Below are 72,089 nucleotides of genomic sequence, written 5' to 3' on the forward strand. Positions count from 1 at the left end.
TGTGTATATTTTTAAAAAAAAAAAAAATGAGGGAGAAATTTGTAAACAATCGTTGTGGATCAAAACTGCATATTTATCATAAATAGTGTAAAAATAAAAAGACATATATCAATGAATGTAAATGAAATTTTAAACTTGAAAAATAAAAGAAAGGTAAAGGTTGGTGTGAAAAAGAGGAGGATGTTTGTGGATAGAAAAAAAGTTGATGAAAATTACAAGGAATAGAGGGAGTGTTTTGTAAGGGTTGAGAAGAGATAAAAGAGAGAAGAAAAGAGGGGGGAAGAGTGTGTTACTTTCCAACTTCTCTTTTTGTTTAAAGGCAAAATTCATGATTCCACTATATCCCAAAATTAACATGTTTTTCCTAAACATAAACTTCAAGAGAAGGCTAAAAAACGAGATGGTTCCTTTTTCCTTTTTGACAATATTAAACCAACAATTGACATCAATGTTTATACTACTAACTTTCATCTTATTAATTACATCAATTTTATTTTCCACGTTTGTTAAAATTCAATAGTAACATATTCACATTACCAAACCCCAAGAGATCAGAGGAGTCCACCATGTTTTTTTCTTTTTGTTTGGAATAAAAAAGAAACAAAGCAAGGCCATGTGAAATAGGAAAAAAGGCATAAATTGAGGAAATTAAAAGCATTCACCGAATTCTTCATATAATTACAAAATAAGTTGTGGTCAGGTATTGGCTATTTCCTCTTTTCCTTGTGTTTCACACTAAATTAAAATTAATAGCATTACCTATAAACTATGGTCCTATTTGATAATAACTTCCACCCGCTTACCTTCTGATTTTATCCCTTTTTCTTTTATTATTTCTATACTTTCTTCTTATCTACATTTTACGACTCTTCTCAAATTCAAGCTAAATTTTGAAAACTAAAAAAAAATGTAGTTATCTTTTAAGAAAAAATTAAATCTATAAACACTACTTTCACCTCAAACTATTTTTCTTTGTTATCTACATTTTACCATTAATGGTTTTAATAATTAATAAACCAAGCAAATTTTTTAAAACTTAAAAATTAGTTTTCAAAGGGTTTGACTTAATTTTCAAAAATAAAAAGCAAAATTTCCAAGAACTTGTTTTTATTTTTGAAATTTGATTAAAAAATTTGTTCTTTACATATATGAGATAAAAAATCATGATTAAAAATTAATTTTGACGAAAGAGTTGCAATCTTTAAAAGTCGAATGGTTATCAAAAGATGGTGTTTGTTTCCTTCCGATTTTAAAATTATGATTCTTACATTTGTTAAAGAAGCACTTGATTCTAATAACAAGCACAAGCTAGCTTTAAAACATTAGTAAAATTTTCCTTAACAAAACATAGAAATTTGTAAGCTAAACAAAATTTTAAATCCCTCTCAAACAACTTTATACTTTAATTTTTGAAAATAAAATTAAAATGTGAATATTTATGCAATAATTTGGAAAAAAAGAAAAATCTCACAAGCTTACCACATAAAAAATAAAAATATTCCGCAATTAATCGATTGTACACACACGAAAAAACAATCTTCTACCCGGTCAAAAAAAAAAAGGTATTTATTAACCTTCTCTTTATAATTTTGGAAACCTATTCAATAATAGTGATTTTTTTTTTCTTTTTCTTTTTCTTTTATTGTATGGAAATGATTGTTGTTTGTTTAATTAATTTTGATTTTACAAAAACACAAATTTGATCGAATGAACTTAAGATTTAAGGATGAAAAAAGTGGATAAACTAAAGCGAAATAAACGTCAAATAAATACAAACTTAATTTTTGGCCTTTCATGTTTCTCCAAACAAGAAAAAAAAAAGAAAAAGAAAAGAAAAGACTTCGACTCTCTTTGCTCTGTCTAAGAATCTAAAGTCCGTAGATTTGAATGTGATTGAATTAATTAATGAAGTGTGCGTATATATATGGACACATTTCGAAGTTTGATGAATGTATGAACTTTGTCCACATTGTAAGGGGTCATGTATGCATTAATGGTAAGAATATAATGTTGTTGTTTAAATAAATAAAACACGTACCCTTTTAATTGTTGTAATAAATTTACGGTAGTTTGTTAAAATGTTACCATTTTTTATTGAATTGACATTCCTTAGATATTTAAGCTAATTAACAAAATACATTGAAGTTGAGATTGATATTCAAATTTTAATTTCACAAGAAATTAAAATTTTAATAATGTATTTGTACCAAATTCATAACTTAAAAATAAGCTATGATTTTAAAATAAAAAGATTAAAATTAACAAAACTCATAAATATAAAAAATTATAAATGAGAAAAAATGGATTAAGGAAGAGTTGAAGAAGGGTTAAGAAGTGTTGAAGAAGGGTTGAGGAGGATTGAGGGGCTAAAACTGGGTTACATAACTCTTCCCCCAAACGAGGGTTGGATTACATAACCCTACCCCCCATAACCCAACCCTTCTCTCAAACGCCCCCTTATTATTTCGAACCCTTGCCACTACTTTTTTTTTTCTTTTATCAATTTAATCTATCATTATATTATATTTATTCAAAATTCAAATTATTACGATATCTTCCATTTCTTTAATAGGATTTTTTCAAAAATTAACAAACCCGCAAAATATTTAACTGTATAAAACAATTTCAAAAATATAAAAAACTCACACACCCACGTTGCGAAATACCAAAAATGTCAGTCAATACGCGATTAATCAGCCACACGCACGCGGGTAATTCTTCTTCTAAACAATCATGTTACGTGATTTTGTCGGAAATGATACACAATTGTGTACCACGGTCTAAACGATCATGTACTAAATCTAAACAATCTTGGTTCAAGATCGTGTACCAAGATTTTTTATATTTGGTACAAGATCTTGGTATACGATCTAATACCATTATCATTTAGATTTAGTATACGATCGTGTATCAAATCTAAACGATCATATATCAAATCTAAATGATCTTGGTTCAAGATCGTGCACCAAGATCTTTTATATTTGGTACATGATTTCGTACTAATATCGTTTAGATATAGTACACGATCAAGTATCAATATCTAAATGATCGTATACCAAGATCTAAATAATTTTTTTACCAAGATCGTGTACCAAGATCTTTTATATTTGGTATATAATATTGGATCAAATAACACTTTGAAAAAAACTAATACACGATTGATAATTGATTGAAAACAAAGATAATAATAGAAGAAGTATAATGAAAAATAATAATAATTGTACAACAATGATCATGATTTCAAAAAATATATATAAAAGAAGAATTTCAGAAGAAAAAGAGAAGGAAGAAGATGGAAAAAGAGAAGGAAGAAATTGGAATAGTACGAATTCAAAAGCGGCAAAGACAAACCTGGAATATTTAAGAAAAGTAGTTGACTTCATGAACTTCTTAATTTTGTTACTTGAGTCGTAAATATTTTGATATTTTGTTATATTTATGAAAACTAACTTTTTCTAATCATACTTTTTGAAAATCTAAATTTAAATAAAGCGTTTTTCTAAAAAAAATAGACAAAATGTTTACACTTCATAGAACAAAACCACTATAAAAACAAAATAATTAACATTTAATTTTTGTATGAAGTGTAAATGTTCTATTTTTTTTTTTTTTTTTTTTGTAAATTTGTCACGTATCTCTCTTAATTTTAGAATAACTAAATTATTAAATTTACAAGTATGGTGGACTAATATTTTAGTCCACGATGTTTTCAATTTTTTTTAAGTTATTAAATTTAGAAATTTTTAAATAATATCACTAATTTAAAAACTATATCTTTATAATTAATTTATAATAATATTTTTTTATAATAAAAACTAAATGTTAACAAAATTATAAAAGATCACGAACTAAAATATATCTCATTAGATTGTAAAAGTTAAATTACTACAAATTTAAAAATATAGAAACTAAATCATCACAAAGTCTTAAATGTTTTACTAATATAATATAATATAATATAATAGTTGATTGAGTAGAGAAAACAAATATATGTGTGTGTGTGTGTGTGTTGCTTAGGATTCAAACGTTGGTGTTGGGCAAAAGAGGGTTGTAACTGTCCCATTCTAAAACATAATTAGTATGGGACTTTTACATTTACATTTACAGATCCTTTGAATTTGTCTCTTAGACACCCGAATTAATTACCTAAATAGTTTCTTTCTTAAACAACAATGTTCTTTCTATTAATTCAGTCATGCATTGCGGAAAGAAATGGAAAAATGTGAAAGAAATTTGTTTATTCTTTTGACTCAAAAAGATAAAAGTAAATTGTCAACAAAGGAGAGAGGAAAGTTTGAAATAGAAAGAATTGGGTTTTTTTATTTATTTATTTTTTTTTTTTTTTTAAAAATTTTTTGGAGTATAGAAGGAGTTGAGTGTAGCCTCCTCCTTTCAACTCACAAATATAAATAATTAAATTTTATCACATTTCTATTTATGATTTTGAAATGATAACTCAAATGACATGAGGCTTCAATTAGCTTTACTCCTTTACACCATATTTGCTTTCTACTACTTCTTTTCATCTTTTAAGTTGGACTATGGTTTTTTTTTTCATCTTTTAAGTTGGACTATGGTTTTTTTTTTTTTTTTTTTTTAATGCAGTTTGAATTAGCTTTGCCCCTTTAGACTATATTTGCTTTCTACTACTTCTTTTTATCTTTTAAGTTGTAATATAATTTTTCTAATCCATAAACTTTAGAATGTTATATATTTTACTTTAGTTTTGAATTGATTTTCATTTGACCCCTACTTATCAAGATATTACTTATCTTTTCTTTTCTTTTCTTTTCTTTTTTTAATTTTGAGTCCTATTTCTATGTAATTCAAGGTTTCAATTTTTCACTGAGATATTACTAATACTCAATTCCAGTCATTTATGTTAATTATTTTTTATCATTATTATTTTAAATTCATTAATTAAAAATTAACACCAACAATAAAAAGTGAGCATTATTGAAATATTTGAAATACATAAACTTATATCATAAACTTATATCATAGGTTATCAATAATAACGTAACATATTGAAACCTAAAAATCTAAAAGAAAATTAAACTCAAAACTTACATTTGTAAAATATAACACTTTAAAATATTTATGGGATAGGGTTCAAGCTGTATGTCCGTGTCTTAGTGTTAGGAATAAATGGGTCTGGGTTCCTAGTGGTTTTTCAATAGCGAGTGCATGGGATACTATTCGTCCTCGAAGTGATCGGGTTAGTTGGGCACAGGGGAGAATGTTCCCAAGCATTCCTTTTGTGTGTGGTCGGCCATTAAAGATAGATTGAGCACTAGAGATAGGTTGAGTAGGTGGGATAGTTCAGTTCCGTTGTCGTGAATTCTTTGTCAAGGGAGTGTTAAGGCTCGTAACCATTTGTTCTTTTCATGTCCTTTCGAGTGGGATGTTTGTTATCAAGTCCTTCGGGTTATGGTTTCCCCTCGTAGGATTGAGTATTGGGGGTTGACTAGTCTTGGATTTGTTGTCAAGGTATTGAGAAGGGTGTGAGGAAGTTGTGGCGCATTCTCCAGTGTGCTACGATATACTTTATCTAGGAGCATAATCATCGTCTCTATGATGGTCAAGCTCATGATCCCATTCTCACATTCTAGCTTATTTGTACCTGTACTCGTGCTCTTGGTGTTTCTTTGCATGAAGTTGCTCAAGATCTTACTAACTTGGTTTTTTTTTTTTCTACTTGTCCTCGAACTGTAGGGTCTTTTCTTATTCATTATGTTGATGTTTTCCCGTAGGATCGTTTTGAATTTGTTGTTTTTGTCTTTTTATGACTTTCATGTTTTTTCGTTTGATGCTTTTGTTATGCTTTTTGTTTCCCCATGTATTTGTGAGTGTTTCTTACAACCACAATTGCAACAATTTTCTTCAAAAAAAAATTTACATTGCAACTAAATTTGAAGTTCAAAGTTCCGTCATTGATAAATCAATGACTTAAAATTGACAGACGGTAATGTACACTTTTAATTGTTAATCATCAAACTTCAATAACTTTATTTAATTTTATTAATCTATGATCTCTAAGCTTCTAATAAAGTGTATATACACCGATCGAACTTAAAAATTTTCAAAAAATCCTTCTACCAACCATGGACGATATTGATTAATAGAAGTGTATCAAACTATAAATAATATGACTGTATTTATCTCTTCCATTGGTTTTGTAGCTACGGCATTATTGATGAAACCCTCAAATCACTACCTACCAAAGACAAGATTGGGAATAGATGGGCAATAGGTCAAACGAGAATGCAATGGCTTGTTATTATGAACTACAGGCGCCATCAAAGACTTCTGTGAATAAAGGCAAATCCCAAAGCAAATCGGGATAGATTTCTTACCAAAAAGAGTACCAAATGAAACGAACCGATCGTGTCGATGGACATATCGTATCATTAGCACTTTATTATGAAGGCTAGGTAGCAAATCTGACAACTATAGACAATAATTGGTGTTAGGAGAAAATCACTAGCGGGATTCTAAAAGTTTTCCGTATAAACTTGCTGCTTTTTCTGAACTTCTAGCAGGGTGGAATCTCAGCATCTTAAGCCATAAGGTCTGTTTACAACACTAATGGCAACATAAGTCACAACAGGACAGACTGAAATACCATCAAATAAATTAAGAAAGCTTACCTCATAGCTGCAGACAGAAAGGCCAAAACAAGAATAAAGGAGACCTTTTGACTCCTTATTTTTGAAATAGAATCTGTTGCTGTTGAAAAGCCAAAACAATACAATTTTGAAATGACTTTTTTAAGTGCATTTGAACTTTTTATAAGCACTTTGGACTTTGGAGAGTCCTTCCAAACATGCATCAAATTCGTATTGTTCTTCAGAAGATATCACCAAATTGATTTCATCGAAACTTAAGCATTCTCTTCCCTTTTCAGGAATTAGAAGAGATACCGTTCCAAATCAAACACAACCATAAAAATCAACAGTTAACTCAGACGTATGAAATAAGTTTCTAAATTTCAACCTCTTTGTTTATGAGAAAAAACAGCATTCCTTGAGAAACAGAAGAAAAGCCCACAAAAGATAGTAAGAGAAGTAACTGAAATATTGAAAAGAAACATAAAAATGGTGATAAGAGCATGACTGGAAACGGTTACTTCATCAATTATCAAAACAATTGAACTACAGTAGGGCCGCTGCTGATTTACTTCTGTTTCAAATAAGCTCAACAAGATCTTGTGTTATTGGTTAAGAAAACAAAAATGTAAAGTCAGGGTAAGTAACTGAGTTAGAAGCATATCAAACTAATTAAGCTTTTGCTTGTGCATCTGTGGAACAGCTTTAGACAGCGTCCATTGCTTTACATTGAAGAAGATAAGAAGGAAGATGAATTGAGAAAAGCAAAGAAGCATAATTATTGCCTCAAAGAGAAAGGGATACCTCTCAGGAGGGCGCACCACCAAGTACACAACGTGGAGAATAAGTGAACAAAACAGGCAGCATCCAAATAAAACCCCCGCAGAATGAAATACTCCCCTTTTTTGCTTTCCATTATTTAACGCATTGATAATAAGGAAGGTAAGAGCATAAATGGCAAGATATGCTTGAACCAGTTTGTCTCGAACTACAAGAGGAAACATGGAAAGCAATGCATAGTGTAGAAAATGTATAAATAATGAAGGCTCATCCAGTGCCAACATGCTTGCAGGAAGAAGAGGAAGAAGAATAGACTTCTCATGCACTGCAATGTTAATCAGAGGCGGTAAATTAGACTATCTTCATAAAAATATCATCCTAGCTCGTAAAGAGAGAAAGAGAGAGAGATAAAGCAAGTACCTTGAAATGAAAACAGGTAGAATGAGAAAGAACTACATAAAAGGCCACATAGAAACCCCTGGTTACTTGGGAAACGAATCTGTTGAAGCATGGAAGGTAAACAAGTTGACAATGTAGCAGTGAAGCTCAAAATTTTCAGTAATTTCACTGAAAATAATCTCTTCCACTTAATAAGGACAGACGTGGTACACCAAAAGTTCGCCACATAATCTTCATACAATCCTCTCTCAAAGGGAGCAAGACGTGATAGAACCTAAATGAACCAGACTTGGATTAAACTTCAAAAAACTGAACAGATGCAAACAAAATCAGAGAAAAATCAGGAGATAAACTAATGTACAACCAACAATAAGATTGTATTGTCCGAATAATTAGACTACAAATCTTAAGTTGTGTTTCATTCCTGCCTCCATAGTGGTAGAAACAATATTTTGTTTTCCTACCCACCCCACCAGATACATTTTGTTTTAAAAAGAAACAAGTCTCTTTTATTAAAATTAATAATAAAACAAAACCTTAAAGTACAAAACGACTATACAATGAACATAAGAACCTAGGGTGGTAGACGCACCCGAATATCTCAACTAGGTTGACACCCCTTAGAGTTCTAATCATATCCGTACAAACTATTAAGAACATATAAATGAGAACAAATGAAGGCCTCCACAGCACAGCAAATATAAAAGCAAATTGAAAAACCAAGATCCAAGGTCTAATACACCAAAACTAAACTGACCAAAAGCACCAATAAGTAAAGAAGGAGACCAAAAAACTTTGAGCCTTGCTGAAATGGAAGCAGTGCAATTCATATTTTATTCAGAGATGCCGTACATGTCGAATTCCTTAGGAAGAATGCACCACAAGGAGGCATTTTGATGAGCATTTTCAAAACGATCAAACCAATCGAGAAATTTGATGAGGAAAGTCCTTTGGTTTCTTTCAAACCACAAATCGGCCAATAAGGCTTTGACTGCACTTTACCGAAGAATCTGGGCAGCCTTGTTAAAATGAGGCCCTCCTAAAAGTTGTCCAACCGATTCTCTACTCACCAAGTGAGACACCCAAGACATTTTAAAGATGGAGAAAAGCTTTTCCCAACAATTGGCTGCATATGAGCAAAGAAAAAAGAGGTGAGAAAGGTCTTCTTCATGCTGGAGGCAGATTGATAGTGAAAGACAACTATTTGGTAATTTTCTCTGCAAAACTACACACGTTCAATTGACCAACCAGCATCACCCAAACCTGAATATTCACCCTTCTTGGGCTTTTAGTCTTCCATATAGCCGTGTAGTACAGCACTTTATCTAATGGGAAAGAGGGTGAAAGATGAGAGATTCGAGATTTAACTGAGAATAAACAGTTTCTCTCTAGAGAACAGATTCTTTTATCAAGTGTCTCGAGTACTCTTCTTCCTGAAATTATACCAATCAACTCTGAAATTCCACAATCTCATCTTCCTTTAGTAATCAACGAAAATTAATAGAACAAGCAACTCTAGATCCCAATGCTCTGCAATCGATCCTTTCAGAAGTGATGTGATTCTAAACAGTTTTGAAAACTGGCTATTAAAAGAGGTATCTCCCTCCCACATATCTAACCAAAAGGAGATCTGCCTACCATTCCCAAGTTTGAATTTAGCCAAAGCTTCCACTTTTAACCAAGTGCGAGAAATACTAACCCAAGGCTTCTCAAGCTTTTACCATCTTTTCCAGCCATGTGCCTATTAAAAAATCCCTTCCATGAATGCTACGCACCAACTTGTGCCATAAAGCCTTTTCTTCCTTGAAATACCGCCAGCCCCACTTGGCAAGGAGGCCCACATTTTTAGCTTTGCCCAAGGCCTCTTGATTGATTTTTACTTGACTAAGTGGCTAACTTTGCCGCCGCCACTATGCCCTTCCAAGAAGAAATTCCTCAATATTCGATATAGTGAAGATATAACCTCCTTTGGGCATCAGAAAGGAAGACATAAAGTAAGTTGGAACACTAGAAAGTACTAACTTAAAAAGTGTGGCTCAGCCACCTCTTGAAAGATGAATTTTTTCCATTTGTCAAGTTTAAAATGGATCTTATCAATTACTGGTTGCCAAAGAGAAGATTGTTTTGGTTAACCCCCCAACGAGAGACCCAATTATAAGAAAGGAGTATGTTCCACCCCACACTTCAGATTTACAGCCATGGCCTCCAGTTCGTCTTCCTCTATATTGATTCCACATAATGCCAATTTTTCCCAATTCACCTTCTCCCCCAAACACCATTCGAAAAACTATCACCTGTTTTTGCTTTTATAGCATTTGGCTGTCATATTTGCAAAACAAGTGTCTTCGTGTACTGAAGAATGGAAACGTGGACTTTTTCTTTTACCACTGTGAAGCCTTCATTGTCACCCCCCCGCCCTGCACGCATTTTGAACCTCGCTATGAGGCACGCAACGTGACTTGAGCAATCCTGATACATTTTACATGCTTCTTTAAGTATATAAATTACAATATAAACTTTAAATGCCTGATCCTGCCCCAAAGGTTGGTAGCTCGTCTTACTTAGCCCAACTTAGCCTTAATGCCTGGTGATCTGGGGAGGGAAAACCTAAAACATGAGTAAAAACTTAATGAATGATAGGTTTTTAAAACCTTTTTGGGCATACAACACATGAAATCATTTTCATAAATATGGTTTTCATCGCCTTATTTCATAAAGCAGAGATCTCTCATTGGCCTTCCATATTCCTTTCGCCAAGAACACGAACCATTCCCACGCATAGACTACTGTGATGCCCTTTTCATCAACAGCATCCCTTGGAGAATTTCTTGGCTTATTTCCCGTTGCTAAGGCCACTAAGCTCAATATGCTCCTTTTACGCATTGGTCAGCTTCACTCCACCATGTAGTCCTTTTCAACATGGCCGTCTTTACTCCTTATGTGCACATAATATTTAGCTTCATTAATAGAAATAAGACTAATGGTTTCACGCAAACATTACATTCATTCAACACGCATAAAACCTTTAAAACATAACACAAGACTTTCTTTAGAAATCCTTCTCTTTATAAACATTAACGTGTAAACAATCATTACAAAACAACAAGAAACTTAGAAGAAAGCTTAAAAAGTCTTAAAAAATTTTGAAAAATCACTCACAACACAACTTCCTTTCCTTTAGAACGCCTAGTCCCCCAAAAATCTTCTTCTCGCCTAGTGATTCTTCTTTCCAGCAAAGTAACTTCAAGAATTTCAACATAACCTTTCTTACTACTGACTTTTCACCCCTATTTATACCATTCCAAAATTGGATTAGTCATCTCCGATTTCCCTTAAGCTAACCAACTCCTACTTAAAGTGCTACACGTGTAAGCTTAATATTTCTCATGACCATGCTTAGCTTAAACTCTTACACGTGGCCCATTACTTAAGCACAATTAGGAAATTTCCCAGAATTTTCCTAACTCTCAACGCTTTGCTTCAACTCGCGTTGAACCTCAAACCGCCTACCTAGTCTTGCTCGCCTTCTCCTTCACCTCGCGTCGCCTTAACTCAATGCCCAGCACCCAAAATGCCTAAATCCTTAAAACTCTTTAAAAAGAAATTCCAAAATGGCCCTTCCGTTCATATACAGGTTTCACATTCATATTGACCATTTAGGTAAATTTTGTCAACAAGCACCCCCAAAACTTCATTCACCAAGAGAAAAAGAAAAGGTGAGAGAGGATCACCTCGCTGAATCCCCTTAGCAGCCAATATTCTTCCTTTTGGTCTTCCATTAATGAAGATGGAATATCTTGGGTTCTTTACACATCCCATAATCTATTTAATCCAAGTTGGCTCAAACTTTTTAGTCTGCAATTTTTTTTCTAAAAGTCCTAGTCAACACGATCGAATGCTTTCTCAAGGTCAAGTTTAAGGATCCATCCTTTCTTCTTTATAACCTGATATTCCTCCACTACCTCATTAGCGACAAGAATGGGGTCCAAGATTTGTCTTCCTCCTTTGAAAGCACTCTGAGTCTCAGCAATGACGGACAGCATAACCTTCTTTAGTCACTCTGCTGAGACATTGGCAATAACCTTGTATGACAATGTACTTAAACTAGGCCTATGGTCTTTCACAGCAACTGCTACCTCCTTTTTCTGAATTAAACAAACGAAGTTCTCTTGAACACAAGCATTAAACCTCCCATTCTCATAGAAGTCATTAAAGAGAGCTAGGATATTTGGCTTCATAGTCCCCCAAACTTTTAAAAGAAACTCTGCTGTAAAACCATATGGGCCATGTGCCAAGCATCGTGATAGCTGCCTTTATCTCCACTTCTGAAAAATGAGCTATAAGTGTTGAATTCTGCCTTGGAGTTGCACATTTCCGGTCAAAGACTGGGCTTTCGGAATAAAGTTGTTCATAAATTCAGGATTAAGCCTCAATTTCCTTGAATGAATTAGTTGACGTGCCATGATCATCAATCAATTCTGTGATCAGATCCTTTCCTTTTCTTGCAGCCAAAAATCTATGGAAGAAGCTTGTATTTTCGTCTCTCAATTTTAGCCAATTAAGCTTACTTTTCTATATTAAACTTGTCTCTTCAATCCAGTACAAGGACATTAAATCTGTTTTCAAGGAAGATCGTAAATCACTTTCAGTCTGTGAGCTGTCCCCCTTCTGCCAGCAGATCCCACCTTTCAATTTCATGAAGCAGCTCATTTTCTCTTCTTTTTTGATTCTCCTGAAATTGAGAAAACCAGGCTTTCACAGCCTCTTTCACTTTTCTGAGCTTGACACTTAGAACAAATCCTGCTCACCCTGCAACAGCACTTTGCCTCCAAGATGTTTTGATCACGGCTACACAAGCTTTATCCAGAAACCAACTGTTGGAGAATCTAAAGGGAGAAGGGCCCCAACTAATTGAACCAGCTTCAAGAATTAAGGGGAAATGATCAGAGAAAATTGGAGACTGTCTATTGACCCTTGAATTCTCAAAAGCATCATCCCAGTCTTTGGAGATGAAAAATCTGTCTATTAAAGACCTTGCAAACAAGCTACCATGGCAGGACCATGTGAACCAGCCATTACTAAGAGGAACTTCCAGAAGGTTAGCTTTATCAATGAAATTGTTAAACTTTCTCATACCTCTAGTAGCTCTTCCGATAGGGGACCTCTCGTGAGCCCATCTTGTCGTGTTGAAATCCCACCAATACACCATGCTTGTGAGCAATAACCGAACAAAGAGAGTAATTCTGACCATAAAAATTCTCTCCCTATAGTCATTGGGCCCATACACGTTAGTGATCCAGCAAACTTTTTTACACAGAGTGAGGCATTTGACAGTTAGAGAGTAACCTCCCTTTAAAGATTCTAAAACAACTAGTTTGTTCATGTCCCAAATGTTGAGCCATCCTCCTGAATACCCGTCTGATTCCACAAAATCCGAGCCTGCTCCCTTTGAGCTCCAGATTGATTTGATAAAACCTACGTCAAATTCACCTTTGTTTTTTTATTCTTGGATTAAAACAATCTTTGAATAATGTATTTTCAAGAATCTCTTGAGAGCCAGTCTCTTCTTTGGATCCTTTAATCCTCTCGTATTCCACAACAATTTTCATACTTACGTCCCCTGCTTTGAACAAAGAGTAAAGTTGAAAGTAAAGCTAAAATAAGATTGCAGTCTTCTACCACTGTTTTCAGGTGAGTGGGAACTTCACTGCACTGGGATTGTAAAGAGATTTTAGCAATCTTCTGATCTTCTGCCGGCTCTTCAACTCCCTGAAAGAGAACACCCAAGTCTGCCACTATGGCCTATGAGGACTTCGCCAAATGAACAATTTCTTCACAACTGACATTGAAGGGGGAGACCAACTCGGTTTTACCTTTCTTCTAGTGAGGAAAGATTGGAGTGTGAACTGGTGTGCCTCTTAGAAAGCTTACCTTAGCATAAGTAGGGAGAAAATAGAGTATAGGAACTTTGGGGGTGTTAATTTTTTAGGCTCTAATCTAGTACTCTGTGTAAGAACTTGAACTTGTGTGCCTTTCTCTTCTAAAATATCCGGATTAACCTCTAAAATCAGCTTGGCCTTGGATGAGGTCTTCTTGGCAACGGCCTTCTTTCTCTTTCTTCTAACAAAGTGCTTTGGAAAAGCTTTGAAGGGAAGAGAAGCTTTCTATGCTGTAGAATTTCGTTGTGCCCCTGTTTTGCTCTTTATTCTACCCGAGAGGAAGATGGCTGAAGAAGAGGACGATTGAGTGGAAGAAGAACCGTTGGAGCTTTAGGCAGTTGAACCTCTAATATTATCATAACTATTGAGTAATAATGGAGGTAATTTTGTGGAAGAAACTGGGGATAACAGCTTGCTGTTAAACGACAAAGGGATGATTGAACTGGGTTCACTAGAATTTTGATTTTCCATATTGAGACTTCCACCCGAGATAAACTTTTGATTTTCCTTTAATAACCTTATTAATGCTTGAGGACTGATTGTTCAAATAGATTAAAATATCCACTCTTTTCTCTGTCCTCCTTAAAAACGTCTTCTCGACTTTCTTTGCTTTCTTATTGGGTGATGGTTTAGGTTAGGCCATAACTTTCTGTCTTCAGAAAATTAGACTTTTCGACTTCCTCAACTTCTCTATTGGCCGATTTATGTTTCTCCAGCAACTTTGAAACTTGATGATGGTGTTTTCAGCAAACATGAGATGGATCCAATGCCCAGCTAGCCTCCTTTTCCATCAAGACTTCAAAAGGGTTCCTCGAAAATCCTGGTTCGAGTATTTTGAGGAAAGAAAGGCCCATTTCAGTTTCAGCATATCTGGGGATTCTCCTCCTTCGTCTAAAAGAACTTGATTTATCCTAAGTAGATCAATCGGATTGTTGACGTAGCTAATGAACAAAGCTTCTTCGATGACCTTTGGAGCTTCTAACACTTTTATGTCCCCGAAATTTAAGAAAATATTGTCTCTAAATGCATCTCGTAATTCAACCATAGCTGGCAGAAAACCACAAAGATTTTGACTGACCTTTATTTTGGCCTCTGAACAGTTAATCAGATTCATGGTTTTTAAAGAAATGCTTTCAAAACCTCCAAAGTATCCTCCAATGGCTTTATAAACGTCAATGCTCCAATAATCCAACGGTAAGTTTTTAATAGAGATCCAGCCTCCATAACCTTTCACAACATCTAGTCTACCATGTTTTGTCCCATGTCACTTTTCAAATAATATATGGAAGAGACCATATCTCTGCCACTTGCCCAGGAACTCAACCTTGTCTTCAAGATTGCATAAGGGAGATTTAATTATAGCTCTATCCGCAGATAGAGGATTAATGGTTATTTTGGAATGGAAATGATCTTCCAGCACTATATTAATATCTTTCCAATCATTAAACTCAAACAGATGAGTAATGACCCACATACTTTTAAAATCTTCTCTGAGCACCTCACTGTTCTTATGAACCCAAGAGGATGACTTACCCTGCTTTGGAAATGTGATATATATTGTCAGAGCTGAGGTAAAGAAACGATGATTTAATTCAAAATACTGCCATACTTTGAATGCCGGAAATTCTAACATACTCTGAGAAAATGCCGGCAATTCTAACATATCAACTCCCTTCATCCGAATGTCTTCCTTGCTTGTTGATACGGAAAGGAAGTCTTTAATCATGTTGGCAAAAGATATCCACCCTTGTTGATTTGGACCCACCGGAAGATGCAAGTAAAAACGTCCTCCAGATTCAGGCCATACAGTACATCTCAATACCCATCCATAAAAGAGCAAATTTGGAGATTTTGACGACCCCTGCATCGTCCTTGGCTCTACGAGTGAAAAAGGAAGTAACTTGTGTTTGCGGAAGTAACTTGTACTCAAGAAGTCAGAGAAAAGTATATTTCTTATTATCATTTAGAGTCAAAATAAAGTTACATATATATAGAGAACAAAGAAACCCTAGATTGTATATACAATTACGATAATGGACATAAAATATAAATATACATATCATAACACTCACCCTCAAGCTGGAGCAAATATGTCGATCATGTCCAGCTTGTTACACAAATAGCTTATCCTTGCTCAATTTACAGCTTTGGTCAAAATATCTCCCAATTGTTCTCCAGTCTTCACATATCCTGTGGACACCAACCCATCTTGGATTTTCTCACGAATGAAGTGACAATCCACCTCAATATGTTTAGTTCGTTCATGAAATACTGGATTAGATGCAATGTGAAGGGCAGCTTGATTATCACACTGTAATTTAGCTGGCACTGTAATACTGAAGCCTATCTCAGATAATAGTTGGTGAATCCATACTATTTCGCACACAGATTGTGTCATAGCTCTATATTTTGACTCAGCACTCGAACAAGAAACAACATTTTGTTTCTTACTCTTCCATGATACCAAGTTTCCGCCTACAAAGACACAATATCCAAAGGTTGATCTCCTATTCTTCGAGATCCCGCCCAATCAGCATCAGAAAAACATTCAACTCTCGTATGTCCATGATCTTTGCATAAGATCCCACATCCAGGAGCAGCTTTCAAATAACATAGAATCTGCTCTACTACAGCCCAATGATCCACTGTAGGGAAAGACATGAACTGACTTACCACACTTACAGAATAAGCAATGTCTGGTCGAGTCACTGTTAAGTAGTTCAACTTTCCAACTAATCTCCTATATCTCTCAGGATCTTTACATAATTTTCCTTCTTTAACAAGTTGGCTGATTCGGCATCATCGGAGTACCACTTGGTTTGGCTCTTAATTTTCCTATCTCAGACATCAAATCAAGTACATATTTTCGTTGAGACAAATAAATACCTTTCTCAAATCAAGTACATATTTTCGTTGAGACAAATAAATACCTTTCTTACTTCTCATCACTTCAATGCCCAAAAAATATTTCAATTGACCCAAATCTATCGTGTGAAACAGACCTTGAATGAAAGTTTTAGGAGATGAAATACCCGATAAATCATTTTCAGTAATAACAATATCATCAACATATACAACCAATAAAACTATACCATTATCAGATCGGCGATAAAAAACAGAATGATCATATGTACTCTTTTGCATACCAAAGCGTACAAGAGCTTGACTAAACTTTCTGAACCACGCACGTGGACTCTGTTTCAAACCATACAAAGATTTTCGAATGCGACATACTTTATCACTCTCCCCCTAAGCGACAAACCCAGGTGGTTGCTCCATATAAACTTTCTCTTGAAGATCAACATGCAGAAAAGTATTCTTAATGTCAAGTTGATGCAAATACCAGTGATGGGTAGCAGCCATGGAAAGAAATAGGCGGATGGAAGTTAATTTGGCAACCAGAGAAAATGTATTTGAATAATCAATATCATAGATTTGAGCATAACCTTTGGCAACAAGACGAGCTTTCAATCGAGCCACTGTTCCATCAGGATTCACCTTAACAGAAAACACCCATTTACAACCAATAGCCTTCTTTCCTACAGGACAAGATACCAAATCCCAAGTACCATTATCATCTAAAGCAGTCATCTCTTTCAATCATTGCATTTTGCAAGCCAGGATGAGATAAAGCTTCATGAACAGTGTTAGGAATAGACGTGGAGTCAAAAGATGTAATAAAAGCATATGTGGAGGAGACAATTGGTGATAGAAAACAAAAGAAGAAACAGAGTAAGTACACTTGCGTTTACCTTTGCGAAGAGCAATGGGAAGATCATCACTTGGTCCCGGATCGCATGATGAAGGAGGCATTGATGTAGGACATGAGTCTGAAGGTTGTGATGGAGGATATCGGGAGTAGACTCGAGAATGCAACGGGCGAGAAGGAGGCGCATCAGTGGAGAGGTAATCTCATATATAAAAAGATTGTCATCTTCCCCCTGACACAAACTCGATGGTGATGAAGTAAAAGGTGTATCCTCAAGAAAAAGCAACATCAGGCAAAACAAGATACCTTTTAAGAGTAGGACAATAACAACGATACCTCTTTTGAACACGTGAATAACCTAAGAAGATATATTTCAAAGATTTGAGATCTAGCTTAGTATGATGAGGACAAACTTCGCGAACAAAACAAACACAACCAAATATCTTGGGAGCAATAGGAAACAAAGACTTGGTAGGAAAAAGAACATGATAAGGACTCACCATTAAGAAGAGATGAAGGCATTCTATTAATTAAAAAACAAGTCGTAGACACGACATCCGCCCAAAAAGTTTTCAAAACATGCATTTGAAACGATAAAGCACGAACAGTTTCAAGTAAATTCCTACTTTTGCGTTCTGCGACACCATGTTGAGATGAAGTGTCAGCACACGAAGACTGATGAATAATGCCATGTTCACACAAGTAAGAGCCAAGAGTATGAGAAAAATATTCACCCGCATTATCAATGCGCAAAATTTTGATAGAGACATTAAACTGATTTTTTATTTCAACATGAAAGACACAAAAGTGAGATAATAACTCAAAACAATTTTTCATGAAATATAACCAAGTTAGACGAGAATGATCGTTAACAAATGTAACAAAATAACAAAAGCCTGTTTGAGATACAACTGGACAAGGACCCCAAATATCAGAATGAACTAACTCAAATGGAGCACTTGCTCGTTTATTGACCCGAGGACTCGAACTAAGACGATGAAATTTAGCAAATTGACATGAATCACAATTTAAAGAGGACAAAGACCTAAATTCGGGATAGAGTTTCAACATAAACAAAGATGGATAACCAAAACGACAATGAACTTCAAAGGGAGAAGGAACGACAAGACACGCCACAGCTTGCGATACTTGGGGATCAAAGAGATAAAGCCTCCTGACTCATATCCTCTACCAATAATCTTCTTCGTCACACGATCCTGAAACAAGCAATAACCAGGAAAGAACAAGACAACATAATTAAGGTCATGAGTAAGTTGACTAATAGAAATTAAATTAAAGGATAGGCAAATGTAACACAGAAGATAGAGAAAATGATGGGGTAAGATGAATAGTGCCAGATCCAAGAACGGAAGATGTGGAGCCATCTGCCAATGTGACAGATGGAAAAGGAGCAGGGGACAACGGTCTAGAAAATAGGCAAGAATTACCTGTCATATGAGCTGTGGCACCAAAGTCTATGACCATTTTGTAGATGATGTAAGAAAACACTTGGTATTACCTGGGGCAACAATGGATGCAACAGGAGTAGAGGAAGATGACGCTTGTAATGAATCTTGGTAGTTCTGAAACTTAGCATACTCATCTACAGAAATCGTAACTGACGCCTCTAGTATATCACATGTGGAAGCTATCTGAGCATGTTGAGATTGTTGACTATTCTTATATAACAATTTTCGACAATCACGTTTTATATGGCCTGGCTTATAACAATAGTTACAAACAATTTCTCGGCGATCAGCAACGACAGAATGCAGCGGACGACGATGACCCTTCTTTTGAGCTGGGTAGTGTCGACAAACGGCCACTCAAAGATGACCTAATCTTAAGCCCTAATGGAGAAGGAAACCACCAACTACGAAATATGAAACCCTAAAGGCTCTGATACAATGTACTCAAGAAGTCAGAGAAAAGTATCTTTCTTATTATCATTTAGAGTCAAAATAAAGTTATATATATATAGAGAACAAAGAAACCCTAGACTGTATGTACAATTACGATAATAGACATATAATATAAATATATATATATCATAACAACTTGTATTTGCAGAAGTTCCAACATTCGATCCACAAACCAATCTAAATGAGATTTGACTAGTGACAAGGATTTTCTATTTTCTACATCCTCCACGAAATACTAACCACCTTCAAACCTAGTGCAGAAATAAGAACTATTAACTTTGCAACTCTTGACTTCCATATTAACTTTGCAACTCTTGACTTCCATAATAAAATTAAATACTGAGGCAACAAAAGAAGACTTGTTTCAAACGGTTGGACTGTTGGAGGATGCCAAATTCTGGTGGTCGAGAAGGGAAGGAGATTGGGGAAGGAGGCAAAGGAGGAAGAAGGGTGAACGGAAAAGAGGAATGGGGTAAGGAGGGAGGAGAGAGGGGAGAAGGGAGAGAAAACCCTTTTTTCCCACCAAACACATATTCCACATTTAATTCGATAAGGTAGAAAAGAGACTGGTGTGTTTTATTAGGAGCATCATGTAACATTCGAGAGATCCTTAGAACTCTAGAATGTCTAAAGAGGGCAACAATCTCTCTTTCAACACAAGCATATATTAGTTGAAGCCGTTGAAGCCCTTCTTCAGCCCAATTTTGTTGATTGAACAAGCCAATAGTTTTCAGTATAGTGAGGATTATCAAGCCCTTAATCATGAACACATTCCAAAAACAATTTTGAAGAGAGTCAAGTCATCTTCTGCTACAAGCAAAAAGCTAGTAGGGGAGAAAAGGAAATCTGTTTCATTCTGGAAAAAGAACATTATATATTGACTCTTGAAGGTATGCTGGCAGAGTGACAAATAATGATTACGTTATTTGACAATTATTCATACCTGCAAAAGAGCATCAACTGAATGAAGGTATGGCAACCAAATAATAGCAAAAGTTCCCAAGACGACCACCCCCAATTTTAACACTTCAACAATGGGTTTTCTACGCCTCATGCATTTACCCAGGAGATGGCTGAAAAATGCTGGAGCATAATATGCACTCATCTGCAAGACATCAAGTAATTTCAGCATTCGCTCAAGATAAGGTAAAAATTTAAATAATAAATTAATACTATCATCACGTTCATGACCTAAAAATTAGTTGGTAAAAGTTCTGTTAAAAAACTATCTGGATATGTAAAAGATAAGATATTCTCCAGATATGTTATGTATTTATTCTACTGAATTAATATGTCAGATCAACAAAACCAATCCAACATAAATGGAATATGTTGGAAATAAAAAGCTTTGTTGATAGATATATAGACTCGAGAGTATTTTAGTATTTTACTTCACCCTAAGTTTATTTCCTTTTTTATATTAAGGCTAGCTAGAGCTCATAAAGTTGTCTTCTCCTGTAACTTTCATAGTGTATGAAAATAATAAAAGAGACTCTCTACCATGGTTTTTTCTCTCTATTTTAGAGTTTTCCAAATAAATCTTTTGTTCTCTTTTCTATCGTTTAATATGGTGTCATAGGGGTCACGAAAACCTAGTCGCCATTGGCAAAAACCAATCAGTGCAAGATAACCTAAGTTTTTCTCCAATCTTGCTTCAACCCCAGCTATTGCTGCCGTCATCAGAGCCACAGACTTTTCCATTGTGGTCATTGCCACTACTGTCCAAGCCGCCATTAATCGTTTTCTTCAGCCCTTGCATATCTATCCAATTCTAGTGCCGCCAAAAACCTTTGATGGAAACTCTAGCCGAAACATACACAATGAAACCGATATAAGGTAAATTCTGTATCGTGACAACAAGCTTCTCATAGCAATTGGGTCTCCCTCATCATGTGTCATGTCACGGGCCTCGAGTCAAGGAGCGGAGCATGTGCATGTAGGGGGGGGCTGGGCCAAAGCGAGGTTAGCGGAAGCTAGGTGTGCAACAACGTGCAATGTTACTTGGAGCTAAAGACTAGGAAAGTGGCCTTAGTGAGTAGTTAGTTTTCCCACTTTACATACTTGACCACTCCTTTATTAACTACCCTATTTTACTTGACCACTCCTTTATTAACTACCCTATTTTCTAGGCTAATCAAATGGGGTAGTGGACTTCAACTTCCAAAATAACTCCTTCCTACTAATAACCATTCTAACCGCCTCATAGCCTCCTTGGATAGATGACACAAATCACTCCAATGACATGCCATATATCCAGGTGAAGCTCTCTTGGACAGTTGCTCAAATGGTGGGGCATTTGACCTTCAATGCCTTTGTTGTCTGCATTTGACCTTCAATCAGTGCAATGAACTTCAATGCTTGTCCCATTCACTGCCCTTTGTCAGCTTTGTGCAAGGAGGTTAGCATGGCCAAATTGTTGTCACCAAATGTGTCGAGCCCTATGTCCTTTCTAGGCACTATGTTCTGTCTGACCTCCCTCAAAGCCAAGGCACTCGTGCACCTGTCTCAACCACCTCCGCCAATAGGTGGAGATCTTGCATGCATTGACTTGGTCTCCATCAACCTAGTCTTTGGGCAGTCGATTGTATGTCACTTGTCAATCAACCCCTTGTGGCCCCAAGCAACGACTAACCTCTCATTGTGCTCGATGTTAGTTCTAAGAGTCTGACACGTTACCTAGTTATGAACATCAAGGTTCGATTAGTTTATCTCCGATAATGATAAAATAACAATTGGCAAATTTTCAGCAACAAATCATTGCTTCGAGACAGCCCTAGGTGCTTCCACAAATCTAAATTCCAGTACAATGAATCTTGACATTCCTTACGATCTACCAATGTATCCAGAGAATCTGGTAATCTCTTTCCCTACTTTGACTATTAGAAAGTATTTTTCTGGCTCTATGGAAAATTTCACAAGGGTAATTGTAGGAGAAAAGTTGAATGGTAAAAATTATTTCTCTTGGCCCAATCCATTAAAATGGTCTTTGAAAGGTGTTACAAGTTTGGGTATTTAACTGGTGAGAAACCAAGACCTAGACCAAAGGATCCACAAGCACATTTGGAAAAAAGAAGACTCCCTGCTTCAATCACTATTGATTATTAGTATGGAACCTTAGATAGGGAAACCGTTGTTGTATACTACGACTACTCGAGATGTCTGGGATGCAACTCATAAATTATATTCTAAAAGACAAAATATGTCTCGTATTTACACACTGCGTAAACAGGCTCATAAGTGCAAACAAGGGACCATGGATATCACTTCATACTTTAACAAATTGTCCCTAATCTGGCAAGAGATGGATCTTTGTCACAGAATTATCAGGGATTGTCTGTGTGCAGGTGTCCATCGATCGTGTTTATGATTTTCTAGCTGGTTTGAACTCCAAGTTCGATGTAGTGCGAAGTCGTATATTGAGACAGGGGCCTGTACCTCTCATATGGAAGTGAGTTCTTGTCACGCCCCCACCCAGAACACGTCCCTTGTGTTCCGGGCATGGACACAACTTGGGCAGCCCCAACGCCTCTAAGAGAAGCGCTAGAACACTCAAACTTTAAACATAGACTTGAACCTTACTTAAATGTGAGCGTGCTTTGCAATGTGATCGTACAACACTTCTAAACTTGACGGAACTTAACAACTTTATTTCTCCTTTAACACAAATACAAGGCCATACTTCAAATAGATACTAAAACTAAATTCCTATCTCCAACGCCTTGCACTGTTCTTATCTTCTGGCACAGCGCAACGGCTCGCCTACTCTAGCGGCCTCTTCACTTCGCCTACCTAGGAAAGGGAAACTTAAAACGTAAGCCTAATGCTTATAGAGCAACAATTTAGGAAAACCTTTTGGGGAATACAAGCACAAGCATAGAATCATTTTACAAGAACAAGTCTTCAACACTTTAACACGCCAAGCACAAGCATAAATTCATTTTACAGAACAACTCCTCAACGGCTTAACATGCGCTGAGAATAAAAAACACCCCATTAACTTCTACTTGTTCCTTTCGCCTGGACATTGAACCTCCTCAATGCATAGACTACTTGTAAACCCTAGTCCTTTCTTGTTTTCTTTTTGTTCATTTAAGCATTTGGAGTAAGTTTTTTATTTTTCATGTTAAAGGAAGGTGGCAAAGCATAAGAATGGGGGTTTAGGTAACGGAAAGAGTTTGTATTCATTTTTTAAAAAAGAAAAGAAAAAGGAAAAGAGAAATGGAGTTACTGGGCTGGGATTTACTTTTTTAAAAAAAAAAGGAGAAAGAAAGGATTGTACGGTGGTATTTTATTAAAAAGGAAAAGAAAAGAAGATAAAAAGGGATTTCGGGCTTCTTCATTTTCTTCATTTTCTTCATCTTCTTAATCTTCTTCATCTTCTCATTTCCATCATCTTCTCTCCAAGGAAAGAAACCCACACCGCCAAGCTCCATTTCTAAACCTTTCTTCATCAAATTTTTTCAGAGGAAATCAAAGGGAGAAAGCTGAGAGAAGAAGAGGAAGAGATCAAAAAGATTTAGACCGGGAGAAGTTCAAGTTTTCAAGAGGAAATCAACAGCTAATGTAGTTTTCAGATTACTCAACACATCTCTGATTTTTTGTTGATTCTAAGCTGCACAAAAGGAGTTAGCTCTAATTGGTCCGGTTAGAAAGGTATGTCAATTTCTAACAACTTTTATGAAGGATGCTTAAGCTAATTTTGATGTTAAGTGGTTGGAATTTTTGAAGGAGAAGACTTTTATGAATATGTATTTGATTGTTGAGTTTATGAAAGTATTTAAGTAAGGAATTTTTTAAGCAAAGCTACATTTGTAACTTGCTTGATGCAAGAGATTTATATGAGCATGCTACTTTGCTCACTTTAGTTGAGTTAAAGTTTAGCATGAGATTGATAAGTATGTTTTAGTCGATGTCCTGAGTTGATAGTAACCCTATGGGATAGATTGTCCTATGCATAAAGGTCATGTGTTGAAGGTATCCAATAGATGTCTAGAGTTCCCATTACATAAACTAGATAGAGAAGAGCGCCTCTATGGACGTCTAGATTTTCCATCTCATGTTAGCTATAACGAGATAGGGGACTACTAGTTTCTAGAGCTTCGTCTCGTAGATATCCATAGAGTAGCAAGAAAGAAAAAAGAAAAGTTTAAAAGTTATGTTTTGAGAAATGAATTGCTTTGCTAAGTTTATTTATTCACTCATAGATTTATATACATGTTTTGTTTTTAAAAGTTGTCACTCACAGAGCTCAATTTTCAATGTTTTATTTCCCTTACAGGTAGAGATCATGGTTCCGACGCCTGACTGTCAGTCCGCCTACTCTGCTAGAAGTTTGATTTAGTATTTTAAGTATGACTCATTCTATTCATGCATTCTTGGGTTGAAATTAAGTTAGTAAAAGATCTAGTAGTGGTGTCTGTAATAGACTAGTAAAGGACTCTTGAGTTGTTTTATGTAATAGCGTTGTTTTATGTAATAAACTAATTTTATTCATGTCTATATAAGACTTGTTTAAACAGGTTGTCCATAGGTTGGATGAATCTAAAGATGAAATATGAAGTTTTATAATTTCCAAGTTTTCGACATTTTTTCGCAGTGCGTATGTTCTTGCTTAAGAGATAGTTTAAGGTTCATGTTAAGTAGGGCTGACGGGTATTGTTAGGAGGAGAACGATGTCAGTCGGCTTCACGCCGCCGTCTCGGGCCTAGTGGAGAAGGGCAAGTTCTATGATGGAGTGTGACAACTTGGTATCAGAATAATTAATTCCATGGGAATTAGAAGGGAGTGTGGAGTGATTCAGAGTAGTTAACTCCAAGAAACTTGGGAGTAGTAAGCTAAAGTTTAGTTCATTCATGAGTAACGAACAAAGAGTTGAGTTCAAGTAGAACTAATAGGGTAAAGTTCCGGTACAAGTCTTACGTTTCACCTAAGGGAGTTAACAAAGTAAGTTCGAAGTAAGAAAAGAAAGTTAAGTTAGAGTCTCATGAGTACGACATCATGCATTTAAGTTAGAGGCATTTATAATATGTCTAATAGTTTGATATGTTATAGCAGTTATGCTTCCACGTACTAGCAGACAACGTAGGCAATAGCAGGGCAAAACACAAGATCCTACCTAGGATCCGTTTGAAGGGGAAACCAGTATCCCTAAGGCTCAAATTGAGCCGAAAAGCGATCAATTCAGTCAGTAGGATAAATGCCAAGTCATCCAGAAAATAAATATGGCATAGAACGACTTAAGGCTCTAGGAGACCCTAGGTTCAACAGATCCAACAGATGCCGAGGCATGGTTAAGCATGGTAGAAAGTGCTTCGATGTGATGGACTACACAGAAGGGAGGAAGGTTAAGCTAGCCACTTTCCTACTACAGAAAGAAGCGGATGGATGGTGGAAGTACATCTTCGTTAGACGCAGTGACGCCAAGTTACTAGGATTGGCAAACCTTCAGGGGCATTTCCAAGGACAAGTACTATCCGAGTACTTATTGTGAATCTCAGAGAGATGAATTCATGAGATTAAAGTAAGGGTGTCAGTGGCCGAGTACAAAATGAAGTATACCGAGCTCTCTTGGTATGCTAATGTTATTGTGCCAGATGCAGAAGATTTGAGAGGGGTTTGCGGCAGGAGATTTGTACCCCCGGGACAGCAATAGCAAAATGTACCAACTTCTCTCAGTTGGTAGAGACAACTTTGCCAGCATAGCAAAGCATAGAGGGACCAAGGTCAGTGGTAGAGCCTAGTAAATGAGTTCCTTCAGTGAGCGGCTTCAACGGCCGAGACCAGAAGAGGTACACACCTATGTATCTAGTAAGCAAAATTTTAAGGGCCATTCTGGTGGTCCGTCTTCCAAACAGTATAGTTTAGGGAGTGCCCCCTAGAGGCAGAGTCAAGAGAACTTCCAGTCAATCTGCCAAGTCGACAGCAGGGTCCCAAGTAGGACAAGAGTTTGCCACTAGCACAGGCATAGGGCCGCTATGCAGAAAGTGTGGTAGGCTCCATCGAGGTCCGTGTTAATTGGGGCAGATGTGTGATGTCATTGTAAACAAGCAGGCCTCTCCATCAACATGATGTGAAAGATGCATTTCTAAATGGTGAATTAGAATAAGAAATTTATAGGAGCGCCCCTGTGTTTGGTAGGAGTGTACATGGGTTGGGTCAGATTGGGTTATAGAGATTGTTTGGACCAACCCAAAACTCAGGTTGGTTAAATTGACAACCTAACCCTTAAAACTTAGGGTTATTGAGTTATTCATTTTTTCTTTATCGGCTTAAAATACTTAAATTTGCCTATAACACATATTAATAACTAAAATTTCATAAGACTCAAATATTAAATATCAAAGCATAACATATCTAGTACAAACATCATAGCAATATGTATGAATTATAATATTTATAAGCTATAATATATATTTTAGATAATATTAGAAATTCGAATTGGATTGGGTCAACCCATATTTTAGAAAATATAACCCGAACCCAACCCAACCCTTACAATTCAGGTTGGGTAGTCTGGGTTGTTTGAGTTTAGGGTTATTTGAACACCCGTAATGTAGGGTAACCAAGTTACTTGAAGAAGTAAGAAGCAAAGTGTTGTTAGAAGCAGTGCTAAAGTTGAAAACAAAGCTATGGATTTGGGAGTCTGTCAAGGAATCTGGTTGAAGAAAGTTGTCATATTTTCACCAAAGACAATATTTTACCTATGAAGCTTTATTATGATAATTAAGTGGCGGCTATAGGCATAGGGAATAATACTACATAACATGACATAACAAAAAATGTGGAGATTGGTACACTTTTTATAGAAGCTGGATAATGGTCGTATATGTATTTCGTATATTCCATCATGTAAACAAGCAGTTGATGTTCTCACCAAAGAGTTGCTTAGCCCAAGTTTTGACTTATGTGTTAGGAATTGAGCCTGATTGACATCTACACCCCAACTTGAGGAGGACCGACGAAAATGAGGGGGTTTGTTGATAGTTTATAACCCCGAGGGTATTTTAGTATTTTATTTTATCCTAAATTTATTTCCTTTTTTCTATTAGCGCTTGCTAGAGCCTATAAAGTTGTCTTCTCTTGTAACTTTCAAGGTAGGTGAAAATAATAAAAGAGACTCTATCGTGATTTTTTTTGCTGCTATAGGGCTTTCCATGTAAACCTTGTGTTCTCTTTTCTACCATTTAACGGAATCATATATGTCATTGACAAAAAAAAAATATATATATATATATATATATATATATTATATATATATATATATTATATATATATATATGTTTATTATTTAGAGCAAAAAGTAAGAATATAATGCTTAGGAAAGAGACAGTGAAACGCACCTGCTTATGATTCAGAGCAAGGGTAAATAGAAAACTGCCCACAAGATCTTTATCCGTACATATGGCAGCAATAGCTCCCACAGTAAGGCCCAAGCTTATACAGTTATACTGTGACAAAGGATAAAAGGTGAAGACTCAACATGCTCCCAAATTTAAAATAAAAATTTTAAATATATATATGAGAAAACCCATGGAAAGCATAGCTATGTACGAGTAAAAACCTGAAAATGCCCATGATCAATTAAGATGAGACACGGGTTGATGAGAAGGATTGCAATTTGCCATGCTATATCCCTTTTACGAAACCTGGAGTTATCACTAAAATATGCAAGAACAAAATAGAAAACTGCAGGAAAGAAAATCAGCACATCAGAGGATAAAACTGTCCATCTCATAAGAAGTTTTCTGCAAAGAAGCCAACAAAAGGGAGAAAACTTCAAATGTAATGAAGTCTGAAGAAAAAATAGAGTGATTTATTAAAAGATGTAAAATATAATCATACTCACCCAAAATAGGACTCATAACCTCGCGAAGTAAACAGTGAAACTGAATCTGGATCAAATAACTTGAGGAGAAGACCATGAACGAAACTCTGATACGCCGTTAAGGGGGGATAATCAAGTCCCCAATAGTTGAGGTCATTGGTGGTACTGTTCCGGTACCAGTCCTTAGCTGGAAGATTGATGGTGATTTCCATCCAATGCCTCTGTGCCTCATAGTCGCCATACTTTGGAGAGTTGCCCGCACCCGAGTAAGGATGAAGGGAGACTGCCACTCGTATCAGCAAAGCAAACAAAGATATGGACAAAAAAATAGCTTTAACTCCTTTTTGAATCAACCACCAAGAAGCATCATCGTGGTTGTCCAAATCAACCTTGTTCTTCATGGCTTTGCTTTCTTTTACTTCCCCTGTTATGATTTCGCACTAAATCAGAGTATGAAGCTACTCCAGAATACACATAACCCAAAATCCACAGCAATAAAGAAGCAAAAAGAAGATATACAGTGCTTCGAACAATTTGGTCTACATCCATTTGAAAACCAGATTTTATTAAGAGTGAGATACAAATACAGAAATCAACTCAATCTGTAATTAATCAAGACAAACCCGACTATACCGTCAACTCAAACTACGGCAAGAATACGAGAGACATACGTGCTGAGGCATACCACTGAATCTGAGACCGAAATGTAGAACAACCACTGCTCAACTAAATAACCCACGGCAGAACCCCTTCACCACCAAACCCGCCGGAAAAACGAACCTCACCGCGAGAATGCCGGAAGGAAAAACCTCAGAACCCAACCTGATCTATCTCGCTGTCACTGGCCGAAAAACCGTGACCTAAACGCTTCTTAAACTCTGCAGCTTTCTCCCCTCACCGGAAAACGCACCGACGCCGAATGGAAAGGACGCCGAAGATTTCTTCACCGCCGAACGCCGTCAACAAAGCCGCCGCTCTCTCTCCCACTTCGATTTCTTGTGACTGTTGGCTGCCTCCCTCTCCGCTTTCTTATTCTGTTCTTTTCCCCACATAAAAGAAGATTAAAGAAGATGTACATTTTATTTTCAAAAATGCCATCGAAGAATAATTACTGTTTTTCCTATTTAAAACTCAATTTAAACCTCTTAAATATTTTTCAATTTTTCACGTTCTCATACTGACTTAGCTGGTTAGAAATCTGCATGCAGAATCTTAAAGAAAAACCTATATCACATTTTGGATCCAACCCTTCCTATACTTCCAAATGTCCAAAATTATTACAAACACAATACGATTTCAACTTAACCATAAAAAGTTCTATTATCAATGAATTTGTTTTTGTTTTCATAACAAAGAACGGAAATTATCTTAATTAAAATGTACTTACGTCACAAACCTCAGTGCAATTTCAAAAGTAACATAAACATAATCATTCAATCTCCCCAGACTAACATTAGACTTCCTGAGAGATTAGTTATTTAGAAATATGTTCATTTCTCCTAACAAAACTGATGTTACTAACCTCTCTTACAGATATATGGTTTCATTTGCAAATATGCTATTACTCATAAGCTAGAGCATGTTTCTGAGTAATATTTGATTTTGTTAAAATCACTTTTGTGATGAAATCACTCCAAAATGGGTCTTTAATAACTCAAAATAAATTTAATATTTACTTTTGCCCTTTTAAATACAATTTTCATAACATCAAAATTGACTTTGTCAAGGTGATTTTGAAATGTCAAAAGTGATCTTAACCATTTCAAGTATGTGATATGCCTTTATCTACATTAAATTGTCCATATACCTTAGCCATTATTTCTATCTTACTACACAAAAGACAAAACCAACACTCTCCCATACCATAAGCCTCTAGAAAGCACGAATACTGACACGCAACACGACACAACGATACGCCCAATTTCTAAAAAAGTAAAGAGACGTTATAGTTTTCTTATTTTTTAAATAATATATGTGATAATACTTGTGGATAAATTACTTATATACGTCAGAACATGACAATACTCGACTACAAGAGACGGGGTTATCTCGACGCACAAAAATGTCGGCGAAAATGAAAAATAGGAAGAAATCTTAACTACATTTTCAATTCAAAACATAAACCCCCTTCAAATTTGAATGCAACCATAACCCCCATTCAAATTTGAATTCAACCATAACCCCCACAAAAATTTCAATTTAGCTAGTAACCCCCTTCAAATTTCAATTTAGCTAGTAATCCTTCCTTCAAATTTCAATTGAAGTATAACCCCTTCAAATTTCAATTCAACTATAATCCCCCCTCCAATTCAATTTTCAATTTAACTATAACCCCTCCCCCCATTTCAATTTTCAATTTAACTATAACCCACCCCCCCCCACCATTCAATTTTTAATTTAACCCTAAGCCCTAAACCCTAAACCCTAAACCCTAAACCCTAAACCCTAAACCATTCAAATTTCAATTTAACTATAAACCCCCTCCCCCAATTTAATTTTGAATTTAACTATAAATCCTAAACCCTAAACCCTTCAAATTTCAATTCAACCACAAATTACACACATTCTATACAATAATACATTTAACAAACAAAAATCTATTCCAAAAGAAAATCCTAAAACAATTCTCTTTAAAAAAACCCCCAAAACATAAATTTAAACTTACCTAAGGTGGCAGACGGCAACGGAACGGCGGCGAAGGACGGCAGCGACGACGGAACGGACGGCGGCAAGCTACAGACGGCGAAGGCTCTTCATTCTCTCTTCTCCCTTTCCCTTTCGTTTTCAGTTCTGTGTAAAACAGAACTGAAACATTTATAAAGGGGATTTCCCGACACAGTCGTGCGGCGTCGGGAAATCCCCTATATGGCATCGGGAATAATGGTATTCCCGACGCGCTATGGTGCGTCAGGAAAATCCCTTATGTCCGACGTCGTTCCCGATGCACTCTGCATGGCATCGAGAATAAGGTGTATTTTAATTTAATTTGGCCTATTCCCAACGTCGTTTGGCCGACGCATGCTTGAGGCGTCAGGAATACCCTTTTTCCCGATGCCACTCCCAACGCAGTGTGCATGGCGTCAGGAATACCCTTATTCCCGACGTACTTTGTGTTGACGTCCTTTTTGGTTTCGGAAAACCCTCGTTTTCTTGTAGTGCTCCTTGAAAACATGAATAAAGAGTATATCAATTGTACGAGTTCATTTAAACGTTCCAAACTATGACACAAATACAAAATCCTAAATAGAGATCACACTTTCATCTATATCATAATGTAAAAACGTGGATGATTGACTACTATTGGTAGATGTAGACAAGATTTAATTGTATTGATTGTAATTTGAAATGTTCAAATTTACTTAAGATTTAATTGTATTGATTGTAATTTGAAATGGTCCCCTTCCTAGTTCGTAAAGGGTAATAAGATTTAATTGTATTGATTGTAATTTGAAATGTTCAAATTTACTTAAGGAATTAATATAATGTATGGTGATACATTATAATATAAAATTTGGGTCTTTTAAAAAATATAACAAAGCGGCAAAATATTTATACCGTATAGAACAATTTCGAAAACGATTTATTTTTTCAATTTTATCATTTAATTTGATTACACGATCATTTAGATTTGGTTAAGGATCGTTTAGATCTAACTACCCCAAATCTAAACGATTTTTTTTCAAAATTTGGTACAAAATCGTTTAGATTTGGCTAAACAAACGAAATTTTTCAAGATTCTTTTCATACACTGTTTACGCAGTGTGTAAATACGAGACATATTTTGTCTTTTAGAATATAATTTATGAGTTGCATCCCAGACATCTCGAGTAGTCGTAGTATACAACAACGGTTTCCCTATCTAAGGTTCCATACTAATAATCAATAGTGATTGAAGCAGGGAGTCTTCTTTTTTCCAAATGTGCTTGTGGATCCTTTGGTCTAGGTCTTGGTTTCTCACCAGTTAAATACCCAAACTTGTAACACCTTTCAAAGATTCTTTTCATACACGATCGTTTAGGCTCGCCACCACCGTCGAACATAAATGGCGAGTCAAGGTTTTTGGAGTTTTGGTAAATATAATGTACTTACAAGGCACTCAACTTTCTTTTTTATCTTTTTTTTTTTTAGTTTGAAGTTTCCATCACTTTGTTTCTTGTTGTTTATAATGGAAGGATTGTTGTTTTTTTGCATTTTCTCTTGGATTCTATATCTATTCATTTTTGGCATTATTCTTGATGGTTGTTTGAAATGAAAAACTGAAGATATCATTTCTCATATCATTTAGTTTTTTTGTTGCAAGGAATGATGAAAGGAGAAATTTGTTTAACCAAGTCAAATTCTCTAAAATGTTTATTCTTGGTTTATCCTTGTGCTTTTTTAGTCTTGTGAACTAAGAAAGTAATGAATTTCTGTTGTTGTGCATTATGTTTGTCGATAAATTTGCAGCCCAAAAAATCCAACACTTTTAGGGTTAAATGTGGGACGTGGAATTCGTGTGAAGTTAAAGGCTTCGAAGGCCAAATAGGGATGGAGATTTCTTCCATTCAATCAAGTTTTTGGTACAATGTTACACGAGTTTTGCCATAATCTTCATGGTCTTCACAATGCCAATCTTTACAAGCTCTGGGATGAGCTTTGAAAGGTGTATCATTTATGTTTGTTTTGTTTTCCTGGCCCAATATGATTTTGTAATAAATATCTAAAAAAGACACAAAGATTGATATTCATGTGTTGTCATAGGATCATGGTTCACTTATTTGCAACCTTTCATTTATTAGCCTTTGATAAGTGATGATGCATTTGATTGATTAAACTCTTTGCCATGGTTTGCCACCTGAAAAATTTGTTAGTAATTTATTGTATTGCTTGGTAGATGATAGTTCATTGTTATAAATCCCAAATCTCTAATTCAACTTATTAGCATTACGAATTTTCTAATTTTATTAGATTGTTGTTATTTATACAGTAAGCTTATAAGAACTGAATGTGGCATCATGCCATTAATTTCAGCAGTCACATGCAAATGCAGAGTGAATTAATATAGTTTTGCTCTTCACGTGAAGTTTTAGACTTCAAGCTTCTGCTAATGGAGATGGTTATTCATAGATTTTAACAAACCTAGCCATTTTGCACCAAGCTAAATAAGCAAGCCATTTCAATAAATTTTTAACTTTTTTGTTGCACCAGTAAGAAGAAATCTTTCAATTTTTTGAGTTTACATTGTGTATGTAGATTCTTTTATATGGTGTTGAAGTGGTGCTGATTTTCATTTTTTGTGAGTATTTTCTTTTTCCTCATTTGAAGTTTAATGCTTTAATTGTTGTAGGAATATGAAACTCTAATTTGTGCACCTTTCATTTTCCATTTTGATTAGCATTCTAGTTTTTCTTTCTGTATTTTCACTTTTTTGTGTTTTGTGTGAAAGAGCTTTCCAGGAAATTCTTCCTTCAGGCCTCACTTCAGTTTCAAAACCTCGATGGAACAACAAGGTTGGTTGGTTCAATTTTCCTCTTTAAATATAATCTTCTAGCACTTGCTCGAATGTTAATCTAATATGTGATTTTCAACAAGTTATAAATTCCAAAAGAGATGGATAGTTTTGTTTTCTTTATTGCATTGTTCTTATTTCTTGATCTAAAAGCTTTCTTATTTGCTTGTAATTTAGTTTATCTGCAATATATCACAAGATCGGGGTGGCTATTCCCCTGTTTTCAAATATTTGTTGGGTTTTTCTGTTTGCAGGGATTAAAAAGAAACTCTAACTGAGTACTCTCATAAAGAGTCAGAAAAAAAAAGTTATCTATATATATAACTAAAACATCAAACGATTAAAGCAAATTAAACTAAGTAATATACATCTAACACAGACCTAACTTTATTGATAAAGTATTTATTTCATGAAGTTATATGAAATCAATATTTTCCTAAGGGAATGACAGTTTACTGGTCCGCTTGATACTAACTACCAATTTTGTTTTTATTTTTCTTTTCTGAAAAGAAAAAACAAAAACACTACAAAAGCATTAGCTAACAACTCTTAAATCAAATGTCAGTTTATGGTAGGTATTTCAACCAAATTTGTTCTTATAAACAATTTTTTTCATGGTGTATAACAAAATTTGATGTGATCGCAATCATTAGCATTCATCCATCAACTTGCATTAAATATCTTACATTATCCTCTTTCTTGAATTAGCTTGCATTAGCTTGGTTTCATAAGAGTTACAGATAGAGGAATGAAACTCAAATGACTTGTTTTGAGTTGATTCCAATCAGCCCCCATTTTTACATTTGGCACAAAAGTTTTGTTTCACCTTGATATCACTAACCAAAAGACATTTTCCCTATGAAGTACTTTTATAAGGAAGGATTTCATTTTGCTTTTTGAATGTTTTTTTTTTTGTTGAGAGACATATGTAGTAAAAATGTTCAATTTTCCAAGTTCTTCGCTATCGGGAGTTAGCTTTATATATCTCTTTTACTATGCTGTCATTTTTTGGTTTAATATCTTCGTGATAAGAGTTGATTTGTTCGGCTGTAACCTTTTTGAAGCTATTATCATAGGATGATTTATTTGAAACAATTCTTACAAATATTATCAATAACTTGGTAGGAAGTGAAAGAACTCATGGGGCTAGCACTAGAGAAAGTCTTACTCAAATGGATGAATTTTCATATGGAAAAAGCTGGCTATTAAAAACAAGTTACAAGCTTTTCATCATATGTGAAGGTTAGCCCACTAATTGTATATATTGCACATAATACTTTATAACTCATTCATGCACATAATACTTTCCAAGCATCAGATGTGTAAGATTTATTATCGTGAACGTAAGGAAGGTTAGCTCTAACCATTGAAATATTTAATGCATTGAAGTTGCTAAGATGTCACATTTTTTTTCGAAGTTGCCTTAGAATTCTAAAGATTAAATGGTTTATTTTGATATTGCTTGTAGGATGATTAAAGTCGTATCAGATTGAAAGCTAAGCAATTGTGTAGATAGTCAGGCGATCGTTGAAGATTGAAGACTGAGAAGACGTTTAGGATTGTTTATAGTCTTGTATTAGGATCTTGTTTCATGCATGTACTGCTGTATGTAGAATGTATATATAAATACAATATTAAGATTGTATTTTGTGTATACAAATGTAAAAGAAAAATATTATGGTTTCTAAAATAATATTAATTTTATTGATTTGTGAGACTAAGAAAAAATTATTTATCTACATGGACCAAATGTCAGTTTATAAAAAATGGACAATAATACAAGAATTAAATAAAAATAAATTTATAAAAATGGATCAAAAAACAAGGCTTTAATGTCAGTTTTAAACTTATTATTGGCCTCTTTAATGTCGGTTTTAAAATGACATCAAAGCCCAACGACATTAAAGGGCTTCAATAACACCATCAAAGATGTCGGTTTATAACCGACATTGAAGGTCTTTAATGTCGGTTTATAAACGACATTAAAGACCTCTTTAATGTCGGTTATAAATCGACATTAAAACCCAACCGACATTAAAGACCTTTAATAACGCTCGCAAAGATGTCGGTTGCCAAGTGACATTAAAGGCCAAATTTCTTCTAGTGATAGAACTGTTCTATGACTTTTGCATATGCTACAATTCTCTCTTAAGAAAATTTTTCTCTAATAATTCTTTTCCAATTTGGTTCCCACAAACCAAATCTCAACCCAAAGAATAAGAAGGTTTCCAAGTGGTGGTACCCTAACTTGAAGTTTTATAGATCCAGAGTCGTCAACGTGGGTATGTATTCATGATCTCTGTATTTCTCTATAATGTAACTTTTTAGTATGCTTAGCCATGAATAAATTAGATTTTGTCAATGTACTGGTATTTTTAGGTTTCCAATTAAATTGAGTTAAGATCTCTGTTAATTTTTTGCTATGTAGGGTTTTCATCCCTTCAATTGGTATTAGAGTCATCTCAATTTTAATTGAGAATTTTAAAAATTTTCATTGGTTAGGTGGGATCTCTCCATTATGAATGTGGTTTACAATTGAATGTTTTCTGTAAAATTTGCCCATAGATTTATAATTTTTGATATGATCAATTGTAAAGCCCCTACGTTTTTTGGGATTTTTTAACTGTAAATCTTATAGTCCAATTTTAGATTCTTGGCATTTTTCTGAGAATTTCGATATCAAATTTGCCTAAAACGGACAATCAAAAGACCTCTAATAAGTGTTTTTTTGGCACTGCACGTAAACCAAAGCGAAAAAAGCGTAGTGAGTCTAGAGGTTGAAGAAAGGCTGACATCAAAATGACGTCAGCCTGACATCAGCAAGCACTGAGGAGTGGCGCGGGTTGGCTTGGCGTGACTTCGACTTCGGCTTGCACTGATGCCTGGCGGTCAGCTCGGTTCAACTTGGTTCGACTCGCAATAGTCTTCACTTGGCTCTAGTTCAGCAGGTCTACTCCGATTCATTATCTGGTGCATGGTTGGCATCGGTTTAGTCTAATTTTGGGTCAATTCTTCATGTTTTAGGCCAATTCAAGCATTTTTTGACCGATTTAGTGCTGTTTTTTATTGGTTCAAGGTTTTTGGTAGGGGTGAAAGAATAACCCGACAACCCGAATAACCTAAACTACCCAATCCATATTATGTGGGTTGGGTTGAGTTAGTTTAAAATATGAGTTAGGTTGGATTGAAAAATTTAAATCTTTTCTTGTTGGGTTGGGTCTTGGGTTGGAGGGTTGAAAAATTCGGTTCAACCCAACCCAACCCAAATTAATATAATAATATATAAATATTATAATATATTATATTATAATAAAATATAAACTTAAAACCCTAAAAACACGCCTATTGAACGACGAACGCTGCTTCTTCACTTCGCCTTCATTTTCCTTCATCTTTCGATTTCATCTCCTCAACCACACACCCCTAAAATGTCGTTTCTTCATTTGATCGTCTCTTCTTTTCAGCCTTCAAGTTTGTCATCTCAGTTCTCTTCAAGTTCGTCTTCTCAATTCTCTTTAAGTTCGTCTTCTCAGTTCGCCTCTTCGAAATCTCTTCTCAGTTATCTTCAAGTCCTAAAAGGTTAGTACTCTAAATCTTTGAAATAAAGATTGTTACTGAAATTCTTGATTGAAATATAGCTAGATTTTGATTCTTTGAATGGCATATTAGAGGCTGACCTTATTCATCGGCATCCTTTTGTGTTTCAACTTGTAATAGTTTTGGCACAAGAATTGATAAAATTGGTTTGAAGCTTCGATTTTTGGGTCTCAATTCCATGCTTTGATATTCCACCAGCCAAGATTGGAAAACTATTGTTGATAGCCGATTGCAAGAGGGGTTTATGAGTTGTATTTATTGATTCTTTTTATTTTTTTACCAAACATTTCTATAGCTTGATGGCTTAGAGAGGGTGGACTATAATTTTGCTTATTCCTGGTCATGAAGCCTACTGGGTACAAAAGAAAGCAAAAAAAGACAACCCAACAACCCAACCCAACCCATATTTTACGGGTTAGGTTGAAAACTAAATTTGGGTTGTTCGGGTTGCCAACCCAACAAACCCGAAAATATGGGTTGAGTTGAAAATGTCTCCCAACCCAACCCAACCCAATTACACACCTAGTTTTTAGTCCCGATTTGAAGCTTTTTAAAAGTTTTGGGACCAGTTTTGGAGCTTTGAAAGCAATTCTAGGATAATTTAAAGCTTAATTATTGCAATTTTTTGATTTATTTTATCATAGGGGCCAATTTTACAGGTTCAATTGTTATTTAAATGCTTTATGGGTGTCATTTAGATAAATCTCACTTTAGGTTAAGCATGTTCATGCATTTTTATATATTATAAATGTTATAATGTATGGTATTAATGCATGATTGTGAATTTCATGAGTAATTTAAAATATGTTGATATTTTAAATATATGAAATTGGATAAGCATGGTGCATGACATTTACTTAGTTAAATATAATTTGTTATATTTAAATTAATGTCTTGTGTATGCTTGATTTATTTTCATGTATTTTAAGATGAAAATCAAGTTGCATCGAGCATATTACATCCATAGTTTAATATAATTGTTATATTAATATATTGTTTTGCATGTAATATGATTTTATTTAATTATAATTTGATTTTTCTATAGTATTAGCATGATTATAGGACTAATTAACTAATTTTATAATAGTTATAAAATTTGATAATTAGAAACCGTCAACCTATAATAAAGAGTTGCATGTAAATATAATCTTAGGATTAATTTGGTTTAATTTTAAAATGTTCAAAATTAAAGACCTAAAATCACATTAATTCTAATAGGAATTAAGTCTTAAAACTAAGTGAAACGAGTAGGATTTAAGGTTATAAGGGAACTCCATCGGTAAACTTCTGTATAAGGCTGGGGGTACTTAAGTTGATGGTTTACGAAACATCTCTTACCTAGGAACTGACCCGAAACTGGCGTTGAATTAACCTTATTCCTATTAGCATAAGATGCCACTAGGTAACTTAAATAGTTTAATACACCTAGAAACTTTAGAATAAAGTTTTATTATAAGAGTTATAATAAGAATAGACTTAGATTCATTTAGTTGGAATTTAGCTAAGTACAACTAATCCCTAAATTAATAGAACATTTTAGTGGGAGAAAAATGGTACATGATATATTAATTTTTAGCTCTCACGTCCCTAAGAGTTCACATGTGAGATCTATACTCGGCTTCATGTCGTCCTGGACGTGGCCTCCCTTTGGAAAGTGTTTGTATGGGTCAATAACAAGGTGAATAGAGGAAATGTTCATAGTAAGTGGGAGAAGGCGTGGTTTCCCTTTGGAAAGTGTTTGCGTGTGGTTTGGAGTAACCATCTCTTCGGAAGGCTTGATCATTTAAGTTGGAACAACGCAAACTCCAAAAATGGATAGGGTTTCTTAGGTTAATATTCAATAATTGTCTTTCCTAACGGTAGCATGTTGAAGCGTACCTCTGAGATTTGAAAATGGTAGGATCACACTTACAGGATGAAATAAGTTAGTTTATGAATCATTGACCGAACAACAGTAGCTAAGAACTATAGGAATAAGAGTTATTCCGATATTAGTAATTAGCTGAGATTGTCTCAATTAAGGAGAGGAGTAGTTTATCACCCTTTGGTGACTGTTGCTCTAAACTTCTAAAGTATCGTTGCAAAAACTAAATCATTTGTTTTATTAGGGTTCTTTGATTGTTTGTTTTTGCTTAATTGATTAGATTATTTTGTGTAATGGGTTAAGACAAAGATAATTAATACTGTCAATTATTTTTTATTTCAACATGTTTTCCTCATTAATTGCACTACTTAAAAACGAAAAATTAATCAATAAAAATAATGTGACGTGGAAGTCAAACCTAAATATGATCCTGGTTATTGATGATCTATGCTTCGTCTTAATGGAGGAATGTCCTCTATCCCCTACTCGAAATGCATCCTAAATTGTCTAGGATGCATATGACCGTTGGACAAAGGTCAAGGACAAGGCCTGCATCTATCTCTTGTCTAGTATGTCTGACATGCTAAGCAAGAAATACGAGACCATGGTCACTGCACGTTAGATCATGGATTCCCTCCAAGAGATGTTTAAGGGATAGATAGAAGGAGAGACAAGTGTTGCCAATTCCAAGAGGTTTCAGAAGGGTTCATCCTCTGAAACCAAGTTTGCACCTTTATCCTTTGGGTTTAAGAAAATCCAGAAAAAGAAAGGAGGGAAAGGGAAGTGTCCTGCTACAATTGCTAAGGGCAAAGGGAAGGCTAAGGTAGCCGATAAAAAAAAATCTTTCCTTTGCAATGATTGTCCCAAATACCTTGTTGAAAAAAAAATGAAAAAGAAGGTAAATATGATTTACTTATCTTAGAAACATATTTAGTGAAAAATTACCAAAATGTCTAGATACTTGATTCAGGAGCCACTAACCATGTCTGTTCTTAAACTAATTCATCATTAAAATTCGAAAACTAATCTTAAAAAACAAAAAACTAAACAATTTAAACTAACCTAACCTAAACTGACATTTAAGGGTTTGGGGTTTTAAACCGGTTTTGTGTTTCACAGAACTGAAACATCTTTTTATATGGAAACTCCTGACGCAACATGAAAACATTAGGAGCTCCCCTTACTCCCGATGCCATTCCCAACGAATCATTAATGGCATCAGAAGCTCCCCTTACTTCTGATGCCATTTTCGACAAATCACTAGTGGCATCAAGAGCTTCCCTTACTCCTAATACTGTTTGTGACACCATGTAGGAGGTGTCGGGAATCTCTATCTAACATAATTAATGTTTGAAAATTTTTAACTGAGAGTTTTCGACATGTGCATGGGGCATCAGGATAAGGTAATTATTCTCGATGCCCTACACCCAGACGTCAGAATATATGGTTTTGTTTCTCGACGACTCTATCACGGCATCAGGAAAAGGTAGTAATAAAATAATATTTTTTCCTGTGCCCAACGTGTAAAAAGTAGCGTCGAGGGAAGGCGTCTGTTCTGACTTTATTTCTTCCGACGCCTTTCTATGCATCGAAAAAACCTCAAGTTCTTCTAGTGTTCATTTAAAAATGATTTAAATGAAATATTAATTAAATATGATTTAATTAATTAATTTTAATATTAATTTAATTTGTTAAATTAATAGAGAATGTGGTGGTTTTTCCACTTCTCTTCTACTCTCTAACTTCCCTCTTCTTCAGACTGAAGAGGGAAATATTGATATGCAAACAAATAGAATAGTTATGGGATTTTCTGCTTACTGAGAATTCTGTCAAAGAAAAATCATCTCTCAAAATTTTCCTTCCAATTTTGGTTCCCATAAACCAAAATTTCATTCTCAAAGAATATGAAGGTTTTCAAGTGATGGTGCCCCAATTTTGTGTTTGGCAGATACAGACGTATTAACGAGAGTAAGTGTTCTTGCCTCTTCTTTCTATTCTCTGTATTTCTTTATATAGCATGCTTATCCTTATAGAAATTAGTTTCTATTATTTGCTAATATACTTATATTTTTAGGTTTCCAAATTAAACTGAGTAATGGTTTTATTTAATTATTTTGCTGTTAAGGCTCTTATCTCTTCAGTTTGCCATATGGCGGGATGCTATGTCAGCTGAATTAAATGCTCTTAAAGTAAATAATACTTGGAAACTATGCACCCTACCACTTGGAAAGACAACGATAGGTTGTAAATGGGTTTATAAAATCAAGTTCTCTCATGATGGCTCCACCGATTGCTATAAAGCTCGTTTATGTGCCAAAGGACATACTCAATAGGACGATATTGATTACCACGAGACCTTTGCACCAGTCACAAAGCTTGTCACCATTCATGTTTTCCTCTCCGTTGCATCTACACACAAATGGTCAATTCACCAACTTGACGTGAACAATGCATTCTTGCAAGGTGACCTTGATGAAGATATCTTCATGCAATTACTACCTGGCTTATCCTATTCCAACGATATTCAAGTTTGTAGATTACAAAAAATCTCTTTATGGCCGTAAACGAGCCTTCCGTCAATGATTCTCAAAGCTATCATCTACTCTCCTTTCTCATGGTTTTCAACAATCTGCTTCTGATTACAACCTTTTCATATATACTTGTGACTTTCTCTCTAACTTTGTTTTAATCTACGTTGATGACATTATTGTCACTAGCACCGACACAACGACAATTCCCTCATCAATAGACTAAACTCTACATTGCTCACTCTTTCTCCATCAAAGACCTAAAACCCCTTCATTATTTTCTTGGCATTGAAGTTTCACAGTCCAAATCTGATCTATTCCTCTGTCAACATAATTATACCCTTGACATCCTTGTTGACTTGGGTATGCTCAGTTGCTGCCCCTAACCATTTCCAATGGATCAAAACCTCAAACTCCACACTAATAGTGGATATCCTCTCTCAAATCCAGCCAGATATTGCCGGCTTATTGACCATTTGCTCTATTTAGTAATTACTTGTCCTGATATTCAATTTCCCGTCAACACAATCAGCCAATTCATGCACAATCCACATTCATCACACTTTGATGCTGCTCACAAAATGCTCTGCTATCTAAAGGCATAATTGGTAATGGCATCCTTCTTTCTGCCTCGAGTTTACTAACACTCGTAAGTTTCTTTGACTCAAACTAGGCTAGTTGTCCCTGTTGTGGTTGATGCCTTAAATCTCGTGGTCTTGTAGTTTGTAATTGTATATATTATACAAACTTTTTATTTATCTAATAAAATAAAGTGTTTTATTTTATTTGACATGTAGTTGCATTAACCCACAAAACCAATAAACTAACTGTAACGACCCAACTCTTTATACTAAGCTGAGGTCATTACTAAAAAATAAATAATAAGAGACACTTCTTTTAAAGGAGGGAAACTAAATTTTCAGTAAAAACAGAAGGCTGAAACACTGATATATATACGCGGAAGCAAAATTGAGTCCCCATATAGCATATCACGAATCCTTCTCTTTCGCTCGCCAGCTTTCCTCTACGTCTACCTTCACCTGAAATATTAAACATAGAAAGAGTGAGTATAAACATATACTCAGTAAGGGACCCACTATTAGTCCCGCTAGGTGTCTGTTAACTTCCTATTAGAATCCTGAAAAGTGGTACCTCTAAACTGGCATGTTCCCGAACATGTGCAATCTGTGATCTCGTAGGAACATATCTGGTTTTCGGTGAACCCAAAGGAACACCTAGGACAAACTGGTCTTTAGTGTACCCGAAGGAAACACTAAGACAATCGGGCTGCGAGCGATCCCGTCGAATCATGTCTATGTCAATGTCAATGTTAGACTGGTGGTCCCGTTTGACTATGCAGTCCTAAAAAGGTGGTGATCTCGAAGGACACCCATGCGGGTACGACTCTAAAAGCTAAAACTAACATACACCATATCCATAGCATGTAACATGTCATAACATCATCGTAAACATGGCGTATCATAACAATCATAACATACTTAACCAATATCGTAAACATGAACACAACGCAGTCATCCTCATCAATATACTACTAGCCATAACCCAACATAAATTCTCAGCATCAATAATCAACACAACGTCGGTCATTATCAATATCATGGCGTTATGCAATTTAGCTACCATCCAAGTATAACAATAAATACATGCGATCTCTTAATACCACTCGTAGGTGTAGTAATAGAATCTCTTACCTGGAGATTTTAGCCAAACAAAATACTCCCTAGTTGACAGTAAAAATTCTCCAATTAACTTGATCCTAATCATAAAAGGAAAACTCAGTATCGATTAATGAAATTGGGTTGAAACCAATTCAATCTTAATTGGAAAAAAATACAAGATTTAAATCTTAAAAATTAGCCAATTGAACCTTTAAAGAAACCCAAAATAAATCCAAAATTAAATTAACAAAATATTAATTTAATTTCATTGGCTTACCAAGGTTAATCAATGGAGGTTGAAAAGTCCTTTTATCCTTTTGGAAAAATTCATCACTTTAAATCCTCAAGCTTTCCAAAGAGACCAATCTTAACTATAACCAATGAGGCGGCGACAACAGAGGAATATCTTAGATAAGAAGATGAAGAACATTTTTCTTTTTCCTTTACTTTCTAACTTAAGCATTCCAATGCTATTTATAGACTCAAATAATAACAATAATATTTATTATTATTATTTCATTTTCCTTTTTAGGATATATATATATATATATATATATATAATACCAAATATATACATATATATCTTTATTCCCATTATCTTTTCTCAATAAATACCTTAAATACACAAAATCTTAGGCATTTATAACTATTTTATTATTATTATTTTTCTCTTACTAAAATCTATAATAAACATATATATTTATTTAAACCATTACTCTCTCTTCTAGATAAATATATATCTTTTCTCGTCCAATCAAATCAATCATCTCCCTCCTCATAGATTATCTTCTTTTCCAAACAAATATAATTATATTCTATCATATAATGAACTTCGTTTTTCCAAATTATTAATTAAATATATATATCCATATATATATACTCAATTAAATCCAATTCCACCAAAACCAACTTTTTCCTCCAAAATCTCAAATTAACTTACATTCTCAATTAATTTAATCAATCAAATCTTTTCCAATAAATCACTTATAACTTCCAACATGATTTATCTTAACCCAACCATAAAAACTTCACTCCATAATCAATATTTATTTTTCTGTAGAATAATTAATTATCTTCCACAATAATTAATTATTATTTATCTTTATCTAAAATAATTAATTATCTTCCACAATAATTAATTATTATTTATCTTTCTTCAAAAAATAATAATTATCTTTCACAATAATTAATTATTATTTATCTTTCTCCAAAATAATTAATTATCTTCCACATCCTTTTACAAATAATTATATTTTTCCAAAATATAATTATTTTACTTTTTCTCCCTTAATAAATATTCTTTCTCCAAAATACAATTATCTTTACTTTAAATAATTATATTTCAACAAATATAATTATCTTTTCCTTTAACATAATAATTGTACACACACGCACACACGCACACGCACGCGCACGCACACACACACACACACACACACACACACACACACACACACACACACACACACACACACACACACACACACACACACACACACACACACACACACACACACACACACACACACACACACACACACACACACACACACACACACACACACACACACACACACACACACACACACACACATATATATTTCCACATATACATATAATTATCAAATCTCCAACAAACTTTCTACTCTACAATTTAATTAAATAACATCCATAATTATTTAATTTAATTCAACTCAACAACACGAAAAATCTACAACTTTACTTAATTCTCTTAACCTACCATTTAATCAAAAACTCAACAAACACCACTTGCCAAAACCTCTAATTAATTAAAAATTCATCAAACAAATATTTAATTAATTTCAATTCCCACAAAAATCAAATAATTCTCATTAAATGAATTCAAAATAACACCCAATAAATTAAATCTAATTAAATAAAATTAAGATAATTAACTAAAAAATTATCTTAATTTTTGGGGTGTTACACTAACATCCAAGGTTATCTTTTGTAACCTAAACATGTATGTAGAGACATACAAGTGGATCATGTTTAAGTGATAACCTAAATGGTTTATAGTAAATGGATAAGGTTGGATACCTTATCCTGGTGACACTAGGAATACAACCTGGTTTGTAGTTGTTACAATTGTTCTAAAGTGCTACAAATAATTTGATTCTAATCATTCATATCGAGACATCAGAGCGGGGGTATTCTATACAAAGGGTTTGTATAAGATCGGACCATGAAATGAATAGTCTCTCTTATTAACACCGTTACTAGTTGAGACTACATTTCCCTAAAATGACCATAGGTGACTTGACCTGAATCCTGAGTGAGTTTGAACTCCTGCCTATGAAGATGATCCTTTAATTTGCATGGGTGAAAGTGTCCTATGTAGCCGACTCAATATGCCTACCATTTTGGGGGAGTCGTCTGATTAGGGAGCTGGGAACACAACTATACAAGAAGGAATTCACTCATTCTCTATAGATAGAGTTAGTAGAGAAATTGCTCTCTTAAGGGCTGATTCTAGGGCTTGAACAATGTGGCGCCACACCCTCTCTTGGCCTGAGAGGAGTTCAGTTATAGTAGGACTATAATTATTGTTCATTAGAGGAATCAGTGGTACTTAAGGAGTTAGATGTAATTACAGGGGCAAAACGATAATTTTTGGCCTAGCTGTACTTACGAGCAATTTGTGAATGGACATTGCGCTGTTGATTGGTTATATCAAATGGACACAAAAATATATCTACAGTAAGAAGAGTGCAACTATTAGTCTTTAGTGGAATGACAAATAATTAATGAATAGAGATTAATTTAATTAAAGAGTTTAATTAATTAATCTCATTTCATTGGAGCTTCAATTTGTAGGTCCATAAGGTCCCCTTGTTAGCTCAATAAGGATAAATGAGAATCAAATTTATTTTGGTTTAATTTGAACTGTTCAAATTGATTAAAGGGAATAAATTGTATATGATACAATTAATATAATGTATTTGATACATTATAATGTAAAGTTTTTATGAAAGAAGTTAATATTTGAATATAATAATATGAATAAGATTCATAAATAAACTATAGGTTAAGATTAATATGGATTCGATTCATATTAGAACTATAGATTATATGAGAGATCTAAAGCATTGGTTATATTATATATGATATAATATAAAGTTTATATTATATGAGATATAATATAGATTAATTAAATTTATTATTTTTTTAAAAAAATAAAAAAAATAAAATAACTCCCACGTGTGAAAGAGGGAGGAAGTTATTTGATAACTTTCCCCTCCATATCAATATCAATGGTTAAGATTTGATATAAAACATAAAGAGAAATATTATTTTAAGTGATCTCTCTTATCGATCTCTCTGTATTCCAAAAAGAAACAGAATTCTCTCAAAAAATTTCCCACCTGGAGAATAACAAGGAAGACTTTGTGGTGCTCTTAAAAGCTTGGAAGAAGAGTTCTTTAAGATTCTACAAAGGTTAGTTTCTTTACACCTTTTCCTCCATAAGAAGCATGCTTAAGTTTTTTTTTTCTTTGAATTTATTGGTTTTACAAATTGAATTTCACTTGTACGACGTTCATACGTTTCCGCTTTGGAAATTTCATTCCTTCAGTCCCATCATCCGACGTTCCACAACAGATTATTTGACCATGCTTGGATCTAGCCCTATCTCATGGAAAACAAATAAACAACCAACTGTTTCATGCTCGTCCATCGATGTTGAATATCGCTCTCTTGCTGTCCTCACATCTGAATTGCAGTGGCTTCATTCACTCCTTACAAATCTTGGCTTTCCACCCTTCCAGCCTATCGTTGTTCATTGTGATAACCAGGTTGCTCTTCATATAGCCAACAATTCGGTGTTTCATAAACACACCAAGCACATTGAGATAGACTGTCACTTCGTTTGTGAAAAATACTTTCGAGCCTCATCTCTCCGTCTTACTTATGCTCATTTGACCAACTTGTTGATATCTTCACCAAATTGCTTTGTCCAGACAACCTAAACCATCTGATACCCAAGTTAGGCATGCTCGAAATCTTTGATCCTGCTCCAACTTAAATGTGGGGGGGGGGGGGTGTTGAACGACTTATATGGAACCACGTTGTTTATTTTATTGTAACACAATATTTGTTATCTTTTATTTTCTCATCATTATCAGCTTCTGTTTATAACTTTTCCTATTCTTTTACTTTTCACATTGTAAATTAGTTGTACAGTATGCCTAAATATCCACGAAAATTCATCAATGAAATTTTCCAATTTCTCTCTTTTTATTTTTGATATGGTGTAAGAAAACAAACAAAGAAAAATTGAGATTTAAAATGAATCTTGGTTAAATTGTTTGGGAGTTCAACTTACTTTAATTCTCAAATAATTTGTACAAGATTCAAGACATTTAATGATGAAAAATGAACAAATATGTATTTGTAGAATTTGCTGTTTAAACACACATTATTCACAAAATTAATAGTTAGAATCATACAAGGAATTCAAATTCTCAACAATCTTTTCCCAAGACCATGAATTGAAAAAGTTTGACAATCACCAAATTTAAATTAAATGTTAGAATCATACAAGGAATTAGCGGCAAAATTTTTGGAAAGTAATTTTGCAATCTATTTTTTTGCTTCATTTTCACAAAAATTGTACATTTCAAAAAGTTAAATTGAATTCAATCAATCAAAGTTGACCAATAAAGTGATGGGATCAAATTCAATTATACATAAAAATGAAGCAATTCGAACAAGATCTCAAATTGAACTTATGTTTCAAGAATTGTCATTAAAATTCTAACAAGAATTGTGAAGACAATTCAACAAAACTCAACATTAATTTCCCAAAGAAATGTATATTGCATACAAAGAGGCACAAGATGCTTCAAGAATTCAAGAATCAAATTCAATCACTTAATTGAGAAACAAAGATACCGAAAAATTGAATTAATTTTTTTTAAGAAATTAAAAGAATTTCTACAACAATTCCTGACAAATTGATGAAAGACCCTTAAAAGATTAACAATTTCAATACTCCTTACCTTACAGAGTGTTTATGTAACGACCCAACTCCTTATACTAAGCCGAAGTCATTACTAATTTGAAAAATAAATAAAATTTGTGAAATTTAGAATAGAAAAATAAAATAAAACAAAACCTCGAATTTCTCATTAAAAGCATTAGAAATAAGTCTAAAAATAAAACCCTAACTCGGGCCCTATCTAATTTTAAAGAAATAAAATAACAAATAAAGAATAAAATAAAAATGAAAATACTAAAATCCGAACTATGACATAAACCAGAAGCAAATGGGTCCCTATGGCTTGTCACGGTCACTTCTAGTCATTCGTCAGCTTGCCTTAGCTCTTACCTCTACCGCTGCCTGAAAAATAGAAATAGAAAGAGTGAGTATAAAATATACTCAGTAAGGAACCTACTACTAGTCCCGCTAGGTGTCTGTTAACTTCTTATTAGAGTCCTGAAAAGTGGTACCTCTGAACTGGCACATTCCCAAACACGTGCAATCTGTGATCCCTTAGGAACATATCTGGTCTTTGGTGAACCCAAAGGAGCACCTAGGACAAATTGGTCTTTAGTGTACCCGAAGGAAAACACTAAGACAATCGGACTGCGAGTGATCTGTCGAATCACTCGAATCATGTCTACGTCAATGTCAATGCCGGACTGGTGGTCTCATCGAACTACGCAGTCCTAAAAAGGTGGTGATCCCTAAGGACACCCATGCAGGTACAACTCTAATAGCTAAAGCTAACACACACCATATCCATAGCATGAAACATGTCATAACATCATCGTAAACATAGTGTATCATTACAATTATAGCATACTTAACCAATATCGTAAACATGAACACAACGCAATTATCCTCATCAATATACTACTTGTCATAACATTACATCAATTCTCAGTATCAGTAATCAACACAGCATCGGTCATCATCAATATCATGACGTCATGCAATTTAGCTACCATCCGCAACTATAAATACATGCGATCTCTTAATATCACTCGTAGGTCTAGTAGTAGAATCTCTTACCTGGAGATTAGCTCACAGCAAAATTATCTTAACAGTCACGGTCAAGCTCCCTAATAGTCAAGCCCTAAGCACAAATGAACCCAACACTAAAATTAATAAATTAATTACTAATTGCCTAGGGTCCAATCCAATTATCTCATCTTACTCAAAGTTGAAGAAAAATTCCAAAGTTATCCTCGGTTTGGGAAGAATCTTCGGTTCAACCCCCAATTGACCTATCATGAAAATAATTCAATTAAATCCATAATTAAATTATCTAAGGTTTAAAATTGATCTTTGTTGGGAAACAACCAAAACCCAAACAAAACTTACTAAAAGGTGAAAAGGACAAAAAATTGGCTTGGCGGCTCGGCTAGAAGGCAGAAGGCGACTCGAGTAGGCGACAGCTCCGCTGCGTGCGACTCGGGGAAGATTAGGGCTGCTCGGGTCGACGTACGTACGACTCGGGTTGTGCAGGAAGGCGACGCGTCGACTGGCGGAGAACGCTTGCTGACGACACCGAGCGATGACTGTGACGGCAAGCCAACGATTGATGACTTACGACGGGGTGCTGACAGAGACACTGCAGTTGACGGAACGATGGAGGTGACGGGCTGCTTACAAAGGTGGGGAGATAGCTCAGGCGACGACTGTTGGCTCGATGTCGCTGCTGCTCGATGGAAAGACGATCGACTGCAAAGACAGGGGCGACCGTTGACGGTGGCGGCGGACGCGAAGGTGGTAGTGTCGTCGGTCCTTGAGGCTAAGGTTTATGGAAGAAGATGAGTACTTTTTTTCCACTTTCACGCTTTACGAGGGTTCTTTAAATAATAATAATAATAATACTATTATCATTATTTCTTTTCTTTTTTCCTTACTCCATTCCTCAAAACAAACTTAAATCTCAAATCTTTTCTCTCTCCATTTAAACCCCTCTAATCTCCATTTTTAAACAAATAATTCCACCAATCACATCCACCTTTCCCCAAATAAAAATATCATAATTATCTTTTACTAAATAATAATTATATTTTCTATTATATAATTATTATTTTAAATTTCTTTCTCTCTCTACAAAATATTTTTCTCCAAAACAAATATATTTACATAACCATATTATCCATATAATATAATTATTCCAACTTCAAAGTTAAATAATTACATAATCACATATAGTCCATCAAATTTCTCCTAAATACAAATCTCATTACACAAACAACTTTAATCAAAATTTCATTAGCACCCAAATTAATTTCAACACTAAGTAAAATTAACTTAAGATGATTAAAATAAATTACCTTAACTTGGGGCGTTATAGTTTACCCCTCCATTTGGATTAAAGAAATCTGCTGGAATTTGAAAGAAAAAAGGTAGAATGCACAAGACTTTCTGACATAAATTTATTTCTAGAGAGAATTTGGGCACATTTGAGAATTAGTGAAAAATGAAGTTGGATTGGGATGAATTGATGCAGAATTAGGGGGAAAAGGGGTATAAAAAACATATGGAAATAACTTTCAATAGGACTCAAACTTCAGACTTGAAGGACGCGCATGGACAAAAAAATGGTTGGAAACGATGCAACTTTTATAAAAGTTTAAAAAGATTACGAAAATGCCATTGAAAATAATCCACAAGTAAATAAAATGCGGGAATGGAGTTTTGAAACCATGACGTTGGGGTGCACATTTGAGCAAAAGGCAACACATGTCAGCGTAGAGTTCGTAATATTTATGAAAGTTCCATTTCAAAAAGTGTTGAGAATTCGTTTCGCAGGTGTTAAGACTCGAATGCGCGCACAGAGAGTTGAATTGAACGAAAACGACAACGTTTTGGCGATTGAAAATGCGAAAGAAAAGAAATGCGGAACTATTGGGTTTTATGTCCTAAAACTCGTAGATAGTAAATATAATCAATTGACCGTCATTAATAAAGTGTTTTATTATTATAATTTCAATAACTGTTATTGATTATATTATTAGTTTTGTCTTAATAACCTAAATCCAGTAAACTAACATCCTAAGCTGTTTGATGAGTCTTGAACAGTATGTAGAGACATACGGGGATTAATGTTCAACACCAACTTAAAGAGTCTATAGAATAGGGTTAAGGTTGGGTACCTAATCCTGTTAACACTATGGATACGGCTCACTTTGTATTTGATACAAACACATTTATTCATTGCGTTCATGTATGCGACATGCGAGTGAGGGTATCCTATGTAATGAGTGTCATACCCCGGTCTAAGTTTTCCCCTCTAACCTAGAACGTGGTGTGAATCTACTCCTTAAACTCATTCCTTTCATATATAGGATTTGTACAACCCTTTTCAAGAAAATTCTATAAAAATTTCGGTAGAATCTCCCCTAAAATATGGATTAACCAAACCTGTAAAAGGGAAGAAATTTTTGCACTTCCATATAATTTTTTATAACTTCAAACTCCACAACACAAAACAAGTGTGTCTCACCACACACTTATCCAGACAGTTTCAAGGTTTCAGTAAAGTTCAGAATTTGACAAAAAAAAAAATTCATACAAAATGATTTCGTTCTAAAGAGGGATCTCCTATACAAGTTCGTGGCCTCACTCTCGCTACATCTAATCACTCCATGATGCATTACAAAAAAAAAACTACAAACATACAAAAGAATAATGGAGATGTACGACTGATGACGAGAGATCAATCTAAACGCTTGGCCTTTGTTCACTACCTGGGGGGGAACATTTAAATGTAAGTCGAATACTTAGTGAGTGGCAAGTTTCTTAAATATAAAGCTCATAAAACATGCTTAAAGACAAAAATTATAAATATGCATTAGAAGTATAATATTTGTGAAAAGCACCATTAACTCATACCCATTAGTCCATCAACAAACCTGTAATCCGTACAACCATGGCAAGGCATCTAAGGATACAGCCAAAAATAGCTCGCACATGATAAGGCATCATGCGGCCAAAACTAGCTCACGCATCCGTAATACCCACCATGATATCAACCATCAACCAATCGAACCAACCATGATAGCATACTAAGTATACGGCCCAGGAATAGCTCACACGTGCTCCATATCCACAAGGAAACACGCGGCCAAATGGAGAACACGCACACTTAGCACCTACCGTAGTAACTACATATCGCTCCTATGTGCACATAGAGCCACCCGACCATGGGGTCAGCTAGGCCCGAAGCCATATCACAATCCTCCATCCATGTCCTCACTAGGCTTAGGTTCTCAGATCTCCGATCACGGTCTCTTTCAGCCTCGGAATCCCCTGACAACCGTAGGTGGCGCTACGAAAACACATTCGCGTAGCCTTTAGGGTAATCACCAACATTTACCATAAGCATCGGTTTAGTATAATTCAAAACAAAGTATAAACTAAAAACTTGAAACATGATTTTATAAAAATCACAGCATACACATTCTCAAAATCATAATGAGTAAACATATCGTTTAAGTATTAATGGAAACAAGGACTTTAAACCTGTTTTTATCAACTTTGAGTTATGAACATTTTTGAATCTCAATGTATAAACACATTGTTTAAACAACAACGAAAATGTGGTCATGTTTTAGATCATGGTAGTTTCCAAGCAATGTCAAGAGATAACGTGTATATGTATAAAGAAAGCTAAAAAAATAAACTACTCACTGTCAGTAACTCGATCCCCCAGGGTTATACGCTTTCCCCACTTCAATTTGGCCTGAAACAACGATTAGGGTCTATTAATTATCTTCAAAAGGGAGACGACACAACAATCTTCAATATACTTTATAAGGCCAAAATCAAACTTGTTTTAGTTCCTAAGGTTCTTAAATTCTCAAAATTTTCCAGATTCGTAATATGAAATTTAAATGATTGTAACTCTTTCAATAATTAACCAAAATGAGTGTTCTTTATGTCAAAATCTTCATTTTGGTGTCCTCTATAATTTACATGAAGGAAAGAAAATACGATTCCCAATAGATTGCTACAGAATTGGCCCGAAATAGAGAGTGTTCAAAAATGGAGTCTTCTGCTATCCCCTAACTTGTTTATGAAATTAAGCTTACTTCCAATCATATTTAGCTCACAATTTCTTCATAAAAGTTGTAGTACATTAAATAAGCTTTCCACCCATACTAAATAGAGATCCTAACTCCATTTCTACACTTCTAACTACTCAACACAACAGCGTCTTCGCAGATTCACGCACGAAACCTGTCTTCTCTTTCTATTTTCAACCTTTAACCTTCAACTCTAGGAAAAATCCAATGAAATTATTCCAAAACTTTCCAAAGACTTAACAAAGCATCCATAACTTCAACAAAGAGCACTCTAACTACCTTCAAATTTCAAATTAAGCATCCGACATCACGGCTATTCAAGAACTTAACAAAGTAATCTAACTTCAATGAGATCGCTCCAACAAATTTCAACTATCGAATCCTAGCATTCATAAACCATGGTTTGCTTAATATTGGCACCAAAAATCAGTGGAGTCTAAAGACCCATTCAATAAAGTTTAGGATCTTACCTAAAGTGTGCCAAAGCGTCCGATTTTGAGCTTCCGAATGGCTAGACTGCAGTTTAAACTCTTCCAAAATTTAATCTAGCATCAAAATGTAGTGGGTATGATGAAAACCAAGTCTAAACTTATTGGGTATCAACATTTACTCAAAAAGACAACTCAAACCACAATATTCTTACTCTAAAAGGATTGATATGAAAGAAAAATAAACGCCAGCGGCTAAACGATCTCCGGTGGTTACCACACATAGCGGCTGAAGAAGAAATGTGGTGTAGCCGCTGGCTTGGTCCAGTAGCACATACGGAAGGAGAGGCGACGACTTCGGGAGACAGCGACGAGCGGCTGAACCGCAAGGGGAGTCGTTCTGCGCGGTGGTGTGCACGGAAACAACGGGCGACGGCTTCGGAAGAAGGTGATCAGAAACGGAAAGGGCGATGCTGGTCGAAGCTTGGGAAGAAGAAGAAGAAAATATCAAGAGGGGGAGGGTGTCATTTTGTCTAGAAGAATCAAGAATAAAAAAAAAAAAAAGAGGAGAAAAAGAAGAAGACGATGAAGAAGAAGAAGAAAAAGTTATTATTTTTTATTTCTTTTTTTAAACTTAAAAATAATGATGGAATGACAAAAATGCCCATCTCTTTAAATTTAAACTTCCTTTTTTACCCTCCTCCATTCTTTTTCAACACCCTTACAGAACCAATTATGCTTTAAAACTCCATTAATGTAGTTCTAAAATTTCCTTATTACACGAATTAATCTTAAGGAGTATAAAAGTATTCCAACTTATTTTTTACCATTAAAGAGATATAAAATATATAGATAAAATAAAAGAGAATGGAACGAGGGTTTACAATAAGTTTGCATAAGAGTGGACCACGAAATAGTAATCACTAGATGTAACTCCGTTAACTAGTTGGATTTCTATTTCATTAGGATGACCTAGATGACTTAGTCTTAATCCTGAGTGTATTATGAACTTCTGTTTGCGAGGGATTGTCTTTTGATTTGTACGGGTGAGAGTGGCCAAATTGCCGACTCAATATGCTTATCATTTTGGGGACAAGACCAAGTGGGGAGCTGGAAACATAATCACACAAGATGAAATTCACTCATTCCCACCTTTAGAGTAAGTAGATAAGTGTTCCCTTAAATGGTGTCTCCGGGACTTGAACAAAAGGCCCTACCCTCTCTATGGTACGAGAGGAGTTTCTGTTTAGTGGTTGGACCATAAACAGGTTGTTCATTAGAGGAGCATTGATATTTATGGACTAGAAGTAACCCAAGGGTAAAACGGTAATTTGACCCAACTGGTGTTACAAACATTTGTGAAAGACTAACTTACTGGTATTGGTCTATATTCGTGGACACAGAAATATATCTACAGTGAGAAGAGTTCAGCTGTGAGTCTTTAGTGGAGTGTACACACAGTTAACGAATATTGATTAATGTGGTTAATGAGTTTAGCTAATTAATCTCATATTGTTGTAGCTTCTAATCTGTAGGTCCATTAGATTCCCTTCCTAGCTCAAAGAGTAATGAGATTTATTTATATTAGTTGTAATTTGAAATATTCAAATTTACTTTGGGAATTAATATAATGTATATTGATACATTATAATATAAAGTTTATATTTTAATTAGACTTTATTATATAAATTTAATTTTGGATATGATTCAAAATTAAATTACGAGAGAATAAAATATTTGAATGAGTTCAAATATTAGTTTAATGTGAATTAGATTCATATTAAAACTATAGGTTAAAATTTAATCTATATGTGATACATATTAAAACTATAGGTTATGAGAGAAATTTATATTTGAATATGATTCAAATTTTGGATTAAATTAAATATAAGATATTTAATTTAGAAATTAATTAATTGGAGAATTAATTAATAGTTTAGTTTAATTTCGTTTAATTAAATTTGATTAAATTAAATTAATTAAATTAAAACTATAGGTTATGTGAGAGATATTCATTTAAATATGATTTAAATGAAATATTAATTAAATATGATTTAATTAATTAATATAATTAATTAATTAATTTAATATTTGTTTATTAAATTAATAAGAAACGTGGTGGTTTTCCCACGTTCCCATTTATTCTCTCTAACTTCCTTCTTCTTCCGGCTGAAGAAGAGAGATTTTTTTGCGTAATGAAAATGAGAGGGGAGAGTTCTGCGATTTTTTGAATTGCTCTCCCGTTCTCTAAAAAAAATTTCTCTCTAAAGAAAAATTCTTTTATTCCAATTTTGGTTTCCACAAACCATCTCAATCAGAGAATAGAAAAGTTTCCAAGTGGTGATGCCAAATTGGTGATTGGTAGATTCAAAATCGTCAACGAGCGTAAGTTTTCTTCTCTGTATTTTTCTTCAAAGCATGTTTAACCATAAAAATAGTTTTGTATTTTTTGCCAATGTATTGGTAATTTTAAGGTTTCAATTAAAATTGAGTCTCAGTAATTTTTCCATTGGAAAGGGTTTTCATCCCTTCAGGAACTTGGACTCAAATTGGTGATGTTGAGTTCATTGACGGATGTGCGCGAAAATTTGAAATCTTTTAGATTATTTACAATTTTGCCCTTGATCTTCAATTCGCCCATTTTCCTTCATTTAAGCTCTAGTTTAACTAGTTTTCGTTGCATTGTTCTTGTATCGAAGCCTAGCTTCATAATTTGTATAAAAATATGAAGAAAATGAATCTATGCATGGTATGGTAAAGAAATAAGCTATATAAAATTCGGTGAAGTTTTGCCCCAACACATACCGATGACAGATAAAAATTGTATAGAAAAAATTAATCTTAGGTAAGATCGTTCTATAACCAAAAATTGCAACTAAATGACGTTATTAGTAACAAGATAAAAGAAGATTGGAAGAGTAGGAATCTTGTCGTTTTCGCCTAAAAAAGTATTTATAATTTTCCTACTCAATATGTTTTACCATAGTATACTGGAGTAAGGGTCAAACGCAATGGACTCCTTGATGGAATAGAAAACTTTCTTGATATCAAAACTAATGAAAAAAGTTATTCATAGACAATAGGAAATATCAAATAGTAATACAAGAATTTAAAGAACAATTGTTTGGACAAGAGTCAAGAGAAAATGGAAGGAAATTTCAATTCAACTCAATAAAATTGAATTAAACTTCTCAAAGAAATAAAAGAGGTAAGGGCATTGGTTTTGGATGCAATGTTTATCATGGGGTAAGAAAGCAAACAAATAAGATTTGAGATTTAAAATGATTCTTAGTCAATTTTCTTTTAGAGTTTAACTTGCTTGAATCCTCAAACAATATGTACAAGATTCAAGATTTCTAATCAACAAGAAATGAACAATCATGCATTTATGTAATTTGATACTTTAAACACACAATTATTCACAAAAACAATAGGCAATGAATCTTTTCCCAAGACTATGAATTGGAAAAGTTTGACAATTACCAAATTCAAAATGAATGTTAGAATCATACAAGGAATTAAATGCAAGATTCTTGGCAATCAATTCTTGACATCATTTTCACAAATTGTACATTGCATACTTGAGAAAAACAGTAAATTGAATTCAATCAATTAGCGTTGGCTAGCAAAATATGAGATCAATTTCAATTAGGTAGAAAATGAAGCAATTCTAACAAGAACTCAAATCACACTATCTTTGAGAATTGTTATTGAAATTCTAATAAGAATTGTAAAGGCATTTCAACAAAATCTCAACGTTAATTTCTTCAAAGAAATATATATTGCATACAAAAAACACAAGATGCTTCAAGAATTCAAGAAACAAACTTAAAGAATTAATTTGGAAACAAAATATAGAAAAAATTAAAACAGTATTCGTGAAAGAAGTTAAAGGAATTCTACCACAATTTGGACAAAATTAATGAAAACCCTCAAGAGATAAGTAGATCTCAATGTTCTTACCTTACAAAGTGCTTACTCCTCCATTTGGATAAGAAAAAAATGAGCTGAAATTTGAAGAGGAAAATGGCAGAAATAGAGAAGCATTCAGGAGAATTTTATTTCTTGAGAGAAAATTTATACAAAAATTGAGAAATTGAAGTTATGATGAATTGATTATGAATCGACAAAGAATTAGGGAAAAAAGGGATATTTATAGAAAAGATATAAAAATAACCGCTATTGGGAATTGAAACTGCAACCTAGAGGATGTGCGCGTGGAATTGGAAGGCAGCAACGACATAAGTTTTTCGAATAGTTGCAAAATTTTACGAAAATGCCATTAAAAATAATCCAAAAGAAAATAAAATGTGGGAGTAGAGATTCAAAGTTGCAACATTGGGATGAAGTGAGCATGTAGATGGAAACAAGTTCAACGTAGAGTTCATAATATTTACGAAAATGCCATTTGGGAAAATGTTGAAGAATTCATTTTGCAATTGTTGAGATTCGAACATGCAACGTTGGACACGAAATAAATCGAACGTAGCTAAGATTTAAACTTACGATCTTGAGGTTGTTTGAGTGTGAAAATTTCAAACTTTCACATTATTTACAATTTTGCCCTTGATCTTCAATTTACCCATTTTACTTCGTTCAGACTTCGTTTTAGCTAGTTTTCGTTGCATTTTTCTTATTGGAGGCTTATTAAATAACAATTCGAATTCAATGGATATGTGCAACAATAAGAGTAACAGACAAGTTTTCATATCTTAAAAAGGTGAATAAATTATAATATCGTATATGTATATGCATATGCATATAGATGTATGTATGTATGTATGTATATATATATATACATACGTATATATATGCATATATATATATATATATATATACGTATATATGTATGCATATGTATATACGTATATATATGTACAAACATATGCAAGTATGTGTGTATGCACATATACATATAATATACAGTATATATACAATATGTATAGGTATATAAATGTGTGTATATATACATATATATATAAAGACAAATATATTTATGCACTTATGAAATAGTATGTGTACATACATGTATATCATATAAATACATATATTATATATAAATTATACTGTTTCTAGATATAATATAAGGGCATATATAATATGTATACATATATATAACGGAGATGTAAAAACAATTACAAGTCTTATATGTATTTATGTTTGCAAATATATATATGTGTATCATATATTTTAGTTATGAATTTTGAGCGGCAATGATTTTAATTTTTAGGTGCATTTTGTACAAGTTGGAGGAAGAATATTGGATAATTCATAACTCGCGGAAGAGAGGTGAGATGACCAAAGATATGGTAAAATGTGTTGAAAGATTGATGTTTCTATTGTTAAGGGTAAGAAATATAAGTTAGAGAATTAAGTTTTTTTAAAAAAAATATATCTAATGTTTGATTATTTTATATTTTTAGTATGTTTAGCTTTATTATAGTTTAGTATTTATGGTTTCTTTTTTAGAAATATATATTTGTCATTCTGACTAGTATTGTTGTTCATGTCAAATTTTGGAATGACGTTAACACACGTGACATTCACGTACCACCAACATCGAATTTGTTTAAAGACAAGAAGTATGTAGCTTGCAAAAGGGAAAATATGCACACCGATGTGGTGCTTTTCACGCACACTCTGATGCTCAAGTCAGAGAGTGAAAATGTATAGAAATGAGAGAAGGTTTTAGAGTCAGACTCAAGTTACCTCGTTCAAGTTATAATGCTGTATTTATAGGAAAAGTTGACCTTGGGTATTCTCTAAGGTTTTTGAGTTGTGCTCTTAGAGCACTGAATTCTCCTTCAAACAGTCCCTAGGTAGGATCTTATGTCTCGCTTTAATTCTGCCTACATTAGGCATGTTAGATATCCATATATTAAACATATTATAGATACTCTAACTCAAATGCATGTTACTAAACTTCTCACTCATCTCTACTTCTGACTAAACCTTCTCTTATCTCTAGTTCCGACTGAACCTTCTCTTATTCTTACTTGACTATACTTGGCTAGTTCTGCCTAAATTGACTCAATACTAAACTATTCACTTCCTAGTTTTCCTTTTGTCGCTAACTATCTTGTATTATTATCCATGGAGCTAACTGCTCCGATACCAAGTTGTCACACCCCTTCTGAGACCACATGCTCTTAGCTCGAAAGACGGTGTGAAGTCCACAGACATCGTCCTCCTCTAACGATACGTGCTGACCTTACTTAAATTTTAACCTGATAAACATACTACTCTTATGTAATAGGCATGTAACAGATAAACTCAACACAACGAAAATTTAATATAAACACATGTAAACACGTAGTGCAACCTAGTCTAAACTCATTCAGAATAGTAACCCTGATAAAGACATTTACAACCAAGACATGCTCAACTAGGGTTCTAATTATCCGAATATCTAATTGTTGTGTTTAGACCATAACCCAAGAAAGTTACCTTAGTTTTCCAAAGACTTCAATGTAGCCCTAAAGAATTGAACAAGAAAGGTTGCCATTCTTGCAAAAAAGTTGAGAGAATTTTCATTTATTTGTAGAGTGGATTTACCATGGAATTGAGAGTAATTTGAGTGGAAAATGAAAAAAAAAAAATTAGTGCTATTTTGATTAGTACAAGTGAATTTAGTCTTAAATAAGCCATTTGGGCTGGTTAGAGGCAAAAACTTGCATTTGACGTTGTTTTAAATAAAAAAATTAGGGCCAAATGTGAATACCAATCCTCATTCCTCAAAGATTCAAGTTGAGGTAAATAGTGAAGAAAAAAATAAGACACAAGACAAACCATCCACTCAAAAGATATGTGCAAATTCCTTGTTTTCAATTCTTCATTATGTACCTAAACCTTCTTTTCCTAGTAGGTTGGCACCTAAGAAAAAGAAGGCTTGCTAGAATGAAGAGCTATTAGAGGTATTGAAAGAGGTGTAAATGAACCTACTTCTCCTACATGCAATTCAACAAATTTTAAGGTATGCAAAAATTTTTTTATGTTCTTTGCACAAATAAGAGAAAGGCAAAGGACAACGAAAATGTGACAGTTAGTGGTAATGTGCCAGCATTTTTGAAAAAAGAACATACCGAAAACAGTAGTGACTCGAGTATGTTCAGTTTACCTTGCACAATAAGAGATAGAATGATATCAATCGCATGCTATGTTAGACTTAAGGGCTTTTGTAAATGTCATGTCTTACAATGCTTTTCAAGACATTAAGCTAAATAGCTTGCAAATGACAAATGTATGCATACAATTGGTGAATACATCTTATGTAACACCCAAAAAATTAAAGTAATTTTTATTTTAATCATCCTGGAATTATTTGGAATTATCTTCAAATTATTTGGAGGTTTGCTAAAAATTGAATTAGGTGTGAAGATAATTCAATTTAAATGTTGAGATATTTGATTTGGTTAATATTGGATATTTTTAGATATATATAATTATGTTTGTTTGTGAGACTCTAATCACCTCTTATGCTACGCAATAAGACCGTATGTGGTAAGAGTTGTGAGACTGAAAGTGTTTCTTACAAGTTGACGCGTTGGTGCGTTTTGAATAAGCATTGAGGAAGTTCCTATCTATTATGGTTAGTTGGCGGCCAAAGATTCCTTAATAAAGAAGTATTTAACATCATCCTTACGTCTGAACAGTGGTGTTCAGTAAGTCAGCATTCTGACCCAACCATCCACTGATGATCAGAATTTAGACGATGGGAGCTACGTGACAATATGCGATTCGTTGAAACTCATAGTTAGACATAAATAATCATGTCAGTCTAGAAGTGTACACTGGAAACCTTATCTTGACTATGAATGGTTTTAAAATGTTTTGAAAATTAAAATGATTTCCAACTCATATTTGAACTCTTGAATATTGATGTTTATTTGATATTTCCATTTGATTTATAAATAGGTATGTTTTGAAAATGGATTGTGACTTATGCTTTATGAAATGTTTTGGTACCCTATGTGATAAAAGACTCAAACTTGCTTTGTGATATGGTATGAGGAACCTTATACACTTGCTTTGTGATATGGTGTTAGATTATCCTATACTTACCTTTTGATCTAGTATAGGAAAACAATTTATATATGTATTGTAAGTGGTTATATTTACTGATGCGTTAAGGTTGCTTTGCACAGCCATAACTCGACAATGAGAATGTATGAATTACATCTCAACTAAGGTGATGGGTACATTTGTAATACATTGTGAATTTATGCCTGATGATTTATGTTAAAATGATTTACGCGAGAAAAAGATGATTTTCCAAAGAGAATCTTTGTGAACAAAACCTTGTGGATTTCAAATATTTGAAATTGTTTAAGGCAATGAAATGGTTTTTGAATTTGAAATGCATATTCTTGTCAAACGTGATGTGATTGCAAAATGAATTTTAAGTTTATGATTTATTCGTGGTGTTTGTGAAAACCTACCATTTAAAGGAAATGTGTTAAAGAAATCCCCTCTCATTAAACATTTTGTCTAATCTTCCAAATGTTTTGTTTTCTTCCTCAAGTAGCGAAGGGCATTCAGTATTTCACTTGCCGTCTTGATTGCATGTTGTGCCATAGTTGCATCACATCTTGTTAGTGACATCCACCAGCCTTGTCACATAGCATATAGACTAGTTGAGAGAAAGGGAATATTTTGTAACTAACTAACTTGTACTTAAACCATTTTGTTTTCGTATTTTGCTTAACACTGAACTTTTGTGTGAACTCTATTACATATTTATGAAGTACTTTCTTTCTGAAGATTTTCGATTTAAACTGCGTGAAGTGTTATGAGTTAGTCATTTGAATATGTTGTATACCTTATGTTGAATTAATCCACACGATACGAACGAGGCAATGGTAGTTCTTTTAGTTTAATATCCTTTGAATATCTTGATCCTCTCATTGACTACATTTTTGCAAAAAGAAAATATTCTTTAGATGAAAAATTACATCTTTTACATGAACTACGGATTGACATCTTTACGACCTAACCTCAACGAATAATCATCTATCACCTAGCTGCCAACATTAATTGTTGCTCATCTCCCTGTTGTCAGTCGCTCATCGCTCGTTGCTGTCGTGCACTACTCCATTAAATTTGCTTGCTGAGCCAAGTTGAGTAATGCAATTTGTAAGTAACGTTACTTGCCATATGCTGTGTCTCATTCTTAAAGATGGCCCATGAGTTTATTTGCTTTTGGTTTAATATGGTATCGTTAGTTATAGCATGTCGATCCTTGATTATAAGGTCGACGTCGTGCCACCCTCTACCTACCACTAGCCTTGTCGGATTTGTAAATTGAGGTCAATTTTGGTACTTCTAATGTGTTTTGTGGGTTTTTTGGAAGATTTATACTACCTACCTAAGTTGGCTTCAATTTGTTAATACCCACTATGGTGAGTTAATAAATTAGAGTTTTGGAGCATTGCGAGTTGCTATCAGGGGTACTGGCAAAGTTTTAGGTAAGTTGTGTTCTTGGATTATGAGTTTGGATATACGATTTTGTGGTAATCTTGAAGGTGGAAGTTCTAGGAATTATTTGGATTTAAGTCTAGTTAATAAAAAATTGGTTGTAACTTATTTCTTGAAGTTAAATTTGGAATAATTGTGTAGGTGCTAAATGAGGGTTTTGTTGAAAGTTAGGGTTGCTTAAATTTGTGATTTTGTGCTAATTAAGGTAAGTAAATCTTGCTATTGGAATCAATTTTGAGTCGAATGACCTAGAAAGAGATTTACGATGTGACATGTTATGTTACTATGGAAGTATGAACTAAATATAAATATATGACTGAATTAAGTATATGATTGAATTACGGTATATTACAGATTAAGTATGTGATTGATATATTATGTGGTGACTGATATTTATGATATGACTCTGATATGTGTGGATGTTATGGATTACTAGTGGTTTTCCACTACGCGTAGCGATGTATCCTTTAGCAATTGTGTCTCCTTCGAGATTCACTAGTAATAGCTATTGTGTTTCCTTTGAGATCCACTAGATTTCAGGGCACATGTTTGGGCAATTCTTCACCCCTTTATTACTAGCTTATTCTCGAATCATAGTGTATATATATATTTATTATTTTGATATTTCTATGCAGAATGTGATAGTAGAATCAACTACAGATCTCATGCAATAAAAATCACCTCAAACAGAGTTCGAACAAAAGGAAATAGGCAATTTAAAGATCAAGGGCTATGATGGTATTTTTGTAAATATCGCAAACTTACCTTTACACGTGTCGTCCATCCACTCGTGCGCGCTACACCTGACCCTCTTTCGCCATGGTTTTTCACCACATGTTGATGTCTGGTCCTCTGAGCATCCTCCAGTTTTCCAGTTCGAGTCCAACGCATGCCTCTTTCTTTTTATTTGCGTGAAATTCCCAATCTAATGCTTCCAAATGCATTTCTTTCGTCTTCTTCATCGTTTTTGCCCGTTTTCATTAAGATTTTCATCAGAAGTTACATCTCCACCGCCCTAAAATCCTATAAAAAGCTTTCCTCACTCCCATTCACTCATTTATCAAGTTCTCGCTTAAAAATCACTCAGAAACCCTCTGCAAAATATCCTCCAAAACCCTCTCAAATTCCATTCGGAATCCATAAAACTTCATCCATTTTTGTGATTTTCATGGAGGGGTAACATTTTTCTGAGGTAAGAACTAGTGGGTTGAGTTTTCTTTTGAGAGTTTTTACTTTTTTGCAAGGATTAGTATACAATTTTCTTTGTTTCTTTAAGAACTATTGCTTTGCTTTCTTATAAAGTTGTTTGTAATTCATTTTTCTATGAAGTAATGATTTTGTAAATTCAAGCAAGATTTTGCTTTGAATGAATGTATTCATTTTAGAGAAATAAAGTTGAGAATTATTTAGTTTTTTTTTTAAATAATTCTTGATTCTTTAATGATTCTTGTTCATAGTTTGAATTGAGATTGCTACAATTACTTTAAGTTTTGTACAAGTTGTGTTCAATGTAATTTTGTACGATTACTTTTCTCTTGGCCAATTTAATTTTTTCGAACTCAATTTGTCATTAAATTGAAAGTATGCAATATGCTCTTTTTGTGAATTTAAAGTAAACATTGTTTAATAATGATCTTTTATCTAGTACTATTTTCTAGCATTGTGATTGGCAATCTCTTGCTTTTCTATTTCTTGATCAAATAAAGATTTATGTCCTATATTTTTGGTTCCTCCTTAAGGACACAAATGATTGGAGGCAAAACGCCAAAACGAAGTTTGTTTGCAAACTCTCTTCTGCACTTGTTTAGCTAGGTCTTTACCACTTACTTTCTTGAGCAGTTGGCGATGAGCGCTAGCCAAGCGAAGAGTTAGGCTCATGTTAAACACGATGACTCTTATAGTTAAAGAACCCTTATCAGGCATATAATACATATTCAAAACTACTTATAACACTTCAGCGAGATGAATAGCAAAGAAATAGAAGAGAAATAGTGGATGAATATGCATTATATTAATAAATGTAGGCCTTTCGGCCATAAGATTAAGTACATTCATACAATACATTCTAAATAATAAAATGGAAAGTAGAGAAATGTGTTGAGCCACAGAATGCATTGGTTTGCATTCATTGGCTCTTTTACAAGTTCTGAAAAATGGTGAAGGAAGCTTTTCTCTTTAATCTCTCTCTAAACTCTCACTCAGAGCAGAGGATGGAGAAGAGGATGGAGGAAGGAACACTACTACAAATGGTTAAGGGCTCTAAAACTCGTCCTTTCACCAGCCTTCTCTGTCGATTTCTTGTTCAAGGTGGAGTTGGCTTCTTTTATAGGCATACTTTAGGTGAAAAATTAACTGCTCATGCTACACATCCGTCCTTGCCTATGTTGTACATTTGTCCTTGCCTACAAATGTCAGCATAGAAAGTAGTCGTTTTTTGTCACATCAGCCTCAACTACCACTCTTATCTCTTAATGAATCATCTCATGTAAAAGCTTGCATAGAAAAACACGTGAAAGCATAGTTAATAAAGCGTGATGGCTTATGTAAAGTGCGTTCTCTTGATATTATAATTTTACACTAAAAGCTACACCTTTAGATCATTTATCTCGCATTTTAACTCCACTGTTTTACTTAAAAGGCCACAATAACTTGTATTTCTACAAGTTTTCAGTTTGCGAGATGTGTGAGAGATAAAACAAAAGTACCTAAAAGACTTACTAAACATACATAAAAACACTCCAAAGGACTTAAGAGGGGAAGAAATTTTATTTTGGAATGCATAGTGAAAGTTGAAATGTGCGAGATGTGTGCGAGATAAAATATAAGTACCCAAAAGATTTACTAAACATGCATAAACACTCTAAAGGACTAAAGAGGGGTAGAGATTTGATTTCAAAATCCATAGTGAAAGTTTGGAATGTGTGAGATGTGTGCAATATTTTTGCGAGATGATATATAAGTACCTAAAATACTTCCTAAACATGGATAAAAGCACTCGAAAGGATTTAAGAGAGACAGAAGTTTGATTTTGAAATGCATAAGTTTCGAATGTACATGATACGTGCGAGATGATACAAAGTACCTAAAAGGCTTCATAAACATGCATAAAATATGTGTAAAGCCTCCTAAAATACCTAAACTATTCTACATTAATCTACAATTCCACATTAACCTAGACCAAAACAACTCAACTATTACATATTCTAAGGTAAGAATAAGTAAACAACTCAACAATTGAAATAATATACACCCAGTCCAAATCAGTGAACAAAAGTATATAATTGATTTCAACAAACAAAGAAAAAAAATCAGTAGACAACCCAATAGTAGAAAGTTTTCAAATAGGCTAAGAAACATCCTAGAATCATGAATACAACAACTACCACAAATTTATATAAATTTATCTGTATAATGGTAATAAAAAAGTATATACAACAGGAAAGGGAGATTGATCACCTATCGGGATTTTGCGAAGAAATTAAACAACGAAAGCACTTGAGGAACTAAGTCGAGAAGAAAGGCAGAACGAAGGCAGACTGAAGAAAGGTAATGGAAAGATGGGCTCCAACGTTCACCGTTGCTCCATGGTTGCCTCACCAACGTTCACTAGAGGAGAGGTTTACACTGAGTCGCGAAGAAAAAGAAAGGCGAGCGAAGAGGTTCACCGAAATAAACACGTGCACCGACGTCCCAGGCATACTAAAGAAAGGCAATTGAAAGGCGTGCTTCAACATTAACTGTTGCCTCACCAACGTTCATCGGAGGAAAGGATGAATAAGACTTTTGGGTGGAGGAGAAGAAATTGCGAGCAGGAGATGTCAAGGAGAAGGGCCGTTGATTTATTATTATTATTATTATTAAATTTTAGGCCAAGGAGAAGAAACATAGGGCATAATTGACTTTTCATTGCCAATTTGTCCTAAAACTCAACTTTTTTCAAACTCAATCCTAAAAGTCATCAACCCCTCTAAAATTGGCCTATTTTTTGCAATTTCCCAAAAGACTTTGAGTATGGTTCGTTTTTCATTTTTAAACCCATTGAAACCTACCATATTACAAGCAAGTCAATATCATCCCACCTTTTATTTTTTCAATGTATTGGCCAGTAGGGAAATTTGCCTACTTTTTCTTTTTATTTGTTGTATAGGGACAAGCCTGTCAATAAAAGACAAGAATGTTTCCGTGTGGTTGGGCCATTTCTCAACCTTCACACTTCTTGGGCCCATTTATTCCATAGGCTCAACGACCATCTTCAGATTTTTTTTTTTCTCAAAATCAAACATCTAATAACTATATTTGTTAGATTCATCTCATGTCGGAAAAATCATGCAAAATCACAAAATAAAACTTATTTTACCATTACCATTATCAGTTGCTTTGAAATGAAATCTCATATTATGTTATAGATATCGACCCCAAATCAGGCCAAATCAACACCAACTCCAACTTTTCTTTTCAAACATAAATTAATGTACCTTTAGTTATTAGTTAACAATTAATATTTTTAGACTAATGCATAGACTTCAATAAATTAATGAGAACGTGAATTCCTAAACCTTTTTCAAAAGTAATTTTTAGGAAAGAGAGTTCTCTTCAACTTTGCCATTGTTCTAAAAAAGAGATAGTTAGAGATACATAGGATCAGCCTTAGTTTTATTTAATAGAATGAGCCCTCAAATAGTGTGATAGACATGATTGCAATTAAATCCCCTAATCAAAATCATTAAACTTTAACTTAGGTTGATGATCAATAGAAAGCATCATGTAAAAGAAATAGAAATCTTAACAAAATAGATCTATTGACAAGTACTTTGTTATAAGTGATTTCCGTACCATCATTAAAGTGATTTCAAATTATTAAAGAAAAACACAATATTCTAAAAATTTTAAGACAAAATAAAGTGACATAGGAGAATAATTTTTTCAATATAGAATAATAGTATTGTAAAAAAAGAATTCACTCCCAAGCCACATTTCCATAACAAAAATCACCTTTAGAGTGATTGATCCGAAATCACTTTTCATTAATAATCAAAGATCACAATTTAAAAAGAAAAATGATGCAAGACATGTTAAAAATGATTTTATTCTAAAATGTCTCCCAAACTCAACTAACTAAATGTTTCTTTTAAAACCCATTCAACACACATAACAACAAAATATGACAGAAAACTGAATAATCTTATTTGAGCATTTTTGTCAGAACAAGAAGTACTTGAAAAGAGAAAGCACCTTTGACCAATTAAATGAGTTGATTAAAGGAGAAGCAATTCATAATGACTAGAAGTGGACATAATACCTCAGAAGCTTCCCATTTCCAAATAGTAATGTCATTTTCCAGACCAAAGCCGGCTGCCCCCACAGTCAATTCTGTTTGAACCATTCAAAACCTGGAAATTTCACCAGTCAATACCTATTTCAAAGTCAGAAATGGGAGCCAATTCTCTGACCTGCTTTAAGGGAAAAAAAAAAAAAAATTATGCATGTGAATTCTGGTAAAATAGTTAATGATGCATCTTCCCTATAAAACATACGCAATGTCCGCAACCAACAACCAAAAAGTAGTTCATTCAAGAGCTTTCTCACAGGCAAACAAGCAGCAAAAAGAATTAAAGGTTTTTCCGTTATGGGAAGGAAACTGGATGCTTTACTGGGAAGGAACAGATATTTGAAGCCTTCCAAGTTTAAGACCCTTGCTAATATGGCCATTTCTAGGACTTCCATTCTAAAAAACCAGCACCGCGCCCGTTGCTCCCTTGCCCGTGCCGACGTTCTTCAGCTCTTGAATCTTGGTTACCAACATCGTGCTCAGCTTAGAGTAATTTGTTTCTCTCTCTTTCAGAACTCTATAGTTCAGCCCCTTCTCTTTTTCCCGCTTTTTTTCAACTGCTGAGCTTGGATATGAACGTTAATGAACAGGTTGAGATTGTGATTAAGGAGAATAACATGTTGGATGCTCTTGGAATGATAGAGGATTACTGCTGCCTTCTCGTAGAAAAGGTCGCTCTTTTTCAGATGAACAAGTAGGTCACCTTTCTTCCGTAGAATTTCACTATGTCATTTTTGTCAACTTTTTTGAATGCAAGCCTTTTGAAAGATTTGAAACCTTTTCTCATTCTCTTTCGGCTTAAATGCAGGGAATGCCCTGGTGAAGTTAAGGAGGCGATATCCAGTCTGATCTTTGCAGCTTCAAGATGTGGAGAGTTTCCAGAACTTCAAGAGATTCGTCGGATTTTCGAGTTGAAGTTTGGTACGGAATTTGCAAGCAGTGCCATTGATTTACGCAACAACTGTGGTGTTAGTCCTAAGGTGAGTTTGAAACTACCAACTGCAAGAAACGAATTAGTTGCTCAAATATATAATCTCCACTTAATAACCACAGTTTCCATGTTACAGATGATTCAAAAATTTTCAACAAAACAGCCCACTGCCGAAACTAAACTGAAAGTGCTAAAGGAAATTGCTTCAGAAAATGGCATTCCTCTGAATTTAGAGGAAGAACCACCAATAATCGTCAAGGTGAGGAAATATTTTTCTTTTTTTTTTTTCTAATTGTAGTAAAAAGAAACATTTCATTCATATGATAGTGGAGAGCCCCAAACATCAAAAGGTGATTACATAAGGGAGCGCCAATTGCTAACTAAAAAATATAAGTTTGAATCGAAAGGTGCTTTATTTTAAACTAAGAAAAAGCACTAGGCAAAACTAATTCCATACAACGATTAGAAGAGGAAAAAGTGTCACCAAAGAATGTTCCTCACCTTGATAGCAAATGAGTGCTTCTACTTCCTAAGTTAACTTTTTAGTAAAAAAAAATCATCTGTTAACTGCAGGAAAAGCTAAACCAAAAGTTGGAAGTTAAGAAAGAAGCAGATTTGTATAATCCTGAAGTCACAAACACCACAGATGATCTACATGAAGTTATTACAAGTGAAAAGCTGGCATCGGAATTAGTGAAAGCAAAGAAGTTTAAAGATGTAGCTAGTGCCGCAGAAGAAGCCTTCCAATCAGCAGCTAAAGCAATCAACTTTTTGAAGTCCGAATCACAGGATATTGATTCAGATCATGAAGATGGCTCTCATCTACAAAAGAATGGAAAAAGCTCAGAGTTGAATAGTTCTTATGAATCTAAGCTTAATACAAAAGAAGCAAGCATACCTTCCAGTAAGATTGACTATTCAGACGACAGATTTAGTTTTGAAAAGATTTGTCCCGTTGGGCTTGAAAGTTGCAGTTCTCAATATGAAGATGCAGACATGGAAGAAACCAATCAAGAAGAATTACCAAAAGAACCTGCCATAGAAAGTACATCCTCTGTTCTAAACTTATGTTCAGATATTAATAATACGAAGGAGCAATCATCAGAACCAAATTCAACCTTCTACAACGAGTCAGATGGCGACAAGATAATCAGTAAAGATAATGAAGTTGCCAGTGGAAAAGAAATTTCAGAAGAGAATATCAAAGTTCACGAACCAAAGTAAATTACTTGGTCAGTCACATTTAGATTGGAAGGAAACGTGTAGTAAATTTCTTGGTCAGTCACAATTAGCAGCTTCGAATTTCTCCATAAAAGGGTACGAACAATTTTGCTAGGGCAGACATGTAAACATTATTATTTTTTCAGAGATTTTTATTTGAGTACAATACATTTATACGGTTGAAAATAATGTAACTAATACTAGGATAGGTAGCAAAGAAATTTTTGATATTGCAAAGTTCTATTTAATTTAGTATTCTAACAAAATCTGGTATACAAATTAAATGAAACTTGGACAAAAATACAAAAAACAAAACAAAACAAAAACAAAATACAAAATTTACTTGAAGGAAGAAAGAAAGCTTACAAGATAAGTGTATTTAAAGATTACCTAGATCTGTAACAATGATATTCTAGCCTCAGCATTCTCAACTCTGTTTCAAAAGAGATTGCAGCAAGCATTATCTACCGGATCAGTTAAAGAAATATGGGATGAATTACGCCAAGATTCAAACAATCAAATGACCCCAACATATACCAACTTTGAAAAGAATTCGTCACATTGCGGCAAGGAAACTTGACAATTTAAACATACTACACAAAGCTCAAAACCATATGGCAGAATCTGAATGAATACTAACCTACAAACGAGTGCACATGTGGAGGTTTGAAACCATTCATCGATCATCTTGAATTTGAATACATTATGACCTTCCTGATGGGACTAAATGATTCCTTTGCCGTAAGAGCACAAGTCCTTCTTATGCAACCTTTACCATCAATCAACACTGTATTTTCTTAGCTGATTCAAGAAGAACAACAAAGATCTGCTGACATTTTAACCCCTCCCATTGATCATGTGGCCTTAATTACTAGTGAAAATAATGCTTCAACCATGGCTATCTCAACTGATCGAAATCGCAAAACAGAGTGTCCTACTTGCTCCTACTGTGGAATTAAGGGACACATAGCAGACAAATGTTACAAGAAACATGGATATCCTCCAGGTTATGAGCCAAGAAACTCAAACTCCATTACTACTGCACCAGATGCCTCAAAAACCAACAAAGTTGCCAATACAATTCAGCTGCTGCCAATCATTCTCCATATTTTTTCTCAAGCCTAAACTCAGAACAATATAGTCAATTGATGACTCTACTCAACAACCATCCCTAAGCAGCCACTATAGCACCCATCACTACGACAACTGCTATAACTCACACTCCAAGTATCTTCTCCCTAACTTCACATAATGATCAGTCACATGATGAATGGATCATAGACTCAGGAGCATCTAGACAC

General features: G+C 34.3%; 2 protein-coding genes and 2 long non-coding RNA genes across 11 annotated transcripts; 1 reads left to right on the plus strand and 3 right to left on the minus strand.

Moving 5' to 3' along the window:
- Positions 1-7,112: 7,112 nt before the first annotated feature.
- On the minus strand, positions 7,113-29,236 carry LOC103504163 (probable dolichyl pyrophosphate Man9GlcNAc2 alpha-1,3-glucosyltransferase). Of its 7 annotated transcripts, none has more exons than XM_051085658.1 (8): positions 28,867-29,236; positions 28,203-28,605; positions 27,918-28,101; positions 27,697-27,804; positions 20,301-20,462; positions 17,479-17,667; positions 7,809-8,061; positions 7,113-7,713 (listed from the first exon to the last, which is right to left on the minus strand). In XM_051085658.1, exons 2-8 carry the CDS (start codon positions 28,580-28,582, stop codon positions 7,277-7,279), a joined length of 1,713 nt encoding a protein of 570 aa, XP_050941615.1. In that variant the 5' UTR covers positions 28,583-28,605; positions 28,867-29,236; the 3' UTR covers positions 7,113-7,276. The 7 variants fall into 7 exon arrangements, with proteins under 7 accessions (XP_050941615.1, XP_050941616.1, XP_050941617.1 ...); XM_051085659.1 differs by having other exon boundaries at positions 28,853-29,236; XM_051085660.1 differs by having other exon boundaries at positions 28,815-29,236.
- Positions 29,237-51,800: 22,564 nt separating this feature from the next.
- On the minus strand, positions 51,801-54,351 carry LOC127149907 (uncharacterized). The gene is made up of 4 exons (XR_007821774.1): positions 54,049-54,351; positions 53,876-53,950; positions 53,011-53,062; positions 51,801-52,067 (listed from the first exon to the last, which is right to left on the minus strand). It is a non-coding gene; the product is annotated as an uncharacterized LOC127149907 (long non-coding RNA).
- Positions 54,352-65,299: 10,948 nt separating this feature from the next.
- LOC107991838 (uncharacterized) lies at positions 65,300-70,219 on the minus strand. 2 transcript variants are annotated; one of them, XR_007821521.1, is made up of 3 exons: positions 70,069-70,219; positions 68,607-69,635; positions 65,300-65,709 (listed from the first exon to the last, which is right to left on the minus strand). It is a non-coding gene; the product is annotated as an uncharacterized LOC107991838 (long non-coding RNA). The 2 variants fall into 2 exon arrangements; XR_001764110.2 differs by having other exon boundaries at positions 65,300-65,799.
- Positions 68,934-71,054, plus strand: LOC103500154 (uncharacterized). Its single transcript, XM_008463362.3, has 5 exons — positions 68,934-69,125; positions 69,227-69,330; positions 69,445-69,616; positions 69,704-69,826; positions 70,141-71,054. The coding sequence occupies exons 1-5, from the start codon at positions 68,934-68,936 to the stop codon at positions 70,789-70,791; spliced, it is 1,242 nt and encodes a 413-aa protein (XP_008461584.1). The 3' UTR covers positions 70,792-71,054.
- Positions 71,055-72,089: the final 1,035 nt, after the last annotated feature.

This window comes from Cucumis melo, chromosome 6, assembly GCF_025177605.1.
Source record: "Cucumis melo cultivar AY chromosome 6, USDA_Cmelo_AY_1.0, whole genome shotgun sequence".
Lineage (NCBI taxonomy): Eukaryota > Viridiplantae > Streptophyta > Magnoliopsida > Cucurbitales > Cucurbitaceae > Cucumis > Cucumis melo.

Bases quoted from the DNA above. Each gene is read 5' to 3' on its own strand.
- LOC103504163 (XM_051085658.1), bottom strand. From the start codon at position 28,582: ATGAAGAACAAGGTTGATTTGGACAACCACGATGATGCTTCTTGGTGG. The intron at 27,805-27,917 runs GTTTTTACTCGT...CCTTTGTCACAG, and splicing joins TTGATCATGGGCATTTTCAG to TATAACTGTATAAGCTTGGG. The intron at 17,668-20,300 runs GTATGAATAATT...AGTTTGTGTCAG, and splicing joins CAGTTGATGCTCTTTTGCAG to GGGGAAGATGACAATCTTTT.
- LOC103500154 (XM_008463362.3), top strand. From the start codon at position 68,934: ATGGGAAGGAAACTGGATGCTTTACTGGGAAGGAACAGATATTTGAAG. The intron at 69,331-69,444 runs GTAGGTCACCTT...GCTTAAATGCAG, and splicing joins GCTCTTTTTCAGATGAACAA to GGAATGCCCTGGTGAAGTTA. The intron at 69,617-69,703 runs GTGAGTTTGAAA...TCCATGTTACAG, and splicing joins ACTGTGGTGTTAGTCCTAAG to ATGATTCAAAAATTTTCAAC.